General features: G+C 38.2%; 1 protein-coding gene across 1 annotated transcript; it reads left to right on the forward strand.

Moving 5' to 3' along the window:
* The first annotated feature begins 9136 nt into the window (after nucleotides 1–9136).
* On the forward strand, nucleotides 9137–52894 carry LOC113056802 (thyrotropin-releasing hormone-degrading ectoenzyme-like). Its single transcript, XM_026223673.1, has 5 exons — nucleotides 9137–10180; nucleotides 12731–13004; nucleotides 18763–18889; nucleotides 52497–52651; nucleotides 52889–52894. The coding sequence occupies exons 1-5, from the start codon at nucleotides 9492–9494 to the stop codon at nucleotides 52892–52894; spliced, it is 1251 nt and encodes a 416-aa protein (XP_026079458.1). The 5' UTR covers nucleotides 9137–9491.
* The last annotated feature ends 13701 nt before the right edge of the window (nucleotides 52895–66595 follow it).

A 66595-nucleotide genomic window follows, 5' to 3' on the forward strand; every position in this document is an offset into this window, starting at 1 on the left:
ATTGTGAGATTCTGATCCACATCGACCAGGAACATAGGGTTCTTTCCAAATTTCCTCTATTAACATTTTGAACAGTGTGAACGACCCTTTTCTCATCATCGCCCTCATATGATGCTCAGCGGGACCATGTAAATCATCATCCCATCAAAGCTTGTGCAAATCGCATCTAGATGTCGGGCTGAATACGGCAACAGTCTGAAACACACAGCGGGACTCAAAGCCCCTGGAGACCAAACAATTGTTCATTTTCAACATGCCTGGTTGCTTTATTTCTAAGTGTAGTTTGATCCTGGGAAATCATCAGAGTTTGTCAAGATGACGAGATAAAAGCTGCTGAACGGACAATAAATCATCAGTTGCCACAAGGAGCGAGGAGTCTCAGGAGTGAGTTTAATGTCACCTCTTACGTCACACTGATATGCTATTTCATCTTATTTAAAACAGGTTTAAGTTATTTATGATCAAGTGGGATGATAATAGAAACCTCCATCATCCTCTAGTATAATGAGCAGAGATCATGGATCAGGTATTTAGTGTTTACTGAATCTTCAGTGTGTGTTTGTCTCCTGTAAGAGACGCTCAAGTTCTTCTGCCTCTCATGTAAAGCTGGTGAGTCGCTGTTTGTTCTGTCTTTCCTGAACAGCGTCAAATAAATGTCAAAACTCAGTCGTGATCATGCTGCATGGAAACACTATGTAAACACTTTATGAACTTGTATATTATATTCATTCATTACACACAGACTGATATATTTCAAATGTTTATTTCTTTCCATTTTGATGATTATAACTGACAACTAAGGAAAATCCCAAATTCAGTATCTTAGAAAATTAGAATATAACTTAAGGCCGATATAAAGAAAGACTTTTTAGAAATCTTGGCCAACTGAAAAGTATGAACATGAGAAGTATGAGCATGTACAGCACTCAATACTTAATTGGGGCTCCTTTTGCCTGAATTACTGCAGCAATGCAGCGTGGTATGGAGTCGATCAATCTGTGGCACTGCTCAGGTGTTATGAGAGCCCAGGTTGCTCTGATAGTGGCCTTCATCTCTTCTGCATTCCTGGGTCTGGCATATCGCATCTTCCTCTTCACAATACGAATTAAGGTCAGGCAAGTTTGCTAGCCAATTAAGAACAGGGATACCATGGTCCTTAAACCAGGTAATGGTAGCTTTGGCACTGTGTGCAGGTGTCAAGTCCTGTTGGAAAATAAAATCTGCATCTCCATAAAGTTGGTCAGCAGCAGGAAGCATGAAGTACTCTAAAACTTCCTGGTATATGGCTGTGTTGACCTTGGACCTCAGAAAAACACAGTGGACCAACACCAGCAGATGACATGGCACCCCAAACCATCACTGACTGTGGAAACTTTACACTGGACCTCAAGCAACGTGGATTGTGTGCCTCTCCTCTGTTCCTCCAGACTCTGGGACCCTGATATCTAAAGCAAATGCAAAAATGTACTTTCATCAGAGAATATAATTGTGGACCACTCAGCAGCAGTCCAGTCCTTTTTGTCTTAAGACACTTCTGACACAGTCTGTTGTTCAAGAGTGGCTTGACACAAGGATTGCGACAGCTGAAACCCATGTCTTGCATACGTTCGTGCGTAGATGTTCTTGAAGCACTGACTCCAGCTGCAGTCCACTCTTTGTGAATCTCCCCCACATTTTTGAATGAGTTTTGTTTCACAATCCTGTCCAGGGTGCGGTTATCCCTATTGCTTGTACTCTTTTTTTTCTACCACATCTTTTCCTTCTCTTCGCCTCTCTATTAATGTGCTTGGACACAGAGCTCTGTGAACAGCCAGCCTCTTGTGCAATGACCTTTTGTGTCTTGTCCTTCTTGTGAAAGGTGTCAGTGGTCGTCTTTTGGACAACTGTCAAGTCAGCAGTCCTCCCCATGATTGTGTAGCCTACAGAACTAGACTGAGAGACCATTTAAAGGCTTTGCAGGTGTTTTGAGTTAATTAGCTGATTAGAGTGTGGCACCAGGTGTCTTCAATATTGAACAATACACAATATTCTAATTTTCTGAGATACTGAATTTGGGATTTTCCTTAGTTGTCAGTTATAAACATCAAAATTAAAAGAAATAAACATTTGAAATATATCAGTCTGTGTGTAATGAATAAATATAATATACAAGTTTCCCTTTATGAATGGAATCAATGAAATAAATAAACTTTTTGATGAAATTCTAATTATATGACCAGCATCTGTATATATACAGTACAGACCAAAAGTTTGGACACACCTTCTCATTCAAAGAGTTTTCTTTATTTTCATGACTATGAAAATTGTAGATTCACACTGAAGGCATCAAAACTATGAATTAACACATGTGGAATTATATATGGAATTATATACATAACAAAAAAGTGTGAAACAACTGAAAATGTCATATTCTAGGTTCTTCAAAGTAGCCACCGTTTGCTTTGATTACTGCTTTGCACACTCTTGGCGTTCTCTTGATGAGCTTCAAGAGGTAGTCACCTGAAATGGTCTTCAACAGTCTTGAAGGAGTTCCCCGAGAGATACTTAGCACTTGTTGGCCCTTTTGCCTTCTTTCTGGGGTCCAGCTCACCCCTAAACCATCTCGATTGGATTCAGGTCCGGTGACACATTGTTAACACAATGTAATTTCATTTGGACATGTAGCATTTTATTTATACTGTATATACATATATAGCGATTAATCACATCCAAAATAAATTTGTGTACTGTGTATATTTAATATGGATACATAAATACCCGCACATGTATGCACATATTTAAGCAAAATATGTTACTTTTATATATTAAATATATTTATATATGATATAAATGACATGGATATAAATATACACATGTAAATACATGTAAATATTTTCAAAATATATGCTGTATATGTGTATATTTATATATACATATTAAATATACACAATACACACATATTATGTAAACACTTATTTTGAATGTGATTAATCGTGATTAATCATTTGACAGCACTAATATACAGTATATATTAGATAGATGGTGTTGTGCATTTTGACCAGTTGATGGGAATTGTATTTTTAAAATGCATTCCAAATTCTGAATAATTTGTAATATATAATTATTCACGGTATGTAGAAGTGCCCATGATAACAGTATTGTGCATATTCATTACTGTGATATATCGCATTACTGAATACCTGCACATGTCTAATAGATATAGACAAATTTGTATAATATATATTGCATCCTGATACCATCAATGTATATTGGTACTACCACAGTATTTTATTTTCTGTAAGTGCACAAAGTTTTATGCACAAAGCATAAAGTGCACAAACTTATTATATAATGGAACATTACTTAAAGTTCAAACCAACCCGAGATCCATTATTTAAATGTCTTGGCATTATGATAAACAATAGAAGAGTTCAGAATAATTCACCTCATAACTGTGAAAATACAAAACTTTGCTTTTTACAATGATCCAAAACTCACAGCTAATAGATGCTGTTTAAACTTTAAAACTCTGTTTTAAATGCTAGTTTCTTTTGATTTGCCTATACTATAGCTTGAAACTAGTCTGTGTATCTCTCAGGGCCAGTATGGATAAAAAGGTGTAAGTCGGTGCAGTGCATTTTCAGCCCTCGTTTGAGCAGGTTACTTGATAAAAGACTGTGGATCGATGAATTCTGAGCAACCCGAAAAACTTATTGACCTGGATGGAAAAATGGCCAGTGTGTTTGTTTGGACAAGGTTCTTTGGTGCCTCATAACCAGTGGGAAGAGGTCTGAAGGCTTTTGGGTAATGGATGACATTAACATTCAGATCCAAAAACAGTGTCTCCATCCTCAGGCGCATTTCACTCCACAGTAACTTCTATCATTGCTGATAGCTTTTCATTTAAAGCAATACGCAAAATTTATTCAGATTTTAAGGCTACAAAAATTGTTCTTTGGAGTGCCATGATTATGTACGAATATTTCAGCATTTATCTCTCTGGAAATGTCTCTGAATCAGATGCACCTCAATGTACTGGTGAGCAAAAGTATTTGCATCCTCTGCACAGTCTGGTGGTATCATAGCACGGGTAAAAATACCAATTCCCTACCGTATTACTGTGTCATACTTACTGCTGATTCAATATCATATCCATCTGACGTATGAATTATGAATGAGTGTCAAATGTGTGTGTGTGTGACTGAAACTGCTGACAGATGAATTCTAGACTGATGTGAAAAATCAGCACATCTCTGGACAGAATCAACTTCCCTCCAGCAAAACATTTACAGCTACATTAATAACAGTATCCATAATGTCACAAAGACAACCAAGAATATCAATGCCAGAAACAAACTCTCTGCAAGTATGCAAGCATTATTTTGAGAAAAACAATCATTACTGTTTTTGCATTATTGTAGGGGGTAGGTTTAGAGTTGGGGTAGGTGAAGATGTTACTAAAACACAATCTAATAGGTAGAACATTTAATTTATTGTTAGCTTCCTAATTTTTGCTGCATCCCTTCCAGCCACAACCCTGTTGCTTCTCCATGAGACTCATTTCAGAGAAAAGTGACTATAAAAAAGAAAGATTACCCTAATGCCCTCTCCAGCACCCCTAGTGTCAAGGATGACATACAATGTGTAATTACCGACAGTTTTACTCTTGCACCTTTAAACAGCTACAGCTTGTCGTCAGTGGAGTCAAGCAGGTGTGTGAGGTTGATTTCCCAGTGGCTCTGCAGGTGGGCTCGTTCATTGCCTGAACCAAAACAGCTGTGTAAGATTGCAGAAGTTCCACTGGACAAGGACATCTGCCTGATTGCTGAGATGATGAATAGCAGCAAAACCTCACAGGTTTCAGAGAGACTTCACCAGATTGCTTAGATAAGGGACACTGCACTTCAACAGACCATACCTGGAGTCAAAGCTTTATTATAAGCTTCATATCCAGAGGTCTCAACTAAACTAAATTTGACACACTGATATTGTGAGAGAACCTTAAAGGATGTTCCATAACTTTATCATCACATTATTTGGTAATATAATGTTTTGAAAACTAACACTTGTGATAAAATCAGTCAGGTTATCCACTTTCATTGGCTTTGATTGCCAAATGCTTTATGGTATATTTTTCCCCTTGCATAAATGAGTATACACTTCCTTTGGTTCTTTGTGCACCACTGGGGTCACATAAAAGAATAGCAAAAATAATGGTTTCCATCTGTCCATTGCCAACAAGTATTTTAGCATCAAGTTTATCACTGTGTTGTTTACAGTATATCTATGACCATTATTGACTTTGATACTTATGCTAATGTTATACTTGTGAACCGCAGGAGTAAATGTGTCTCTGCTCTGCTTCTACAGTTGCCCGAATCTCTTTTGTTGTCTTTTTCTGTCTGAGCATGGAATTTTTTTAATCTGAAATGACCCTCTATGTGCCGGCAGTTGCAGCTGCTTTCAAGGACATTTTACTGGTGTTTTTTATTTTATTTTATTGATTTATCCCCCCTCACAGTCCCTCCAGACTGATCTTGTGTTATATGTTTGCATTCAACCGGAGGCACATGGTTCACACACATTTGCAGACCATGACACAGGCTTTTGTGTTCAGATGCTACATGGAAATTGCCTATTTTTCTCCTTAAATGCACCTCCATTTTCATTTGATCTGAAGATCTCACAATCATTCAAGAACTTTCCATCTCAGCCCCATTATTTCATAAGAATAGGTTTGAAATTCTTTAAGGTTAAACGGGATAAAAGATCTTGATCGGATGGGAATCTAAATGCATTTCCTGTCTGTTCTAGTTTAGCGAATTTCAAATGTGAATAAAATCAGTTGAACTAGAAGGCCCTTTCTCCTTTTCACTTTATCCCCATCATCTTTCCACCTCGCTTTCTCTCTCCCGGCTTCGTCAAGGGTATCTTCACACGCTCACGGCTCTCCTCTCGCTGTGCTGTGTAACCAGCCATGCCGATGGCTACAAATTGAGAATGTTATTTGGTGTTTGGAGCCGTCACTTTGTTCAAAGAGCTGCCGCTGGTCTTCCTTTATGAAACAGGCTCTGAAAACAATGACAGATGTACTGTGACAAATGAGTGGCAGAAAAGATAGAGGAGGGTTGTGAAGATGAGTTCATACTATAATTCTACAGACAAGATGAAGTACAAGAAGTACACCAGGGATTCACTTAATCCAATGGTCTTCTCCAATGTATAAACACATAGGATATGAAATCTTTCTGAAGACTGAGAAGGTGTTGAATGAAATGCAAGTGATGCTTCTGGCCAGTTCCTTGTTCCAGTCTCACTGTTGAATCACACTGGGAGAACCTGAATCACAGTCCACCAAGAAGATCCTGACTCCTTGAAGGTGCCTATTGCACTCTGCTAAAACATTCATAAAAGTTTATGGAAAAAAAACCTATGTTTATACACAAGCAACTTTTAAGTGCTATTTTTGTCCTTCAGCTCAACTGTCAAGAACCTGCATGCACAGGTTAGTGGGATATCATAAGCAGCGGAAAATAAATCTATGCTACTTTCAAGAAAGAAAAAAATAAACACATAAATAATAATAATGATAATAAAAATTCAGATGAAGATAACTCCGTTGACAGGATGTGACACGACATGTTATTGCCTTCCTACCTCTGTATTCTGCCTACGGAGGTAGTGTTTTTTATTATTTTTTATTTTTTTATTTTTGTATATGCAGTCAGTGACTACAGTAAATATCAAAAATATGACAACATCCTTATCACTGGAAGGTTTTATCACAGTTACCAACATGTCATGTGTCCAATCAAGGTGTAAGATCATCTGTTAAATTTTGATTAACTGACAGCAGCTTCTGATGTGATTTGACGAGGGATCACAGGATTCAAAACTGATAGAAGTAGCTCAGGTGGATCAATCAATGAATGGATCAAAAGGTGTGTTCATGACATATCATAGTGTTTATTACTGTATGCTGCCTTCAGGTGCACCTGGGAAAATTGTTCCTCAGAGTTGGGTATTATGATGTCCCTCCCTCATTCAGGTCAGAAATATAACATGGAAGTAGTCTAAACGAAATTAAACAATTGTATTGTCAACAGTAAACCCAAATAATTACATCTGAATTCATAATGTTAAAAATAAATCATTCCTAGCACTTATTTATACATGGTATCAAGACTAAATGGTTGTGTTACATTAAGCAGCTGTGAAAGTCGGGTGATTAACTTCACACTTGTTGTCTGTCAACTGTTCCATTGATCACACCTTAAAAAGGGTTGAAGTGCAACATGTAAAATTAAAATTGCTAGGAAAATCATTCATTTTAAATCAGTGTGTTCAGCTTGCTGATCTCTAGACATAGATTATAGATATACAGTATAGATCAGATGTTCTGCATTTTTAAAACCTGTCATGTCCCTTACAATAGCTACAGTGGCTTATGTTATTTGTGGACTGCAGGGGGCGATGTGTCTCTGCTGTGCTTATAGGTGCCCATAATATAAACTGGCGAAATCTAGTTTTTTTGTCCCTTCATTTTTCTTTTGAGTGTGAGTGTTTCTCTTCATCCTTCTTCTCTCAGCAGAAATGACCCTCTATGTGCCGGCAGTCGCAGCTGCCCTCAAGGACATTTTACTGATAGTTTTTTATTCAGTTAGCCCTCCTCACAGTCCCTCCAGACTGATCTTGTGTTATATGTTTGCATTCAACAGGAGGCACATGGTTCATGCACATTTGCACACCATGACACAGGCTTTTGTGCTCAGATGCCAAAAGGAAATTGCTTATTTTTTTTTCTTTAAATGCAACTCCATTTTCATTTGATCCGAAGATCTCGCAATCATTCAAGGACGTTCCATCTCTTCTTATTTCATAAGCATAGGTTTTAAATTCCTTAGAGGTAAAGGGAGCAAAGAGGATCTTGATAGGATGGGAATCTAAACGCCTTCCTTGCCTGTTCTAGTTTTCATTTGAAGTATTTCAAACGTGAATAAAATCAGTTTAACTAGAAGCCCCCATTTTCCTTTTCATTTATCACCATCATCCCTCTCTCCCGGCTCCTTCAAGGGTCTCTTCACACGCTCACGGCTCTCCTCTCGCTGTGCTGTTTAACCAGCCATGCCAGTGGCTGCAAATTGAGAGGGTTATTTGGTGTTTGGAGCCGTCGCCTTGTTCACAAAACTGCCACTGGTCTTTCTTTATGAAACAATGACAGTACTGAGAAAATATGGAGGGGAGATGTGAAGGTGGGGTTATGGTCACCCATGAAAGCTTTAGGGTGGAGGGTGTATGAGCAGGTGTAAAACTGCAATAAATGCTATATCTTTTACTTCCAGTGGGTGTAGTCATCTGAGACAGAGCTTGTTGGAGAAATATGGAAACCCTATTGGAAAATATATTTATTCCATTTACGAATTACACCATTGATGTAACTGATTTGATGGTACTGATTGATTCAGCACCATGGACAGCAGCCCTCTTTTTTCTTTTGTCGCTCACATTGCGAATATGCTAAATTATTTGGGTTTATAAAACTTAAACCGCACCCAGTCACACAGACACCAAAATACACACTACTGCAATAAACTAAACTGCTTCATTTTAGAAATTACAAAGAGTGTGTCCTGAAAGTGTACTTAGTCTGTTACACAAAGATTGATACTTACTGTACTTGTTATTGTTATTTTACTGTCCCACAATACTGAATTAATCATTACACCGCCACCATTTACGCTTTTGTTGTCAAAGTACACAACAGACATGTTCTAATGTATTTGTGTGGTGAGTAATAATCGTTGTGTTGAAAATACTGTCACAGCGCTGCTGTAAGATTTTGACATGTGCATGTCTCAAATGGGTGTATCAATTTTCCATTTAATTTGTTCCATTTTAATTTTCCATTATTCTTTTGAATATTCATGCAACTCAACAGTTTCGATGTATGTGAAAGAGAAGAGTGACATCAGCCTGTCGGAAAATTTCACTGTTTAATTAAATGTGATTTAACTGAACATAAGATTTAGTTGGAGTTACTAGACTGAATTTCTGAGAGAGAGACAGGAAGAGAGAGAGAGGAGCGCGCAGCCCACTGACTGAGAGAGAGAGAGAGAGAGAGAGAGAGAGAGAGAGAGAGAGAGAGAGAGAGAGAGAGAGAGAGAGAGAGAATCAGAGAGAAAGAGAGAAAAGGAGGCAGAAAAGAGATATTCACAGCACTCTCGCGATTGATCAGGAAGCAGGTGCTGGACCTTCATCCACATCAGACTGATGTCAGAGCAGAGATGGATGTGCGGCGGGACTCGATGAGCTCCAGCATCTGACCAAACGAACTTCTGATCCGCGCGAATATAGTCTCGACGTCGTCGATCATCAGTTCTTTCTTTCTCTTCGAAGCTTTGCGCGTTTTGCGGGATCTTCACCGAATTTTTCGCCTTTAAATCAGTCTGCCGGTTCATCCTCCGCAATTTGAAGCTGATCATGAATATAAAACACATCAGATCCGTATTATAATGGGGATCGAGGACGCGAGCATGAGGAACGGACGGCCTCTGTCCGATCAGTGGGCCGACAGCGTGGTGGTCCGGCCCCGGACGACCGAGCAGCACATCACTGTGAATAAGAGACTTGTGCTCGGCTTCGCCATCTCCATCCTCACCCTCATCATCGTCACGGCCATCGCCATCACGCTCAGCGTCAGCTTCGAGAGGTGCGCCGCGGAGAGTAGCGGGACTCTGGCCGCGAACGGCTCCAGCAACAGTAAGTGGAAACAGTCCCGGAACGCTAACATCAGTCACAGAGACTCAGAGGACGGCCAGCAGCCCTGGAGACACCTGCGCTTACCGGCCACCCTGCGCCCGCGCCACTACGACCTCCGCCTGTCCGTGTCCATGGAGAACTTCACCTTCTCCGGCGAGGTGCACATTGAGTTTGAGTGCGTCCATTCCACGAAGTTGATCGTGCTGCACACGGACCGGCTGGAGGTGGACAAGGTGCTGGTGTATTCGGACAGCAAGAAAGCGGGCGCCATGAGGATCCAGCGCCGCTTCCACTACCAGCCCAAGCAGGTGTATGTGATCGCGCTGCACAGAGAGATGAAGCCCCTCAGAACATACAAGATCAACATCACTTTCCACGCGCACATCGAGCACGAGCTCCTGGGCTTCTTCCGCAGCTCTTATGTGTTGAATGGAGAAAGAAGGTAAAAGAACTTCAGCGTCCGAGTCAAAGTCTCTCTTGTGTTGTTATAATGTTTTACTGTTACACTGGGAACTGTTGATGCTGCCTGACGATCATATGCGCAATTACGCACTTTTTGGGGTTTAATGCTTTCACAGAAATGTATCATGATAACCAAAATACCATACTTACTGACTATAATATACAATTTGGGATCAGATTCAAACAGTGTAGAATAATCCTACTTTCACCAAGTTACCACAGTTTTCCCATAGGAACTGTATAGACTCTGGTATTATGTAAAAAATGATGGTTTAATGGGAATTTTCTGAGGGGAGAATGAGCACTTCTTTAGTGAATACTGATTCTTGTAAGATTCACATGTCAGTGATATTGTATGCAAATCATGCTATGATGATGCTACATGACATTGATATGTATAGTAGATGTTTATTTGCATCTTAGTGCAATACCAACAATACTTATATTACAATTATCTTAATTTATTCTCCTAACTAGTATTTTCGATGGCTTACAACAGAATCTAATAATTTCAGTCGCAATGTTTGCAACTTCAAAACCATCATTAATGAATATGACATCATCACATAAAGTAGGTTGTAATGCATCTTAAAAATGTAGGTTAATAGCAACCGCTGCACTTTAGTTGAATCTGTGAATCTTGTGAGTCTTTATTGCCATTCTCACAAATGCTTCTTAACATTGTATTGTCACAGGGACGAGTGATGTGCAGATGTCAGGATGTCAGTAAAGTGTCAAGTACAACATAGAAGTGATTCGTTTTACAAACACAACTGCCAAGGCTAAAAATGTCACTGTTTTACAAATATTATTACAGCATGTGTTAAAATAAACAAAATGTAATCTCTGGTTCTTTATTCATGATATTCATAACCAGGTTACAGTTGAGTTTAGGCTGTTTCCTGTAACTCTTAGTCTTCATGTAATTTGCACCGTCTCTGTCTCAGACAGTCACTGTTCCTCAGTGTTTAGGGAGGTCAGAAGTCATGTAAATCTAAATAAACACTTATAAACCCCTGGGTACTGAAGTCACAGCTGTGTCTAATGCGACGATTCATTTACTGTCAGACACTGAGACGTGACCGTGGGAAGTTTTCCAGCAGAGTGCTAAACATTCATAAATTATCACACAGAGTTAGATGAACACATTTCAATTTTTTAAAATCACTAGATCACCCAATATCATATCATTCAGCTCTTTAATCTCATAAATTGATTAGTTATAGTGTCTTACAGCCATTTACATCCTCATATTCAGGGTGATTTCAGTTAGACAGCACTCAGTATCTATTTCTTGTTTTGGCTTCCGACTCTTAGTCCTCTGAGGAAAAGAATGGCTTATGTTTGAATCTTTGCCCCAGGTTTTCCTGCATTTGAGACATGGTTAAACCTGGTTTTACCCTGAAGGAATCGCTTTCATGGACACACTTCATAAACCTTTTGTCCATCCTCCAATTGCCTTTCTGTCTTGGACTGCTGGACTTTCCTCCTGCTTTCAGCTACAAAACAGCATGTCAACGCCTCAGTGTAACGTTTCAAACCCATTTTTGATTCGACACAAAGTGAGGTGTTGATATTGTAAGGTCCATTGAAGAGCACGTTTGAGATAAATTCAACACGCTGATGTTCAGACAGCGTCCCACAGCATCTTTTAGCTCCACAGGCTGTGAAGATCATTGAGTTTAGTGTAATCAGCGCCTGCTGGCTGCTCGTACATTTGTGAACGCCGAGCAGCAGGGATCTCGCAGGATTGAGAAAATACCCGTGTTTATGTAGTTAGACCTGGCCACATGAACCATGTTGTTAGTTCACTTCAAACCGACATCCGATCATCTGGTCTTTTTGGAGATTTAACAGTTTTCCTTCATCATTCACAAATTTTCAGGTACAGCCATGTCGCATTAGACAACCAACTTAAACATCTCCATGTGAATCGCTGCAGGGATCTTCGTTCTGACATCCCTGTACAATCTCCTCCTGTGTGTCTGTTAGTTGTCTGATTTCTCATCACCTCCTGATGTGTCTCAGCTGTTGTCTTTAAATAGTGTAAAGATGTTTAAATGGTACTAGCATCTATAAATAGTTGAATGAAGGGGAGGTAAACAGATGGGACTTTATAGACTCATTATACATTGTTACTGCATGGACGGCTGCTAATGAGAGTAAAAAGTTGTGACAGAAATGCAGGAGCAGAAAACCCTCCTCCCTCGTCTGCTGGTCATGCTGTGGGTGGTCAAAGCCAAATCTCCCTTTAATGTCCATTAATGCAGCTTTCTGGAATGCAGCTCACCGCTTTTCCTGCTTTCTATCTTTGATAAAAAATTTCCATGGCTGTTTGTAGTTTAGACTTATAATGGTATTAAGAATCAGATGTGATTCTGATGTGGTAAGTGTGTCTAAATGTAGATTATTAATGATACACTCAAAATTCCCCAATCCAACTACACGTAAGATGAATGTGACAGCTTTTTATTATTTCCTTGTCAACTACATTGTTGTACATGTTCTCATTGCTGGTGTTATTCTGCAGGTTTCTCGCAGTGACGCAGTTCTCACCGACTCATGCTAGAAAGGCCTTCCCGTGTTTCGACGAGCCCATCTATAAAGCCACGTTCAGAGTGAGTCTGAAACACGAGAGCTCGTATCAGTCGCTGTCTAACATGCCAGTGGAAGCCTCGACATCTGACGAGGACGGATGGGTGACCAACCATTTCTCCAGGACGCCCCGCATGTCCACGTACTACCTGGCCTGGGCCGTGTGCAACTTCACCTACAGAGAAGCAGTTACAGACAGTGGAGTTGTGGTGAGTCGCATTTAAAGTCCCTAAAACTCAAAGTTAGAAACAGTAAACTAAGATTTTATTATTCCACAACTCTTTTCTAAAAGCTTCTGAGAAACTTTTTAAGGCATCACAGATGCTTTTCCAGAAGACGTTCTGCCTTTAAGATTACCAAATTCTAAGGCAGCCTCTCATGTACTATTCAGAGCAAAGACAATCCCAGAAAGCATTGAGTTCTGTAATAAATCAATCCAAAACGGCAAATAAGCTGAGAGTAATCAATAAATACAAAAAAAAATATATGCTACCCAAAGGTTGGGGTAAGTATACTTTTATATGGAATTAAATCAAAGATCATTAAATCATAAGACATTGATAATGTAACAGAAGTTTTATAATTGAAATAAATTCTGTTATTTCAAACTTTTGACCTGTGACACTGAAGACTGGAATAATGATGCTGAAAATTACTTTTTAAAATATAGTTAACTAGAAAATTGTTTTTTTTTTAAATTAAAAATATATATATTTCACAAAATTACTGTTTTACCTTTATTATTGATCAAATGAATGCAGCCTTTAAAAAACATTACATACGCTAACTGACTGAAAAACCTTTGGTAGTGTAAGAGAACAAATGTTTAATTTAATACTGAAAAGTATTGATAAAACAGTTTGATCTAATTAAAAGTTGTTAAAACCCAATATTTGCACGAGCTATGCTTTTTTGTACATTAGAATATTGAATAGCTTAGTGACATGATGACATCAAAGTCTATTGAAGTCAATTGTGTAGATCGCTGTTTTTTATATATACTGTAGTTTCGGTTCCCTTGAAAGGGATCTGCCAAGACTGCATGTTTTGGAACAGAGCTTTTATCTTCCTTATATGTTTATATGAAGCTTACTGTAATTTTATATAGTCAGTATAATGGTTACACAGTGGATGTGCTGTAAATGGAGAGGGTTGTCTCCACTAATATTAGTCCAGTGTCTACAACATTATACAATTGCTTTTAAAAGGATAGTAGTCATGTGCAACAAGCATTCACTTATTCTCGTGTCCAGGATTCTGTTCATGACAAACTCTTCTAGGTTTTATTTATCACATGAGCATGTTTTATGCGAAGGTTAGCCATTAAGATAATATTCACTGTATCACTTTCAGCACATGCACTTAAATGTTTTTTTGGCACTGAATCCTCACAGTCTAAGCGGCATCATCTGTCTGCCAACAGAGAGACATGGTTTATGCGCTGTGCTACTGATATCACGTTCAGTCAAAGCCATGTTGTCATATTAGACACTTCCTGACGGCTTTCTCAGTGGTTTCTGCTGCGTGCCCTTGGCCGGCCTCCTCCTGATATTGGTATAATTAATCTGATCTCCTTCAGCATGACCACGCTCTCCTTTATATCACTGCTGACTGTAGTGTGTGCTTCTATCTGGGGCACTTATACCCACACTACGGCTTGTAGCGGTTAGCCACGCGCTAGCATCCCCCATCAATCACATTAAAGCAGCAGGGCAGCCCCCTCACACCATTCATCATAAAGATTTGGCTGTGCAGAGCAAGAGGAAAGATCGTGGGAGAGGAACGTTGCAGAGGAGAGTGGAGTTATTACTCAGGGTTTATGGGGAAACACTGATCTACCACACACACACGTGTAAAAATAACATCAGACTCTGCAGCAGTTGGTTGGGGATTATATATTACAGGTTTTAAGACTCTAGATGAGGGGTCTCAAACCCAAATTACCTGAGCCAGGTGGTGTTTTCCATTGGGGGGGGTGGTTGAACAGTGTTACTTTGGGTTAATGCAACAATGAATTAAACTATGTATATTTATTGCCACAGTTACACAGTTATTGATGCGTACGACTCATCTTTTCCTCACATCCAGCATAATGCTCCGCATGTTTAGTAGAGTAATGATGCCTGAGATTGTGTTTCCTGAGAACCGCAGGCCTATTTTGTTGTTGTCATCTAATCTTTATATTTTATATTTTAGGATTTAATGAGCCATGATATATATATATATATATATATATATATATATATATATATATATATATATATATATATATATATATATATATATATATATATATATATATATTCAACAAATAACAATAGAAGTACCGTTTGGAACTTTTTAATTGCCTCTTATCTCTATATTAATGTCAAAAATTAAATACTATTCATAATACTATTCACTATACATGCACATAATTAACACATAACTTTCATCCAAATATAATAATTAAGTCTGCCTCTGAAATTGCTTTTCTTGGATTGTAAACAAGATTGCATAGGTGGAGAAAAATAAAAACATCCAGTAAAATTATATCCTAAGATTTCTCCATCCAGTTGTTCAGTTAAAACCTGCTTTGTTTGTTTATTGTCTCTGTTTGGATACACTCTTTTTTTCAATGCATTAATTTGTTTTTCTCAGTTTATTGGTTGTTTGGATGTTGGTTTTGTTTGTTAATGGTTGAATTTGGGTCATTGTTCTGTTTAGATCTCGGTTCTCTTTTAAATGTTCTTTTTGTTGTTGGTTCTGGTGGAGTGTTTGGTATTTGGTTCTGTTTGAATGTTGGCTTTGTTTATATCTTGGTTTTATTTGTTTAATGGTTTTGTTTGGATTTGGGTGCTGTTAGTTTAAATTAGTAGTTTTTTGGTTTTTGGCTCTTTAGTGTTTGGCATGTTTGTCATTTGGTTTGTTGGTTCTGTTTAAATCTTGTTTCTATTTGTTTAATTTTTTTTTTGGTCTTTTTGATCTTTTTGTTTGGTTAATTTAAAGATTTTATTTGTTTGTGCATTTTTGGCTTTGCTTGGGTGTTTGTAATTTAGTCCTATTTAGATGCTCTTTTTAGTTGTATTTGTTTGTTTAATGGTTTTGTTTAGATTTTTTCATTTTGTTAGTTAATATCTTTCTCTCTCTCTCTCTTTTTACTTGTTTATTGGTCTGTTTGTTTGGATCTTTGTTCTATTAGTTTAAAGGTTTTTCTGTGCTTGGGTGTTTGGAATGTTTGTTTAATGGTTCTGTTTGTTAATTAGTTCCATATGATATTGGGTCTGTTTTGGGGGTTGGCAGCTTATTCAGTTTGATGAGAATGTAAGTGGTTCAGCTCATTGGTTTAGAGGTGATTCGTTTGGCTACAGTCTTAAACGTTCCCCCACAAAATCTACTCCATTAACATGAACATAACTGCTAATTGTTGATTTTTATCGGTTGTTCTGCTGTAAAATCAGATGGTATCTTAAATGATCCATTAAGACTAATATAACTTGCTATTTTGAATTAATTAAATTTAACTGTTATGTTTCGTTCTTCACATCATGTCCAGTTTTGACCAAACCATTGGATTTGAAGCCTGGGCTTGGATCATCTGTTTCATCATGGGTTTTTTTCTCTTTACCAGCCTACAGGGTTTAGTCAACCTGCTGCTGTGTGTGAATAATGTTGAGGCTTCATCATCACACACATCTGTTTTGGTGAACGTGACCTTTGTTTTCGCCTGTATTGACCACTGGACTCTCTCCTCACATATTACAATTTGACCCTCAGGCCCTTCAGACTCATGATTTCTGATACGTGAAAAAATACTATCACTCAACAGAGTTTCCCTTTCTTATGTGTAATCTTAATTATTTAAACTGCTAAATACGAGAAAGAGGTTAATTAATTCATTTAAAGCAGTATATTTCATTCATAACAGCAGCCATTATTAAATCCACTGGTTAAGTGTCAAGTCAGTTTGTATTTATCTTATCATTAAAATGTTCTTGTAATATCTAATCAAAATTCAACACCACAATACTAAATATGCTCATTACATATTCATGAAATTACTCAGCCTGATCAAAAAGCATGTTTAAGGCATTTACTGAACAAAATCGTTATTTTATCTGAAGAATACCAATGCCTTGTAGGTTTCAAAAATAAAATATCCATTATACAAGCATGAATATCCATCCTGATTCAGGCTGAATTATGATAGTTTGGTTCTGGTTAATAGATAGTTTAGAGCTGTTAAACCAGACTAATTGGGCTACACAACACAAGCTGGTGACTAGCTAGATGTTCAAACAAGGAATCAAATTGTGTAAAACTAGAAAATCATACGGAGAAATGAATTGTAAAGTGCCTGAATTATATGACACAGTCATACATGTATGGAATAATAACTCAACAGGTTGTTAATATCAGGTCAAGTGCTGAATGTGTTGACTAAAGCTTCATTTTTTCATGAGAAAGAGCTTGTTAGTGGATCAATGTCGAGCAGTCGTGCATGGAAAGACTCTCTATTAAAGTTCAATTAACCCCATTTCAGTCTCTGTCAAGCTGCTTTCAAAAAAACCAACCAAACAAACAAATGAAGCAGTCAGACTGAACCATTTCCACACCAGTTGATTAATGAAGCATCTCTTGATTGTCAGCTCCAGTGCTTTGTCTAATTACAGGTTGTTTTAAAATCACATTGATTTGATTGAGCTTTGAATCATTTCCACAGCCCTAAGTGCCACCCATTCATCTTTATATCAGACACAGAGCTGATCGATACGCCAGCAACATGTGAGGTAAACAACACATAATTCAATGTGCATTGCTGCCAGGCTCTGAAACAAAGCCTTTCCTCCTGCTTGTTTTGCACTGTAACTTTGTTAGTGTAGGAGGACATTCATTCTGAATAGATGGATGCCCGTTCAGAAAGCCGTACCGTGCATCAGCCTTCGGCTAAAAGAGTCCAAGATCATTTTTAGTGTGGGAATACATTTCCCACAGAGCCACACCTCACACACTTTCTCTCACACATGCATATAATAGTTCAGAATAATGCAAATGCTTTGTCTTGGCTTTTTCATGGAAATCTAATAAAACAAATGACTAATATGCTATTTTATTAAACAGCTTGCTCACAATTGATGGAAATAATCAAATTTAAACACACACACACACACACACACACACATATATATATATATATATATAGTTTTCAGTAGCTACAGCCAAATAAGATTATGGTTTATGAAAGTGCAGGCAGTTCATTTAAAGGCAGCATAACTCCAGTAGAACAGGCTGCCTACTTTTCAATGGCCTTGGTTCTGGAAGTATATATTACAGGATTTTAAATGAGTTCTTGAATAAAATATTAGGCTGTGTATCAAACCAACCCACTTTGAGGTGAATCAAAAATGAAGAACTTCAGTTTGATTTTAAGTATTTAAAAACTGGAAGGTAGACCACATCTTTTATGAGTGAACGAATCACTCATCCCATGAAGCATTGCAAATCTAAAACAGTGGTACAAAATGTTCATTATAAATATTATATTAGTTTATAATATTAGTTTTACCTTCGTCTTTCTATTTCAATGTCATTCTCAGTACTTTAAAGTGGGGGAAAATCTCTGCTAAATATTTGCATTTCCTGTGCCGAAGTGACTTGTGATTGGTCTCTCTTCCTGTTGTCTGTGAAGAAAATGAAAGGATTTGAACTTGTTTTGAGTATAGGTGACAGTTATATTTTTTAATGCCCTGCTCAGTGGTTAAGGGGTTGAGAAAAGTAGACTTGAAAGACAAATGCAAAATTGATGATGGCATTTGGCAGATATGTTCACCATATATTTCCATTGGAACTTAACCTTTCAAGCCCATGACTGTTATCCTCGAGGGAATTTAGGTTAGGAATCAACACAGAGCCGTTTAAGAGTCATTCATTCAGCACCTGACACACTTTGACTTTTGTTCTCTCTCCTCTTATGTTGCGTTGTTGTAGATTCGGCTTTACGCCAGACCTGATGCCATCCAGAGCGGATCGGGGGACTACGCTCTGCACATCACCAAGAGACTCCTGCAGTTTTACCAGGATTACTTCAAAGTCAAATATTCCCTCCCTAAATTAGGTAAGACAGGGGTAAAATGTCTTCAGCTTTGTCCGGCTTCAGTGATGCTTTTGAAATGGCAATAGATGCTCTTCTCATGGGAAACCGGGTGATTTTTCATTGGTCTATTTCTACTTCCAATCGGTTCTTTGTGACTTCCTTGTTTTGTGCTCGTTTAAAGAGGTGAAGGGGTGTCTCAGTTCTTGCGTTTATTGATCCTAAAAGCATTTTAGGCTGTTTGTGGTTGTGTTTGGTCTTGGGAATTGGAGCACACACCACGCGTGTGTTGTTAAAGTGTGCGTTTGTCACTGTATTGACGTGTGTGCTACTGTATGTCGTTGTAAGTGTGCGTGTGCCGGACTGGCTCACATCAGACTCTCTCTGTGCCAGTGTTTCGCTCCATTGGGTTCCTGTCAGTTCTCTGTATTCATTTGAATATAGTCATCAATCTCTCTGGGCTTCTGTCGGTCTGTCTTTCACTCTCCTCCCCCGCCTGCTCACGTCCTCTGTAAATGTGTGTGTTTGTGCATTTGTGTGTAAGTGTGTATTTGAGTGTGCACTGCACATGATATTTCCTTTTTCTCTTAAACGCTCTCTGGGAAGCATTTGCTCTGTTTGCTAATTGGGTTAAGAACCCACACACACAACATTTAAGGCATCTTCTTTCTGAACTTCTTTTATTTTCATTTTCACTTCCTGGTTAATCCTGTTTAAACTGTCAGCTGTGTTATTGAACATGGCAGTCAGTTTGCTACAGTAGTTTGCAGCAGCTGATGACCATCTTAAACCAGCAAACATGTACCAAAACACAGTGGCCAGCTTAAGCTAGATTTTCCAGCAGGTTTTTTTTGAGGACTTTAAATCTACATGTTATTGTTAGCATGTGAAAAAAAGTGTGCTTGTGCATGTGCACTTGTAGTGTTCTTTAAATCTTAACAAGTGTTTGTAAAAAAAAAAAACATACTTGTAGATAACATATATTTTATATAATTAAGTGTATGAAACAGCTTATTTAGCTTGCAGTGTTTTAAAGGCAAGGCAAGTGTATTTATATACTACAGCACAGTCATACAATAAACTGGCACTACATCACTAAGAAAAGTAGAAGCTACTGAATATGAACAAAGTTCTCCTGTAGCGAATCTGTGTGTTTTTGTAAGAAAAATAACCATATTTAAAAAAAGCAGTAACTTTAAACTTTGTGCATGTGCTGCTCAGAAGTGACGAACGCCAAACGCGGAAGAGCAGGGGAGAGATCAAAACAAAACTATGGTCAGTAATTCGAAATACAAAACGAGGATTATGTAAAGAAGAATGTGGAAGGATTTTGATATAAGCCAAGAGGAGACAGTTTTTCCTTTCCTAAAATATGGAAACTTTGCTTCCTTTCCTCCTTTAAACAAATGCTGGTTTTCACGAGAGTCAGCGATCTCATATGTCATTAGCCTGGAGCTGCTTCCATGTGCAATGGTATAAGTTACATTAAAGTGATTATGACGTTTTGAATATGGATATTTTTCTCACAAAAACACATCGATTTGCTACAGGAGGACTTTGTTCATCCCCTGGAGCTGTGTGAGACACTTTTTATTATGGCTGGACACTTTTTATTTAACTTCTTTTGGACTGATTCATGCAACACCCGCATGAGTGCCATTAAACAGCTTGAAAGAATCAAGACAATTTTTTATGTAACTCTGACTGGGTTCGTCTGAAAAAAGAAAGTCATATATACCTAGGATGCTTTTAGGGTAAGTAATTTATGGGCTAATTTTCATTTTTGGGTGAACTAACCCTTTAATAACAATGAATGAAATGTTTAGACCTCTACTGATGAGTACATCTAGAGTGTGTCCTTGACTGTGTGTGGGTACATGATGAATAAGGTCAGAAGTGTTTAAACCAGCTATAATTTATTTTGTAGTTTTGATTTCTGCGTTATCTATGTGTATATTACCCCCCCCCCCCCCCCTCTACACACACAATAGCAAAACAGTCAAACTTTATGGAAATCATTGATAACAGTTCTGTGAAGCCTTCAACAAAGGCTGGAGAGTATTTTGGAGGCCTGTAAATAATGATAAACAAAATGTGTGGAGCACTTTTCGACAATATCTAGATATTCAAAAGACAAGTACTAACCCGATGACACTTGCTTGTCATTTTGTCAGGTAACACTTTAGTGAAACTTAATATAGGAACCAATTCTTACTGTTAACTAGTTGCATGCCTTTTATTAACAAATTGGCTGTTTATTAGTAAATATAAAGCCCATATACTACATTCCTAATCCTACCCAATTCCTAACTTAACAACTGCCTTAGTAGCTTACTAGCTACCAGCAACTTAGGAGTTTATTGAGCCAAAAGTTGTTAATAGTTTGTTAAAGTGTGACCATATTAAAGTATAATATTTCTAAAATATTATGAAAATAACTTCATTTTCACAAGGGTTATCATATGACATAGTGACTTAGTCTTTGGTCAAATGCGTCATACTGCTGGTATTCTATGCAGGATATGTGTAATCTATAACTTGTTTACAGGCTGTTTTATGACCTATATTATCAGATCAGGAATGGCATCTTTTAAAACCTTTTAACATTCCCTCGTGCAGGCAATGAGTCTTTTTCATTATTGTTGCTCTACTGATTGACGTCATTTAGGATTGTTTCACTGAATCTTCACAAACACACTGAACTCTTTAATGAGGCTGGAGATTTTCATGACCTTCAGTTTGTCACCTGCTAAAAGTATGCTCATGTCTGGTTGTTCAAATGTCACGTCGAGGATGCTGCTTGTGCAAAGAAATTGTTTGTTTTCAAACCGTGTTGGCGACTTTAAGATACTTTTGACACATGTAATGTTGCGTGTCACTGCTGAACTTAAGGTTGAAATAATTTCAGCGTGAAGTGCAGCTTCATATGAGAAATGATGTGGATGTAATGAATGCGTCCGTTACGTAAAGGCACCATCTGTGTGTCGAGTGTTGGAGCAGTTGCAGCCCCTCTGGTCTCAAACAGGGACATTCTGTCATTCTGCTCATGCAAAAGAGAAATAAAATCAGAGTGTATGGGTTAAGGACAGAACACATCTCAGACATGTTTTAAAAGCTTGTTACAGCAGCTGAAAGCATTTCCTCACACTCTGGATCTTAAGGTTTATTCGACCTGGGAGATTTTAAGTCATTTGCTTTGTTGCTTCTTTGACTTGAAGACTCAGTTCTTTGAATCTGTGGCTCTTAGCATTTGATCCATCGCTAATGGTATAACGATTTCTCTCAGACTGAGAAACGAAAGCCCCGAAGCGCAACACGGCTCCTTCATCAAAGCGAGCCATTGTTCACCTGCCGAATCTGAAGCAGAGTCCAATTAGAGCAACTTAATCAGAGAAGCCATCTACTGTGACTGGCAAATGAGAGAGAAAAAGAGACACCAAACACTTTCTGTCTTTCTGTGTTCCTCTCTTTCATTCATTCTCTCTCTCTCCCTCTCTTTCTCTCTCAAAGAGGGTGAAAAAAGGGAATGACAGGAAACAGATTCAAGGAATGATGTAAACCAGAGGAGAAAACGGACTTTGTTGTTTGGTAGCAGTTAATACCATCATATGATGATCAGTAATCGGTTTCATGCCTTGAAAGCTTCTAGAAGAGTCACTCGCTGAATCATAATAAAATGAATGAAAGTCCATGAAGAATCAGAGCAGAGTGTGTTTGCATTCACAACACCCTTCATCCATTTAGCTTTCAATACATCAACAAGGGTCTTCAGATGCAAGAATCAAACTGTCTGATGCTTTTGGGAGTTGTTGTGAGGACACTCTTTAGCTTCCACTGAATGGATAAATAAATGCATCAGTTATCAGTGAACATCGCATCCGCTTTCTTTTAGACATTTCAGCCTCATTGATCAGTGTGCTGCAAAAACACTTGACGACTAATTCTCTGAATAAGTTGAATTCTACAGAAAACAAGAACCTTTTTCACCGTATAGTGCTCAAACACTGAGTCAATTTGTATATCAGATGAGATGCTGCTCAGAGCAGGATGATAAAATGAACTCTTAAGAGTTTGAGTGAGCAATCAGCTGTAGGGAACTGAAGAAATTCACAGAAAATACTAGCCTATATTCATTATTGGATACTGAACATTGTATATATTAAAATATAAACATATCCAATGATGTTTTTAAATGATTACATCTTAAAGTAAAAACTATCTGCCAAATGTATTCTTCCTTATTTCTGTCTGCTGTCAATATAATCTGCTTTTATGAGGACTGTAATGGAGCACATCATCTGTTCAACAAGAGAAATAGACTGTGAGCTTTTGAAGTAGCATTTAGCACATCTTTTGAGAGCCGTGATCTTTCTTAGATATTGATCTACAGTAAGTGCCTCTCAAAGAGAGAGATCAATGATCTATCAATAAGAGGCCGGGTCGCCAAGTCTTGACAGCAACATGTGAGTGACCGATACGGACAAAAGTAAATGGAAATCGAATGCATGTCAAATATGGACGGGTTAACCTGCCTTTGCTGTTAAAAGTGTTGAAAGGATCAGCAGCGTGCATGTGTGTGTGTGATAAGATGGACACTAAGAAGAGATCCAGTCCATCGTCAAATACTCAGTCCAATCAAATCCCAGTGCCATTCATTGCTCTGGCTGTTTTTCCTTTTGAGCTTCCTGCATGTTGATCCAGGAACAAGTTCCTCTGGCTGAATCATGTAGAGCTCATGTACCTAGAGATCAGATCACACACTTGTGATCTTCAGGTTTATTTCAAACCACTTCATGATGGGAATGTTGACATTTATCACAGTCACTTTTGGGGCACCCAGCACTACTTTATGAGATTACAGTGAGAACAGAGCATTCTGGGTAATTTCCTCAGTCTTGGGAGATCGGTGACACAGCGCCAGAGCTGCAGATCAAGCTATGAGTATTAATCTGAGAGATTGAGATATTAAAGACTGACAGAAGGACGTCTAAGGACATCTGATGCTCACGTACAGCAGAAAATTCTTTTAGATGCCGCATATACAATATTTTCTGAGGTGAGTGAGTGATTTTGAGGTGGATGGGACTGTTTTTTATTTCATTTCATCTGTCCTTTGCAAGGTCACCTTTCACTTCGCTGTTCTGCTCTATTTTACACGTCTTTATTATTGTTATTTATTATCAATACATCTTCATACTTCATTCCTCTATAGTTTCCTTTGTCTCACTTTTTTATTTCTTTCTTACTCGCTCTTCAGTGTCCTTACTCCCCCAAACCTGACTCACAAAATCTACCCATCATCCCTCACTACTTTTTCACAAATTGAAGCATAAGCTGCACTTTAAAATACCTCATTTTTGAGTCTCGATCACTATCTCTGCCCGTCTCTCTCTGTGAATGTTCTGGGTCGGGCCGTTAATACAAAAAAAAATCCCAAGGATAATGGTAATCTCTTCTAGGATTCATTAAAGCTAATCATCAAGGTCGGCTGAGGGGCGTTTTGAAAGCGACTCACCATCGGTGTGAAAGTGACGGCCATAAAACTGAAGCGTATTTCACTAGAGATGAAAAATGAGGCACATTATAAAAGAATCACAAAGCTGCTGTATGTCTGATGAATGTTAACTGATGCTCTCCATCTCTCTTCTTTTATTGAAGAATGAGTTACAGAGTGTTTGCCAAGTGCTTCTCAAAACTGACCTTTGAACTGAAGTTCTTGTCTATGTTCAAAACTGAGTAATAGCATATTACTTACTAACTATTGTGCAGTAAAGACTGAATACTACCTCTTATTTAAAAAATATTATACAATAGTAAATGTTTGGTCACTCAAATATATCCCACGGATACAGAAAACCTATGGAAAATCTGTGTACAATACTGTATGTGTACTTCAGGCAAAAGTAGTATGAGTACTTTAGTATGGGATGATTTGAATTGACATTTCAAGAGGAAGTTCAGATTCATTAATTCCAGCAGCATCCGTTATTGTAAAATGTGCCAGTATGATTGATGAGTTCATTTTAGTTATACATCTCTCTTTATTGAAGCACAAAACCAAAATCCTCATCAAAAGCATCAGAAATCAAAATTTCTTGATTCATCTGGTATAAAAAGAGAAATCCAACCATTATTAACTCTCCTTTCCTCACATTTTAATGAATAACTTTACAGCACTGACTGAGACCTTTATATTGCATTCCATTACCATAGAGCTCATTCACAATGAATTCATACGAATGTATGTGTATGTGTGTGTGTGTGAAATCTATTAGATACACAAGGTCACATGATCAAAGCAGACGCTTGACACTGCTGCTTCTCCGGTGTCATGAATCACATGAGCTGTCACATTCATTTTTGGAAGATGCTAATAAACATACAGGTGTCTGCAGCTTCTCTATTAATATTACATGAGGCTTATTTTGCATTTCAATACGAATTAGAAGGCTTCATCACCTAGAAAAGTGAGAGCAGTTGTTATTGAGAAACACAAGTGTGCTGGTGTGTCATTAAATCTGTTCCTAGGTCTGGTAAAAAACCTGCTTACATTTTAAGATGTGATCATTATTTCATTTGGTAACACTTAAGAATAAGGTTCCATTAGTTAATGTTAGTTAACTACTTTCGTTAACATGAACTAAGCAAGAACAATCCTTCTACAGCATTTATAAGTCTTAGTTCATGTTAATTTCAACATTTACTAATGCATTATTTCAATCAAAAGTTGTGCTTGTTAACATTAGTTAATGCACTGTGAATTACCATGAACTAACAATGAATAACTGTATTTTCATTAACTAACATTAACGAAGATGAATAAATACAGTAATAAATGTATTATTCATCGTTTGTTCATGTTAATTAATACATTAACTAACATTAACTAATGGAACCTTATTCTAAAGTGTTACCTTTCATTTTATTTTATCAACATTCATTTTCAATTATTCTCCTCCATGGCATTTTTTGACAGATTGTATGTATCCTATACAAAAAGCGAAGTACAGTATGAAAAGCCATCCAACATTTCCACAATGTTGCAATGTGTTTTCATTTTTCACACTTGTCATTTAATTGGGTTGAGTTCTTCGGTCTTGATTTCCTGCTTTCAGAGCTCTGGCACCAACAGTGTGGCAGTATTCAAGGAAATACAATGACCTTTAGTGTGTTTAATCACAGCTGTGTGTGTTTTCGGCCCGCTTGAGAAATGGTGAAAGCTGGAGCCGTGTTTCACTCTTTTTTTTCTGAGTCGAGATCTTGCTTTATTTGGAGGCCGAAGGCGATGTCACAGACCTCGTGTCTCTTCATCTATCAGCCTCTTTCTGAAATCTACAGCCCTCTGGTCTCTATCGATTCTGCCCATCATTCCTGTTCGCCTCCTGCCGAGACTCAAACCTGAAGCTGAAGCAGAGATGGCGATTCAGAACAGCAAGGAGGAACTCTGCTGTTTCCTTTAAAAAGATTAAAAGGGAAGTAATCTGAGGGTTGATGGATCCAGACATCAGATTATGCTGAAATAAATAAATAAAATAAAATCCAGCAGTTTCTGGCGGCTTGTGATGTCAGTTGAGTTTGGTGTCCTGTGTAATCTTTTCCCCAGTATGAGCATCGTTTTCCCATAATCCTCAGCTACGACTAGGGCTGATATATTCTGGCTGCACTGCTGAAGCTGTGAATCAGTTGCTGTCTGACTCATCTATATCTGTATCGCCTTGAAGGTGAGATCAAGATCAAGTTCTTACCCTCCCGAACAGACCATAGACCAGCATGAGTTTTCATGCTAGTTCAAACCAGTTTATTCTGGTTAGTGTTAGTCATATGCTAACTGCTTTCCATGTAAAGCTGGTTAACCAATTCAGTTCTTGCTTGCTAAACAAATTGATATAAATCTAAACTGTAATGCCAGCATCCAAAATATGTTAGCAAGTCTTTTCGCATTAATAAAAAATAACTTTTTTTTTGTCACAAATTTACCATGGTATTTTTTGGAAGGAAGAATGGTATTTTGATGACAGTGACCCCAATTTTTTTTTTTTTTTATAAATAATTTCCCTTTGCGAATGTCCTTCATTTTACAACTTAAAGGCAGTTGTAATTTATAAAAACTGTGTAAGCACAATATTAAAAAGACATGTTCTTTGAAAAAGTAAATAATTTTTAATTAGAATATTATAAGTTTAAGCTTTTAATGTATTGAATGCACATTTTAGCATCACTCACTAGAAGTGCAATAAGGCACATAATATTGATGTTGCAGAAACTGTGCCCCAAGCACATATTTTCAATGAGACTGTGTTTGCAATTTCACTTTTTCTTCACATTAATCTGATAATCATTAAGTACCTAATAATGATTTACAGTACTATTGGTGTTATACTACCTGTTTCTGGTATCAGTGTTCATAGTACCACCACAAAACTTTTAGGAGAAGATAATAAGAGATGTATTGACTGCACACCAAAGAGCACTACTGAGTGTGTGTTAATGATATTGACCTCAGCGCTAAACACAATGAGTCTCACGCTGTCAGGACTTCTGCTGTTGTAAGCAGTTTTACTTTGTGTGTGTGTGTGTGTGTGTGTGTGGTGCTCAAAGTGTTTGAAGTTTAGTTTCACTCACTTGTGTGTTTGATTTCAGTCCTATTACGAGCTTTAATCCAGCCTCAGTTTGTGCCGTAGATCAAATCATTTATCTGAGAAAGCAACACTGTCACTGGTTTAGTCAGAGCTGCACTGGAGCCTCATTCATCACCTGTGAGATGGCTGGCGGCTCGTGCTGATTGGACGTTTAGGATCAACTGTGAAGAGAAAGAGAGAAAGAGAAATATATAAAATACAGAGAACTGTGCCCTTTATAAATGCAGATTCACACTTAATCAGATTCCCATCTACCCTTCATAAGGGGAAGCTATAGATCTGTCTGTTTATAATGATTTATGAAGGGCTATGGAAATGATGGAAGATGATGGTATTTAAGTATTTATGGCCTCTTTAAATGGTTTTAAGGATAAAACCCCTGAGACGGACAGTGGTGCTGCTGAAGAGGGATTTGAGAGGCTCAGTGAGAAGTGAAAAACTCAGCTCACAAACAGCAGAGGCGTCTGATTTTATAATGTGGATTAGATCTGAACAAACTGGCTCCCAGAGGACTGTTCAATAAAGTGTGATGTAATCCTATAATTGGATTGATTATGACAGAGAGGAGATGGGCCGACGGGCCGTCAGGCCGCCAGGCGAGATGTCCGGCCGGCCGTCACACTGTAGGAGCACGCAAGCACAAAACACACAAATAAATGCTGCTGTTCTCACAATGGCACTAAACTAAATGTAGATAAATTTAATACTTCAATCTGTTGAATTTGACCAGCATACCTCGCTACACTAATTAAATAAAAGACAAGCTTAATTGATGAGACAATGACAAACAAGAGTGTCTACGATAATAAAAAAATATATATAAATCTTTCAAAAATCTAGTTTAAAACTCATCGGGGTGATGTCTTTCCCTGGTATCCGGTGAAACTGATTGACAGACTGAGTATGTGCTGAGGGATACAAGCTCTGCTCGTGAGCTCTAGAGTTTCAGATGTGTTGATGTGAGTTTGATTCGCCTGTAATGTGTGGTGCTTTAGAGATGAACCAGAACAGCTGAAGCCTTTAATTAGTCTGGGTTTGAGGGTTATTATCACTCTCTTCTCAGTCTCTGCTCATTGTCTGAAGTTTTCCTTGATGTCTGAGGTGGGTTGGAGTCTGGAGTGAAGTTACTAATTTCAATCACATCCGATTAATTGCAAATATGCCATGAAATGAGAGTTTGAGCAATAATATAATCAGCTCTTCTGTCTCGTCTGGCCTGGTTTTATTTGTTCACTGATTAAAACTTCTCGAAAGCTCAGATTCTTCAAACAAGCTGTATTTAGGTGGACATTTCAATTGTTCTTCTTGAGTTTGTTCTTCCACTTTTTTTTTTCCTCAGGGTGAGCTTGGTCGATTAGTTCATAAAATGATTTTTAAAAAATAGCAGTTTAGCATTACAGGGTTCTTACCACAGTCTCTCTCTGAACGGTTTGTGTAAATCACCTCCAGGTTTATTGATCTTACACTTTCTGCTTTAGTAGGGTTTATGAGTGTTTTCATTGGCCTAAGTCAAATATCCTATATGTTTAGACTGAACTCCCAGCTGAACTCTGAATCTGGTTTAGTGTGACAGATCGCTTGATTAGATGCTGGTTTATGCTGAACATGTTGTTTTATTCAGACTGTAAAGAGCTTCATGATTGATGCTTTTGTGCTTGTTTAGATATGGGATGCACAAGTAGGGATGAATAGAAAAGTGTAATGTCAAATTACATGTCGTAATATTTCAAATCTATTATGCTATATATATATATATATATATATATATATATATATATATATATATATATATATATATATATATACACACACTATTATTTTACTTTTTTTTAATTATTTTTTTATGTTCATTGCCACAACAAGTGGAGTTCAGCACGAAAAAAAAAGTGATGACAGAAATGGACATGAGGTAAATATCAAATATCACACAAATTTATTCACAGAGCTGCTGCTGCAACTCACTGTCAAATAGGAGGCTACATTTACTGAAAGACACAGAAATATGAACATAAACATAAATAGATGTGGCCTGAAGTCGTGTCCTTGCCATTACCCCTGTGCATGTGTGTGTGTGTTTTGCAGGAACATTTGCTAGTACACAAAGTGCTGCATGCATGTGTAATTAAGAGCGTTTATCATGTATGTGTACATGTGTATGTGTATGTTCAAGCTGCGTGTGTGAGTGTGTGTGTGTGTGTGTGTGTGTGTGTGTGTGCATATAAGCAGAATCAATGTGGTAAATCCCACAGCAGTGTCAGTCAGTCTGGCCTCATCTGCTTCTGTGTGGTGATGTAACAGCTTTCAGGGAACTAAAGACCGCCATCGGGAGAAAGAGAGAGACAATAGTGCAGGATGATGAATGATGGAGGGGTAAAGAGCGGGAATGTTAGGAGCTGAATCAGGAATGGATGGGTGGATGGGGTGAAAGAGCTCTGGTCTGTTGAGCGAGGAAGATTGTCTTTATGTTTTAATTGTCTCGACCGCGAGAGGGCAAGCGGCCGGCTGGGCTGGAAGGCCTTGACCAGTCACAGCACTCTTTCAGCCAGTGGCTGCGGCTTGAGGCTACAGCAGCTAAATCTATAACACACTGCTATAAAAAGCACATCACACACACAGAGAGCACACGGTCACTCCTCCTGCTGACCGCACGGTCATCCTCCCATTTCTTCCTCAAAATAGACAAAGACTGATAAGACATGGGACAGCAAACTTTGGTCAGCTAAAATTAAGGTTTGATTTGATTGAAATGCTTTGAAATGCTAATGAGACACACAAGAGAAAGATTTGAAGGGGAATTCCTGTCTAATTTGTAGTGGACAACACATTCCAGGGACAGTTCATGGTGGGGCCCCTCTCTGACCACAATAGTGGACAAAGATTTGCTACATTTTGATAGGTTCTTGGTGGACTAACATAAGGAAACCGTCCAACGCCATCAGATAAAGATGCTAGGACAACAGCCAAACACTTCTTAGAGGGCAAGAAGGAGTCCTTTTTACAAATCCCGGGAAGGACAGGACTTAGTCAGCTGTTAATGGACAAATGAATGCATACATGGCAGTTCAATCTTTTTACATCATGTTTGGACTTAATGTGTTCATAACATTGCCAAATGCATTCTGGTTGTGGTTTGGTAAGTGAGAATTGCACTGGTAAAACTTTAGTGACACTTTTCTAATTGTGTGTTTGGACTATGCAAATAAGTTTCACAGGGACAAAGAAAGTTTGGCTACACCATGTCCCCCCAGCTCTGATGGAAACAGCCAATCACAGCACGGAAATGGAGAAGCACCAGATTGCAATCTCCTCCTCATCTGAAAGAGATAAATGTATCTTCCCAAAAGACATTCCTTGTTCTGAGTCTCCGGCCAATGAACGTGAGACTGTAACCGACACAACTGTTCTGAGTCTGAGCCCCGCATGGGTGAGACAATAGCAGATCAGCCTCCATTCTGAGGCTGAGTCCTGTCAGAGAAAGGACCTTAACCGAGCAAGTTCTGGGTTTTCCAGCCTGCGTGGAAGGAGATAGAAACAGATCATCCATGTTCTGAGTTACAGAGAAGGCAGCAACAGACGCAACCGCTCAGATCCAGCGGCCCACTACAAGGGAGACAGGATCCAATACATTCATTCTGAGTCAAGAAGGAAGGAAGGGACACTAACAGATCAAGAATGTCGGAGTCTTTGTCCAGAGAGATTGTAACAGTTACCCGAGTCTGTGGCCCACAACTTGTAAAGCAGCAACATATACGACCAGGTTCTGAGCCTCCAGTCTGTGAGAAGAGAAATATTATACGTTTAGAATCTTCGTCCAGCGAGACAACAGCAGATGAAGCACGTCCTGAATCTCCATCCTAGAGAGACAAAGCGGATTGACCAAGTTCTGAGTCTCTAGAGGCCACCAAACAGCTCATTGATTTCACTCATCAAGAAACAATCATGGCCAGTCTGAGCATAAAATTATGAATCCAAGGTTAAATAATGTACAAAGACTGAAGTCAATTATAACATGATGCCATCTGTGAGCAATTCAAATGTGCTGAGCTTGATTTATTCTGCTTAAAAACACAAATGACCTTAAGGGCCGAAGCGTCAAAACATATTTGTTGAAAGTGCTCAGCAAATAATTGAATCGCTCAGTAAGTTGAAGCAAATAATGAAGCTGGTTAGATTCTAGAGTAATTATATTAATCATTTCACATGTCATGTTATTAGAACAACGTTCTGCTAGAAGTCAAAATAAGCTAGTGTGCTGCTGCAGCGAAATGAAGAGTTGTGGTTTTATAACTGCTCAAAAATACCTCAGAAATTGGGATCAAAATAGATGAAACTGAACACTTCTGCAGATCAAAGCACAAACCGAACTGAAAGTTTAGTTACAAGTGCGTGTGTGTGGAAAATACTAGGAAAATTAAGAGGATTTTTCTTTTAACTTTTTTACTAAGGGTAAGGGGTTATACTTTACTCTGAGAATGTTTTTAAAAGCTGAATAAATATTCAGTCTTTATTAGCCAGTTTACTTTTTATACAATAAGAAATATTAAACCTAATGAATCATAATACATTGAGTATTAATCACATATTATTGGCATCAGTTCTATGAACACTCAAGACACTTTTACAAACACAAACGGAAACTGTCTAAAGTTAACAACAATTGACTCTGAACTGATCTGTTGACTAAGACAAGCATTCTTGTCATCACCAGTTAAGATTTGGCGGGAGTTTAGGTCTTAGATCTAAATTTGGCTCCAATATTAAGCATCTCTTCACATTTACAAACTGTATCATTTCATATAAAGATCATCATTAAGATATGAACAGAGATTTTCTCCTCCTAGATTAGCCCAAATAACATTTGACCTCTGCTGTTCTTGTCTTAACCAATGAATTCACATGTGTTGTGGTGATGGGTCATTTCGCCTTGAGGGTTTTCTGTGATGACTGTAATTAACTATTTCATACTCACTTAGCTTGACTATTGCCTTGGGCTAGAAATATTATTATCATCTTATCTGAGATCAGATTAAGTGTCTGTAGAGCTTTATAATTCTCTCTAACGTGGCTGTATATCTGTTTTACTTATTTTTCTCTGTCTCTCTCTCTGTCTCATAAATTGACAGACGATGCGAGACTCCGAGCACTATGACATTATTCTAGAGTTAATTGCAAGTTTTGTGTTAATTCTCTCCATGTCCTCACTGACCTTTCACTTTAAAATTAAATCATGATGTTTCAATTAGCAGCTGTCAAATTCACACGTCCTTCTGTCAGTCATATTGCAGGATGAATGACCCGACTGGAGCTGCATTTAATTAACATGAAGGTTTTATATTTTGCAAATATGATGTATTAATGGTGATTGGTAAAGGCACTTGGAACAACATATTAAAATTACAACATTAGAAAAACAAATTAGGAACCACTTCCCACATATTACTCTAGAGTCATGGTGATGAGTTATAGTAGCTCTACTATTTTGTACTGTTGTGAACACGTGTCGAAGAACACGGAAGAGAAGAAATGGTTGAATAAACGTGTTATTTTTGTTTTCTTTGAGCACAAAATGTATTCTCGTAGCTTTGTAAAATTAAGGCTGAACCACTGATGTCACAAGGACTATTTTAATGATGTCTTTACTACCTTTCTGGGCCTTGAATGTGTCAGTTGTGTTGCTGTCTATGCAGGGTCAGAAAGCTCTTGGATTTCATCAAAAATATCATAATTTGGAACGAAGAGGGTAAGTTAATTGACAGAATTTTAATTTTAAGGTGAACTATCACCTTTGACAAAATGTAAAAAATAAATGGAGACGTAATAAAAAAAAAGTTTCCAAGACGTTTTAATGTAACAGAGAAAGACAATCTGTTAGTCTTACTAAAAATCAAGAAATGGTATATAAAAGTACCAGAAGTTAAAGAAACAGCACTTAGCCATCGTCAAGACACATTTCATTACTGTTGCATTAGTATTTTATTAAAGTGTATGGCCCGTGTCTCCCAGGAGCCAGATTATTACTGAAACACACATGAGCAGATCGAACCATCTTCTTTCTTCATCGCTGTCTCTCAGTGTTTGGCTGCATGTCTCTACAATCTTTCTCTGTCTCACTTCGCCCTCTTTTTCCTTACCTCATCTCCATATTTGCATGTTCCTCTCAAGCGTACTTGTCCTTCCCTCACTCTCTGAAGTGCTCCTCTTTACCGTTTTTGTGTTTTTCATCTCCATTCTCTTTGTCAAGTCCTCTTGTCTTTGCGAGTGATGTGACCTGGCCTCTGTTCTCAGGAGAGCGGCTGTTGAGTTACAGGGCAGAAGGTTTTGTGGGCTTCACTGTGGATTTCTCTGTCTGTCAGTTTCCAGGCTCAGGGTTACTGAGGGTCTCCAGGGGTCGGTGGGGTCAGAGCTCCGTCTCACTCCCATGGCTTTTGACAGCACTATCGCGTTTAGTGCACATAAATACTCTAGTTCAGCATGTTTGGGCTTGTGTCTTGTCCTCACTTAAAGTCAATGACACAGTTTCTGCATATGTGTGTGTCGCCTGACCTCTTTCATGGTTGAAGAGTTGTTCTTGTTTTCCTGTTCCTCCTCAACTATAACAGACTTCTCCAGATTGCTCTTAACTTAAGGGGATTGTCAGATACATGTGCTGAAAACAGGCTAAACCTGGAAACAACTTTGTCTCTTTGTCCCTTCTTCCCCTCTTCACTCAGCTTCTCAAGAGCTTCAGCAAATATTTATCCTCTGACTGAGAAGGTTTCATTTCTGTTTATGAGATCACACTGAGTCATCTGAGATTTACTGTCATCCGTAATTTAACATGACATGATCTTGAACTGTCTGTCAAATCAAACTAGTTCTATATGCTTGTGTTATTTTTATTTTTTTGTTATTAACATGTATGTTATGATGGTGAAAGTCTGCTCTGCTACTTAATTTACAATCTATTACCAATAAGACCTGTTACCACCATTTGTTGTTCTCTGCTGGAAGATTCAGTTAAAATGGGTGAAACTGGTTTTTCGTTTCCTCTTTAGCTGATCCAGAGTGTTGGGTGGTTGATTAGCTAGATATTGGACCTGGCAGACCATATTTTGGTTAAACTGAGAGATGGTAGATCACTGTAACATCAACCATCCATTCATCCAGCCGCCAGAGGGCGCCATCTCCTCATTACTGACTGTGCTCTTCTTCTTCCTCCACTTCTTGTAGCTTCCTGTTTAAATCCAGCTCAGTTGTACAACAGATTGCGAAGTATTGCCAGCTAACCCCTGTCTCTACCAAGCGTTTTCTCATTGCCACATTGATTGCCTCGTGTATGTTCTTTGCCTGTTCTCGACCTTGTTTGTTGGATTACGATTTGGATTTGTTTGCTGTACGGACTGCTTGCTGTGATATTGACCTTGCTTGTTATTTGACCACGATTATCTGCCTTATCCTTGTGTGTGGTTTTCTCCACAATAAACATCTCCGCAAATGGATTCAAATACTCAACCGAGTCAGTCATCCTTACAATCACAGTCAAAAAACAGTTTGACTGATCCAGTTCCTGGTTCTTTAAACATCAATGTTTTTTGTCCTTACAATGGAAGTCAATAGTAACCAAAAATGTTCAGCGACAAAATTCTTCAAAAAACAAATCTTTCATGTTTATGCAGATGAAAGTCATACTTGTATTATTTTTTGTTGTTGTTATTATTAACAGGTTTGTCATGATTTGTCTTCAATTATTTAATTTACAATCCATTACCAATTAGACCTGATGCCACCCATTTGTTGTATTTGTCTTCTTGTCATAGTGAAATAAACATGAAGTGAAATATTGGTATTGATTCCAATGTTTTAATTTAGAATTGTGTAAACATATGTATTTACTTTTGATTTTTTAATCCAAATTGAGATCGTCATTGTTTTTGTGCCAGGTGAATATGCTTCTGCTTCTATGCACTATATAACTTGTATACTCTTACAGTTTTATTAAATTGATATTGATTCCTATCACTTCATGTTGCTTCTTTTCGTTAGTAACCGTGCAGCAGGGTGACTGCAGATAAACTTCTGTAAATCATGAGTAGTTTGTAGCCCGTCAACACAGTCTCAAAGCTCAGTTCATCACACACGAAACACTCTTACTTAAAGATGAACATGTAAATTGAATTTTCTGCTTGATTCCACAAGATTTTATGTGCTGGATTCAGTGTTTCAGACTAAAAGCAGGTCAATGTCAAAGTCATTCGCTGAGAATCATGACATTGGAGTCGCTCTAGATAGAAGTCAAACAGCTAAAACAGCGTCTTTCCCTCAAAACGCTCATACATATTTAACAAAGCGCCTGCATTTCACCAGCTTGACTTACACTGAACCCTCCAGTTTTATCCCTTTTCCTTTCCTTTCTTTCCTTTTTTTGCTTATTCTTCCACACTCTTGCTTCATTTCACGCTAGTTTTCCTGCTCGCTCTGTCAGCAGCCTTCTGGACCCACAATCCCTCACGGCCTGAAAGTGCTCAAGCATGATGGGTGCACAGGTGTTCTGTGATGTAGCCATCCATCCATCCATCTTTATAGATCTCTTTCCCTTTTACATTTTTGTTTTATAAAACCCTGTTCTTCACTCCGGTTTTATTTTGTCAGATGGCATCAATCTGTTCACATTTCTGAAGTGTTTGAACTTGTCTATATGTTCATAAAGAGCAAACTCTCTTTTTTAATTTTTTAGTTTGCAACATGCGCTTCTCATTGCTCGAAACACGGTTGATGTGTTTTTAGCGCTGAATCGAGTCGAAGACCCTTGGGGCAGATAATTTTCACTTTTTTCCTCAGATTCTTCACAAAGACAGACAAAGTTACATGCTGATAGTCTGTCTTTGTCAAGGCGTCGGTGGGTTTGTCGCAGCGCAGCACTGTAGATTGATCCCCCTCCTGTCAAAGTGAAGTCAGTGAGGAGCTGTTGCAATGTGCTGCTAAAAGCAAACAGATTTCTGCAGATGACAGAATGACACATCCAAACAAGAGAAAGAAAAGAGTTTCAAACCCACGGCTTGGGACAGGCAGAGATGAGTTTGTTCAATCTGTCACAGACTCAGTCATGTATATATATGTTTAGCATTTATATCTGCCGGTTTTCACACGTTTCGATTTCTTCAATCACTTTTCATATCGTATTACTTGATTTGAACTGCGGTTATGTTTGCTTCATCAGTAGAAATGTCGGAGTGAGCGTTAGCTTTAGCTGTTTAGCACTGTAGCTAAAGAGCACCTCGAGAGGAACAGATGCCAAATTGGAAAGTGTTGCACTCATTTTTTTTACACTGTCGTTTTCATTTTAGCAGCGAAATGTAACACACTCAGAATGACAATTGCATCAGTCTCCCGCGGAGGTTCAAGAGATGTGAAGAATGTGAGCTGCTGGCCAAAGGCAATTTCTGCAGAGACAAGCAGCAATGAAATCAACAACATTTGCATTCTCTGAAGGAAATATCAGGGTTTGCAAAGCAACAAATAAAAAAATAGTATTAAAGGGATAGTTAACTTAAAAATGGAAATGATCTTCCTTTGCTCATACTCATGTCGTTTCAAATCTGTCTACTTTTTTATGTTCAACATAAAATAAGATATTTAGAGTAATATTTCAATGTGTTTTTCCCCATACAATTGAAATATTGCAGAAACACTTTCTGGTTACCAAAATTCTGCAAATTATGAGGTAATTAGTTCAGATTGCTTTTGTAAGAGTCTAAGAGAGGTTGAAGCAAAGCTAGAGCAGAAATGCTTTGTGGACAGTGGTTGACCAGCAGGTAACCACCAAATCCCGCTCACATCTTGGTCAATTAGCCGAGATCCGCTCAGATCACAGAGTAATCTGGGTGTCCATGATGCTCGGAGAGAAATAGTGAATAAGAGAGAGCCATACGAATCAGATTCAATTAAACTTTCATCCAGGATTCATAGATACACAGTTCAAGCTGTGAACACTGTTTGAATCCCTCTGTGAAACAACCCAGAGTTTCCCATTTCTATCTGCAGCCGATCTATGGAAAGCAAGCGAAAATCTCCAGCTAGCTGATCTGATGAAGATGGCGGCTGATCAGTATTCACTTCACTCTCATTGTGCTGCAGATCCTCTGCTGACTGTGTGTCTCAGTCCAGATGAACGTGAATGTTTTTCAGCCACTGTGGACCTGGTGCGAATTACCCGCAGTGATCAGTACATTCAGATTCAGTGACTGTAGAAGAAATGCCACACTAAGTGAATAAACCCAGAGAGACACAGATCCATCAGGGAACAGCAACAATAGTTAACAGAAACATCACATAAACTCACTGAGTGTGTTTGAATGCGTCTTTATCCTAATGACACTCATCAGGTTCAAGAATTTAACAATAAGGTGTTTATTCACGTCTGAAACGCCTCTTGCCCGACTCGCGTGAACAAATTACAGCGTCTGCCAATACCATCGACCGTCTGGAGCGTCTGCTGCATCAACGATGTAAACAAAAGACCAATTGCCTTATTGAGCGCGAGGATACGAGGAAAAGAAAAAGAATGTGTCATAAATGGAGGATATTGATTGGTTGGTTTGTGAATCACGCATTTGTTTTGCTGCAGGAAAGTCAGAGTGAAGATCAGATGTTTCTCACTGTGTGTATTTGTGTGTTCAGATTCAATATTATAGAGTATTTTTGAGATTCCTTGGTGTTTTCGTGTTTTGAAAGTCTTAAAAGCCTTAAGAGCTGCTCCAAAGAGAAAATGTCCATCACATTACTGCACTGGCGTTCACCTCTGAATTATTCTCAATACTTTTTTGTTCACTTGCCTTCAAACCCAATGAAGCTCAGAAGTCCCTGACTGACCGAAGCCTTTATGCACCCTGATAATGTGAGAGAGAGAGTTTGCTTCAGTCTTTATCTAATGCTTGCTGTTTCTTTTCATGTGCTTTTGAATGTCGCCCAGCAAAACAGAACAAAGGCACCAAAGCCTGAAACTCGCCATTATAAATTTGCCAAGAAACAGTAATGAAAGAGCTTCAAGAAAACAGCTCAAGACCTTTTTCTTTGTATCTTTTATTAAATTTGCCTCTAATGGCCATTTTTCTACACTGGCTTTGTAAAAATATTTCTGATATTCTAGATTGTACCGGATTGTTTACTTTTCTTATGCTATAAAAATATATATTCTGGATTTAGATTTTGTGGTGTAAAAGTGAATTTTGCTCTACTGTATATAAGATGAAATCCATCTCTTTGAGATAAATAATTTAATATGGAGTGTCAAATGCACCTCATGCACACAAGACTCTCATACTTGACCATGGACTGAGATTTCTGGGATTTCAGTCCTGTCCATCTGAGAGACATAAAACACTTTAGCTCGGACAGGATGAACACAAGAACTGCGTGTTTACTGGCAACTCTTCAGCTTCTCATGCGAATTAAAACACTTTATCAAGACTTTTTTTTTTCAACCAGTATTATGCTGTCGGCATTTTGTGGATGGTTCATGGAAATTAGAAAATCGGAGGCAATTTACAATATAACAAGGTTTGTGAATGAAATGAAAAGTGGGTGAATAAGATCTTGAATTTAAGCCATTAAAATCTCTAGACAATGACTGGGCAACTGTCAACATAAACTGAATTATATTGCTTCAGTTTTCCAAACATATTGTTCCATTTTCTAAAAGTAAATAAATTAATAACAAATCTGTTTCAGTCTGCCATCATTTTAAAATTCAGTCGTTTTCATTTAAATGTTTATTTATGCTTCACTGTGTCTGGACAGCCAGATAATTGGACGACGCAACTGTAGTTTTGTGCCATTTTGTCCTCATCTGATCTGTTGAAATTTATTCAAGAAGTGTCCATGTGGGAAACTGAGGAGCACAATATAAAGGATTTCTGCCAGCTGGCATTTCTGAAACCTACTTAGCTTTTAGTAGTGATTAAATCGGGATGCTGCTGTGTTTACGTTCAAATACAGTTTAGTGAAGTGAAGTTTGCTCTCGGCTTTCACTTTCTGCTCTCACTGCAGCACTGAATGTGTCAGTCTGACAGCGTCTGTCGGGAAAGGCATCTCTGTGCTGTATTTTTCTATTTTTAACACCGTGACATTTCTAAAAGATGTGACAAAACACAGAAACCAGAGCCCAATGACTGACCGCTCTGAAAAAAAAAAAGCTGGGAAATGACAGCTCTTGAGTGGCAGAGGTCACGTCACAACTTCTCCTGAGATTGTACTGTAGATCTGTAGAAGAAAACAGACCTTCACCAGCTAGTTCAGTTGAGAGAGTGACTGAATTTACTGAAGAAAAAACAAACATCAACAGCTCATGTATGACCAAAAAACACTGGCCCACTGGGAATTTCCCCAGACTTCCATATTCACAGTTTTAGAGTGAGCAGGGAAGAGTTAAAAAGAAAGAAAGAGAAAAAAAAATTCTCACTCGTTTTTATCTTTGACATGAAAAAGTGAGAAAGTGACAGTTTAAGTTCACGATCAAACAGTCTCAGGAAAGGGAGGAAAAGTTTGTTGTGGAGAGAGGAGGGTTTCTGCACTCATGATGTCAACTGAACACACACACACACAACATGACACTATGTGTGTGTGAGGACAGTATTGAAGCTTCTGCTTCATGGTCGGTAGTTTTTCCCCACAGCGGAATGTATCAAATCTGCTTCCACATGTACAAAATCAAACCAATGTGAATCATTCAGTATCACTGAGACATTTTAAATATTAATCTCCGTTGGTTGACACTGACATTCTGAGCATTTGACAACTGAGATTGTATAGGAAAAATATATTTCTGCTGCCCTAAGACAGCTAAAATAATATGCTAATATACAGTCTGTAAAAAATAAGTATTGATCACGTCACTATTTTCTCCCAGTACATATATTTTAAATATATTTCTAAAGGTGCTGTTGACTTGACATTTTCACCAAATGCAAACCAAGTAATCCATACATACAAATAAAACAAAACAAATAAGTTCAGGGAAAAAGTACTGAACTAGTTTATTTGATACTTTATACAGAAGCCTTTGTTGGTAATGACAGCTTCAAGATGCCTCCTGTATGGAGAATCTAGCCTCATGCATTGCTCAGGTGTGATTTTGGCCCATTCTTCCACACAGTCTTCAAATTTTAAAGGTTCTGTGGGCCTCCTCTATGAATTCTGAACTTTAGTTCCTATTTTCTATCGGATTCAAGTCAGGTGATTGGCTGCGCCATTCGAGCAGCTTTATTTTCTTTTTCTGAAACCAACTGAGAGTTTCCTTGACTGTGTTTGAGATCGTCTTGCTGAAATGTCCACCCTTGTATCATCTTTATCATCCTGGTACTGTAGGTAGCTAATATTCATTTCCACTGACTAGGGCAGGATTGCTTTCTAGTTACTGATAGATTTTAGCTGGTGTCTTGGCTTTCCATGCCTTTTTTGCACCTCTCTTTCTTCATTTATTCAATACTTTTTCTCTGTGTCATTCTACTTTATTACACAGAACTTAATTCCTGAACTTATTTGTTTTCTTTTCTTTGTACAGTATGTACAGTATGGATTTCTTGCCGACATCTTGTCAACAGCAACTTGAGAAATATATTTACTGAGACAAATTTTGACGTGTTCAATACTGATTTTGCCCGCTTTAAATAAATAAGGTGCAGAATGTGGGAGTAAAATTGTGATGGAAAACTACATTTTGACATTGTAAGTGGGTTGTAAGTAATTTTTAATGATTAATTGCTGATATAGACTATAATCTATTTCTAAGAGCAGATCACTGTTAATTTTGTGTCAATGTATTTTTTTTTTTCATATTGAATAGTTTAACATATAAGTAAATTTTAATGTATTTGAAATGTATTTAAAATAGAGTTCACTTAAAGGGATGAAGACACTTTAATCTCTGTAGTTCGGCTCTCATAGTCGAGTGTTCATTGGTACTGAAGTGTTTTGGGTTTGAGAGTCTCTATAATGATGGATCTGATCTCAGACCTGCTCTCGACTGGAGTAGCACCAGTAGACATTAGACTCAATAGCTATTGATGCTCACGCTGTGTATCTCACTTGACTTTCAGCAGGATTAAATGTGAAGTTGAATCAGCAATAATTCCCAGAAACAAGTCTGACCTGGTTTCTCCTGAATAAATAAGCTGTATTATATGCTGCTGTAGTTGTTGAGTGTGGTTTCCTCTGATATCAGCCCTAACATTTAGACAAAGGTCAACAGTGAGGTTAGGGTGAAAATGGTGGAGGGAGCCACTAGTTACCCACCGAGTGCTAATGAGGTGTAGCTGTGTGTTGATTTGGCCGAGTGCCAAAATTTAGGGTGTTGAAATCCCCGGAAATCTCCTCTTACACTCGAAACAAACACGAGAGTGTTACTGGGTTTAATAGTGCTGTTTGCTAAGCTACTACAAACAGTAGCAATATGCTAACAAACGCTCAAAACACTTTAGCAAACACACAGCAAAATACTAGCAACCACCTATCACCCACTCAAAGCACCTTAGCAAAATCATGTAGTAACGCTTTATAGCATCTATTCACTGTTCATTAGCATCATAGCATGTTAAGAGTAAAATAACAAAATAACAATACTGCACTGTTCTCCTCTACATTTCCTTTATTTATTTTGTTGAGGGAGTGCTTTGGGTTTATGAATGTTCTAGGCTCAATTAGACTCAAGTCTAAGTTTGGCAGGAATAAAAGAAGAAAGGAACCAGCTGTGCCATGAGGAAGAGTAAAATGAAGCGGCCAAAAAAAAAACAATATATTGCTTCAACTCGCATTTTTTAACTAACAAGGTTTCCCTACCATTCCAGGTTTCTGACAAAGCCACACATTGTTTTTCATGGTCATTTTCAGGAAATAACAAAAGAAAAGCTACTATTAATTATCCCTACAATATGTTTGCTGTAGCACATTGTTTGTTGTGGTTTGAAGACGCAGCTGTGAAAGCGCCTGACGATGCAGTTTAATAGTTTACTACAACTGAGGGAATTTTCGGAGCTCTTTTTCTTTCTGTTCAGCCGTCCCTCGACGATTTAGTAAATATGCTGTGTCTTCCCAGCAGTCTCTGCTGATAATTTCAGAGTACCCCACACATTAAAGTGCAAGTTCATGGCTTTGAATATTTATCTATTTCTGCCGCTTGTACACTTTCCATCCCTACATCAGCGCGGCTCTCGGTGTCAGCACAGAGACAAAAAGTCAAATAACAAGCAGCTTCGCCTTTCCTCCTCTTCCAATTACTGATAAAGTCGAAAAGCAAATGGAGAGCAGAAAGCTGCTGGAGTGTTTCAGGACAATGTCTGTGGCTCACTGATCTGTGTCATAATAATTCCACCCGGTCTGGAGCACTCTCTCACGGGAGCCCGAAGAAAAAAATGTTTGTGTCCCTCTGTTCTGCTCCGGTGCGGCTCTGATTTGTAGCGAGCACCTGAATTTGACCACCTCTCACTGTTATTGCCTCTCGCCTCTAAAGACTTCTCTCCATTTCAGCAGCTGTGATTTGTGGATGAGCAGAACGGGCCGCAGACATCATTAGAGGGAGCTGATACTAGCGGGACGCTCCAGCTGGAGCTGTAATAGTGGCTCACACTGGCTGAAATTGCGATTGATTGTGTTATCAGGTTAAGAACGGGAACGCTGTGGGTTTGATGGAGGCTGTGAGAAGAGAGAGACAAGAAATGTGTTGGAGGAATGTTCACAGGTGTCCAGTCCAGGAATTATACGACTGATAAATGAAAAAGGGTTATGAAATACGCAGGACATTACGTTTGATGACCAACACACAGCTCTGTCACAGAGAGAAGACAAATCCTTACAGAAAATTTAGAATGAAAACTTAAAACTTTAACAAACATTAATTTAATGAAACCATAAACACACTGACATAAATGAAACATTAAATGATTTTAAGAAGCTTCCTTTAACATTGATATTCCAAGTTTCAATATATAAAATTTCATTTATTTTTTTATTTTTTAAGAAAACTACCAACTAACAACAAATCCCACAAAAACACTTTTTAATTTTACCACCCCACACTCTTATTTCTCATCAACATTGTCTCTTTTGCATCTACTTTTAGGTCTCCTAATGGATTTTCTGTGTCTGGCCTAATTAAAACTTGAAGCTAAATACTTCATTAAGACTCAAGCTATGAACGAGCAACTCTGAGCTATAAAATTTTATTATGCTATTGCCTTAGACTGATTCCAAACCATTTACAGAAATCTAATCCTGAGTATTAAAGCTGTCGAATGGATTATTGGAGGTCAGTTTTAATTAACACTTTCCAGTAAAGCAGTCTTCTTGTTAATGGGAAGAAAGTATAGTTAGAGATAACAGAGGGAAAAAGTCGTTAGTGAATGTGTGAGACGAGCACAGAGCGTCATGGTGAGGTGGAGTGAACTGTGTGATAATGAGACGAGCTGAGAGCATCTGTTTGACCCTCTCTGGAGGCTTGTCTCCTCAGGCACCACTGCAGCTCCGTGAAGGGCTGCTCTCTTCTGCCCCGCTGCCTGTGTTAAGCGCTCAGATGTGAGAGCAGACCGCAGGGCGTCAGGGGTGCTGTGGACCGAGAACGAGTCCCTCACTTTACCATGAACACACTTACAGAGACTCAGATTCATCGCTCTCTCCTCCTATTCAGCCTCATGTGCTCCTGAGCTTAATGAAGGTCAGTGTTAAATAAGGGCCGACATTCTGCATTTCAGAACATTTCAAAAGACCATCTGTGATTTCAGTTGGTTTCTGAGAAGCCTGAGCGTCTCTGAAGACAAAGAAACTGACAAGCAGGAGCCGTGACCCTGTATTGACTTCTCTACGCTGCACTGGGAGATACAATACAGTGCTGTTTGAACTGGGTGCACAAAGTAAGAATAAAGAAGACAGACTTAAAAAGGAATGTGGGAGAAATATGGAGTCAAGGTGAATCCAGGAAGCACAAACTGAGATCAACTCAACAACTCCACATCATGATTTCATCAGGAAGTCACAGCATGCTATTAAAACACAAATTAGCACATATTTCATGTGTTTGAAATAAAAACGTCATTTTAGGTACTGAGGTGAAATGTGTTTCCCAGTTAGGCAGCAGAACTGCACAAATTACCAAGCTGCAAACTGAGACTCCACATGCAGAGACAACTAAAGACAAAGCAATGCAAATTGAGGAGATAATTTTGATCATTGATATCCAGGTGAGAGACTTTAAGGGCTGGAAACACTTCACATCAGGCCTTCATGATTCAGCTGGGTAGAAACCACTAGAAACAGAACAGCTCAACATGAAAGTGCGTTTGATCAGCTGCTAATGAAACTCTCTGAACCTGCTCTAAATGCAGACTGGATTCATACCAGCACCGCTGACCAATAAAGCAACACATCTGTGTCCTGACAAAGGGCTCCATAATATATGCAAAAAAGACAACAAGAGATATTCAAAGCAGCAAACTCACACTGTTTCAGGTGTTTTAGTTACCTGGATGTTTTTGATGTTAAGCTTTCAAGTTGAACTATATATTACCAAGCTTGGCAAAGAACTGGATTTATTTGAATTCAAAAACATTTTTATTAAACATTGTTGCTATATTAAAACAATGGTTTACCACAGTGCAGTAAATGGTAAACTATTTGCGCTACAAACCACTGTGTTTCGACAGCAACAAACTAGTGTTCAAAAAAATGCAGCTTTATGGACTTTTGTCTTTCATATGATATAGTTTAGCAACATTACACAAGCAAGAGTTTGAATTTGACCAATTGTTTGTAAATATAATTAAATATCTATTCAGATACCGTTTCTCAAAGAAATATTGTGGACACACTGTAGCTTTAAATGTATAATAATAATAGTAATAATAATAATAATAATAATAATAATAAAATAATAATAATAAAAGCCTTATGTATAATGAATTCTAAGTCGAATCAAGCCATTTCTTAGATCACTAAATTGGTGCATCATGTAATTAGACAAAAATATATGTTTTGACAGCCCTAATTGTAACTTTGATATAAACCGATTTTATTCACTTTAAATTGAATTAATATATTGCATTATTTAACAGCTTTTTACTAAATGTTTTGCAGCCTTAAATATTAAGAAAATTTGATGGCAGCCATTGACTATAACAGAATTGCTTTCCCATGAAAATTAAACACTTCTGGTAAATCCATCTTTGGGAATTTTACTACGAGAGAATTGAAACATCTTAATGTCAAATAACAAGAGGAACACACTTCACACACCTAGTATACTTCTGTAGATCTATTTTCTAATCAGTTTAATCCTTTGATGGATGTTCTGTCGATACTGTAATCCTGGAAGACTGTTGAAGGTGAAAGTAGATGTATATGATGATAGATTGTGTGAAAGTGAGCGAAAGTGAGCATATCTTCATCACATCAGTCTAACATGCTAAACAGACTCACTCTTAAAGAGTTCAGCAACATGCTTCGGCCGGTTTAACTCTTATCTGAGCTTTTAAACAGAAGAAACAAGACAGAGCTTATAGCATTAACAGCTGAAGGGTGTAAAGCTTAAAACGCTGACTTTGCTAATGCTGGATTGAAAGTTTGTTATTGTTTTTGGGCTGTTGAGGCTGACTTTTAACTACTTTAATACTAAGTGATTCTATATAAGTGCTGCTATTCTGTTACTGTAAGATTTATTCCTAAACGAAAGTCTGAGCGTGATCATTAGAAATCTATATTGCAGTGAATAATGAAAGTCTAGCACGCATAAGGTGAAGTTAGCAATAGCATTATTAGATTTCAGTTTAATGAGCATTAAGCTTTCATTTTTATGGTCATAATTCCTCACTGAACTTGTCTGTACTGCAGCAGCAGTTTTGAGATTAAGTATACCAGAGTAAACAGAGTAAACAGATTCATGTATCTTTCCATTTCTAACAGTTTATTTTTAGTGCATTGAGGGTGAATAAGCAGGTTGCTAATGAACGGCCCTTGCATGCCCTCACACAGAACTAGCATCAAAAGAACTAGCACTGCGCATGTTCGTGGATAACTACTTCAAACACAGATGCCTTGATGGTCATTAAGTGTAGTAATCTAATGAAGAAACTTCATTAAGTGTTTTCAGTGGTTTGGGGCTCAGCGTTTCTTCCTTTCAGAGCTCTGTTTCCTCCGAGACAAAAACTGTGTAATCATAGTGAGTCATAACAACATCAGGCGATGTGTGCCCAAAAACTAGAGTATATAATAATTGGAAATGTCTTTGCCTGTGGGGAGAACTGCGCTTGAATTTGATTTTTGTTAGCTAGGTGTTGTGTGAACACAGATTATGTCAAATATGGTTCAATTTCTGCCCTTCAAGTGTTGAAACAAAAGTCTAATTTTCATTGATTTGAACAAACTAAGTATTACATTGAAGCGTGTATCTCTTCCTGAAATACTTGTACATGAACACTGCCTCAAATAATGTCTTGTTGAGCAGATGTGTGCTATTCCTTCACTAAACTATCAAACGTACTCCTTTCATCTGGTGAAAACAACACTTACAGAACATTGAAGGATGGAGCTGAGTCATATCTATAAACAAGAAGATCATAAAGACTTTGTTGTGGACACGTTTGAGATGAAACCTTTAAATAACCAACTACATCTTACTAGGAACACATATTAACAGTAATGCTAAAAACGGCATACTGTAAAACACCAAATAGCAGCTAGACTGTAGCTAGATAAACACAGAAAGATCAATAGAAGCAAACACACAAGAGAAGCAAAATGTAGAGATGCAAATATCCTTTTCTTCCGCTCTCTATGACAAGTGTCTAGCTGATTTTTATCAAGTGAATGTTACTAGAGAGCAGGTGTGCGCTGACAGACTGAACCCTGCTGTGAGAAAAGCTCCATGTTCACTTCCTCCCGCCTTCTTCTGCCATACTTCCTGTGTCGCCCCAGGACTGCTTGCCCTAAAACAGCCTCAAAGAGCAGCGCAGGTAACTAGACCTCGGGGCTGTGTGTGTGTTTGTGTGAAACAGACTGAGGTGTGAGGAACGTGATGAATAATTGCTTTAGTGGAGCTAGTGGAGGTTCTGCTCGCTGAAAACACAAGCTGTTTGTTTATTTTGATCTCGCTGTTTCTCCAGACGCTCTCGTTACTGCGTCTCCTGCCATTCACCGTGCCCTGGTCTACACACCCTCTCTGTGTTGTCCCTTCATCTTCCCCTTGCAGATTCCTTCAGCCTCTTTTAATAGCAGATGTGTACGAGTGAATGACAGGAAGAGATGGAATTTCTCTAACTTTGCATCATCATGGTTTCTACAATGTTACAACACTGTCAAAATGAACCTTTTCAATCCAAAAGAGTGGAGGTTTACATACCAACTACAGGTATTGTGACTTATAATGGCTTAGTTTACAGCAGAAGACAATCGAAAATATCCAGAAGGACTGTGGATATACTAGGATACAATTATAGTATGTAGTATTGTGGTACTTATGCCACTGAACAAAATGATTACTGTATTCATATTTGTGACCCTGGACCATGAAAGCAGTCTTAAGTCGCTAGAGTTTATATTTGTAGCAATATCCAAAAATACATTGTAAGGGTCAAAATAATGGATTTTATTTTAATGCCAATGATCATTAAGGATTTTAAGTAAAACTATTTTGTACATTTTCTAAATATATCAAAACTTATTTTGGACTACATTTGGACCACTTTAAAGGCAATTTTCTCAGTGTTTAGATTTTTTTTTTTTGCATCCTCAGATTCCAGGGGCCTGTTCTTCGTACGTCGCTAACTCAGTTAGCTGGATTTGATTGTTGAAGATTTGGCTTGATCTTGGATCGTTTGGTTCTTCGAAGCTCATTATGTCATAGCAACAGGTCCGTTAGCTTAAACCTGCTCGGGAGCAGGCTTATTTCATGTAAACAGGATTAAGCACTATTCGGACGGGACTAGTTTTCTAAACTACGTTTGAGTTTTGATTCTTACCACCTGACGTCTGTGATTTTCATGTACCAATTCGGACGAGACTAGTATCTCCGTGTTTATTACAGAGTTCTGAGAGGGTCTGATTTGTGCATCTGGGTGTCACAGAGATCATGCGCTCTGTATGCGTGCATTGCATTCATTCAGAATGACTGCCTTAGTATTATTACACAATAAATACTAAATGGCTAGTATAGCAAAACCATGTTAATGTGTGGTTCCTTTAGTTTAACTTGTTTTCCTTTTTTTTTTTATTAAATGTAATTAAAACATTATGTAACTGAGTACATAAATGAACGTGAGTAATCTTACATGATGCTGATATTACAATAGCCGGTATTAACAGTTTAAGCGATCTTGCTCTTGATTTTATTATTTGTAATATTTTTTTATTATTATTTATTTGCCGCTAAGCAAATATATCAAACATCCGCGCGGTAAGAGCATCTACGATAATTCACGTTGGCCAAGACACACAAGGAAACGCGTTGTGAAATAAAATATCACCGGCAATCACAGACATTCGCATTCGGACGGGATTAGTTTTCTCAGAGGATCACTGAGTTTGCTGAAAAACGGTAGGTAATTTGCTCTGGAATTATCACAGAGGTTGTGTGAGAAAAACACAGACGTGGCAGATTCGGACGGGATTAAAATCACCAAGTACGTCTGTGAAACGCAGATTTCTCTAATGACCCCCTGTAAAACTAGTCCCGTCCGAATAGGGCTTAAAGATTGCTTCTTTTCAACCAGAACTGATACTCAAAATATGTCTACTACCACCGCTAATTTATTACAAGAGTATCGTACTTATCCAGGGACAATAATTTAAAATAATAATCATTAAAAAAATGCATTAAAAATAATATGAAAATGCTGTATAGTCGATAACAGCCTACTATAGACACAGCCAGTTTTACTCACTGAAATATTTATTTGTCATAAAAGTATTACTTCATAATTGTATTAGAGTCTTACGCACATGCTATACAGATAATAGAGTCATGCATTATTTTGAGTGATGACTGCTATTATAAGAGTGGCTTGATGGAGCGCAGGAGATGCAGATAACATGATATTGACCCTTAAGAAACTTTCATTAATGCTGTCACGTAACAAATCTGTCCAAATTTAAAATGAAATTAATAGATCATTTCTACATTGAAATAAAATGTAAAGACTGCACAACTATTATAAATTGCGAATCTAAATAATTGGGAATCATGAAAAAATTCTAATAAAATAAAAACATGTATCTATTATCTGTTTCATGTAACCATTATAACATTTATGTAGTTTTGTTTGCTTGGCTGTTTCCTTATAAAAGTCCAGAAATTTGTCAAGTTTTTCGTCGGGTGTCGTTTTAAATTATATGACGTCATTACATTGCCGTCTTGCCACCAGCCAATCGCTGCACTGCTGATCATGGTTTCAAGTATCGATACATATCCCCTTTTAAGCCAACACATGAACGCGCAATTATCTCCGATAACTCAATCCAGCGATACTAATCGTACACAACTGGTGTGTTCGAAGAACCCAATTAGCCGGATCATGATTAGCACGATGATATCATCTTGGATGTGTCATTTGATCTCGGATGTAATAAGCGACGTACGAAGAACGGGCCCCAGATTTACAAGTAAGTGTCATTCAGCCAAATATTGTCCTATCCTAACAAATAATACATCAATGGAAAGGTTTAATTAAATCTTCATAAAAAACAGTAAATTAAATTCTGGCTTTGTCGTCCAGGGTCACACAATATTTGTAACAGTTTTGGTCTCCAAATTTGATTAGATGGGAGACATCGCAATACATTATATCCCATCAGTGTTAGGACTTTTCAGACTCTTGTGGGATTTATGTCTGTAGGTGTCAGTTAGTGTGAGACATTCAGAAACTAATTCAGTATGAATGAGTCATTGAATAATTCACTCAAATAAATTGTTTAAAACACTGATTCATTCAGGAACTAGTCGCATTCAAGTGAGTAATTGAATCATTCAACCAACTGATTTGTTTAAAGTGCTGATTCATTTATTCAATTATGAATGATCTATTGAAACGTTAACTCAAATGATTCGTTTAAAACGTTTCTGTGGTTTCGTTTGGAAATATTTTCATTAACATAGCAAAAACAGAAAGAACATGTCAATATTGTGTCTACAATATGGGTTCTAAATATTACCCTTTTTAAATTTTATTTTACAACCGTTGTATGAATACAATATCACACAAGGATATAGTGGTGTTTTTCCAAATGTCATTATATATTCGGTAAACAATATGCATTTTCCTGTGATACTGATTATGTTTACAGTATGTGTTTTAGGAGGTCATATGCCTGGTTATAATGATTAATTACAGTTAATAGTTGCAGTAATTAACATATGTTTGTTTGTTTCCCTTTTAAATGTAGTCCCCTACTTTTTCAAAATTAGACTGCAGTTAAAGTACCTAGATGTATACTAAAAGATTATCATATTTACCTACTGATCTGCATCTGGGCTTTGAGGCATTTAGTCTTTGTCTGGTTTTGTATCTTGGAATTTGTGACGAAGTTGGTTGAGTTGAAATACAAGTACTTTTGTCTCTCTCTTCAAGAGCATCAGTCATGTTATTGCAATATGAATCGGTACAAAAGCCCAATTAAAAGAGCATCAAGCCTCTAGTCCACAAAGAATGTTAAAAATGGCCAATTAAATTTAATCTTCAGTTGTTTACCTTTGCGCAGCTGTTTTCATTGTTCTTTGCCTCTTAAATGAGCTCTTCACTCCATCATTTCTACGTAAAAGTGAAATATTTATAATGTGTGAATGTGCTATACTAATGTGGGCTCGAATTATCAGTGAAGCGGCTGCCTGCTACTGACTTTTAACGCAGATTTTTTTTTTCACCGTGCAGCCCTGCAGCTTTATCATTCTCCATGACGACTGGAGCTTCCTTCCAAAACTCTGCAGCTGCTTTCCGCCCAATTCATGAAACATGCAAATAAGACACACACACACACACACACCAGCCCGGCGGATAATAATGTTACAGCTTTCAACAGTTCCTCTTTCTCTGCGGCTGATTATAAGATGTGGATTTAACAGTGCCAGAGGTTTAACTGCTTCTGTTCTCATTGGCATATGAATGGTTCCTGAGATGGGCTGATGGAGTTGGAGGCGTTTAAACAGCTGATTCGCCGTCTGCAGTGTCACTGATACACCGACTTGAGTAAAGGAGCTATTTTAAATATGTTTGGCGGGAAATATGATTATGGAGCTGCGTGTCTTGTTGCTTTGCTGTGTCTGGTTTTGGGTTTAAAATTCAATGATCTTTGATTATAGCAATTAGACGATAAATACATTTGATCAAAAGATAATCCACATCAGAGGATATCTGGGATTTGAGCTTTTGTTCTATGATGTACAGTTATGCAGTACAGAAGAACGTTTGTTTGTTTTAGAACTAGGCCTGGTAATTTACCGCGTTAATTAGATTAATTAATAATGGAGAAAAATAACGCATTAAAATTATTAGCGCATTTGATCCACTTGCCCCGTCCCGGACCTATGGGATCATCTACCATTTCAGTTGATTGATGACTGATATGAGACAGGGAAACAACTTACTGCGTGATGGATCCTAGAAAATGTCCCTAAAATTCAAGATATGGGGCAAAACGCCCGTTTGAGATTGTGTCTCATATTTACATCGCATAGTTAACAAATATCACACGAGAAGTAGATTAAGTGCAATATCCCACTAGTGCAAATGTGATACTCATCACCACATCATGTAATTAATGTAATTTAAAAAATGTAATCGTTTACCAGTCCTATTTAGAACATCATATACATTGAACAAGCTGGATCATATGCAGTGGTGTCACAATACTTGGAAAGTGTTTGGTTTGATTGAACTGATTGAGCACTGTCTGTTTGTTATATTTGTTTCCACTAACTTCTTGTTGCATTGTATCACTGTCCTGGTTTCCCGTCATTGAGCTTGGATCTTTCTCACTGTGTGCAGATCTCCTGGCAGTGCCGAAGCATCCATATGCAGCCATGGAGAACTGGGGCCTGAGTGTGTTTGTGGAGCAGAAGATCTTGTTGGATCCTGACGTCTCCTCCTTCTCCTATCAGATGGAGCTTACCATGGTGGTGGTACATGAGATCTGCCATCAGGTAAAACACATTTACTGGAGTAACATGAGCATATGAGCTGTTATGTAGTTGTTTTATGGTCTCTAAAATTTAATCTTCCTGGTTTGAAGATGACTGGACTTTATACATATAGCGGCAGTATCAATATCTTGTGTGTAATGAGACTACATAATGGACTAATTTAGTCAAATTATATCAGTGGATCAGTTCGAGTCACTTTTCTGACATCTTGTGTTGTTCATTTCATGACCATTGAAGTACTGAACCTCCATTTAAGATGCAAGACTTCAATCAGGCCTGAAAATTACCCATTCAGTTTGAGGCATCTTATCTATACACTGTAAAAAATTGTCCTGTAAATTAACGGTAGTATACTGGCAGCAGGGTTTCCAGCAGTGTACCGTAATTTTACAGTTTTATTACCGTTTTCTGAATTACGGCTTTTTTGTAAATTAACGGTAATATACTGGCAGCAGGGTTTCCAGCTGTGTACCGTTATTTTACAGTTTCCAGAATTACAGCTTTTCTGTAAATTAACGGTAATATACTGGCAGCAGGGTTTCCAGCTGTGTACCGTTATTTTACAGTTTCCAGAATTACAGCTTTTCTGTAAATTAACGGTAATATACTGGCAGCAGGGTTTCCAGCTGTGTACCGTTATTTTACAGTTTTCTGAATTACAGCTTTTTTTGTAAATTAACAGTAATATACTGGCAGCAGGGTTTCCAGCGGTGTACCGTAATTTTTCAGGATCATTACTGTTTTCTAGTTTTTTTTTTTTTTTCTAAACCGTAGAACTGGCAATTTTGCCAATCATTAACTTTATTAAAAATATCTGTATTTTAACAAATTCACAAACTGGCATTTCATTTATACTAAAAAGTGGCAGCAAATAGACAGAAAAGAGAAGACCAAGGGGGTATTTCTTATAGAACACTATTTATTTAAGTGCCCAACCAATAATTCAAATGCTTTCTCAAAAAAAAATAAGCAATCAAAATGGAAGAGTCAGTCTTTGTATGTGTTAGAGAAAGATGAGATGAAGAGAGAAGAAAATTAACCAATTTACAAAACAGACAATGTGCAAAATGAACCCTGCAGAAGTCTGTGGACATATTTAAACTAATTTAAGTTGACCATATAAAACACAAAACAAGCAGCCATTTTAGGTCTAGCATTGTGCTATGAGTATGACAATGCATGGGCATGGGCTTGGAGTGTACATTCCCCTAAAAACAGCCTTTAAGAAATGGCAAACAACTTCTGAACAAGAATCTTATTTTGGTGTAATAAGTCAAAACCTGGCAAGGATTTGTAGAACAGTCCAAGAACGTTTCAGAAGCATAAAACTGTCACCAACTCTGATGCAAGTGTAGCCAGGGAGGGGTGTAGTCTGAAACATAAACATTGAGAAAAATCCTTTTTAAGTTAAAATAACATCAGCAGAATTTTAATAGAACGTAACAAAAAACATGTATACTGCATAATAATATAAAACATTTCAGAAACTTAGGACCCTACGATTTCCACGATGTGAAAAACATGGAGGCAATCACGGAATCAAATCATGAAAACGGAATTAGGCAAATAATGTGGATTGTCACAGAATTTGTCACATTTGTGATGAATACAATAAAAAGGTGTTCAAAAATACTCCTTCCGGTTTGTCACAAGTTTCGGAAAGTTTTTTTCGAGTATGGCTCTGTGTGACGTTAGATGGAGCAGAATTTCCTTATATGGGTCCTAAGGGCACTTCTGCCGGAAGAGCGCGCGCTCACGTATAGCGAGGCTGAGCACAGACATTCCCTGATCAGAGCGAGAGCGTCGCAAAATGTCACAAAAGAAGTGTCTTTTTGGTTGCCAGGGCAAGACAACCCTGCACAGATTACCAAAAAAAACAGCATTAAGGGACCAGTGGATGGAGTTTATTTTTACAGAGCATCAACGGAGTTGTGCAAGTGTTTTTGTTTGTTCCCTGCATTTGGAAGATGCTTGTTTTACAAACAAAGCCCAGTTTGACGACGGATTTGCGTATCGTTTATTTCTTAAGGATGATGCAATCCCAACGAAAAAGGGTCACGATCGTGTGTTGGAACCGCATGCGGTGAATAAAACTGCTTAAAATATCTCTGCCTCCTTGTTAGTGTGTCCGCCTCCCATGCCGAGACCCGGGTTCGAGCCCCACTCGGAGCGAGTCGTTGCTGCTGCTGCTCTCGTTCAGTTTCAGCCTCAGGATCTGATTCTGGATCATAAATAAATGGCTGAATCTGACTGTTAACCATGGTTTGTTTTGGATGATGTTTTTTTTTCCTCACGCTAATGTCACAACTTCCAAACGCTCTCAATGCAAAAGCCTACTGGCGCTAGTGATTCTTTAGCTCCACCCACACGTCACATTAGTTTACAGAAAAGATAATCAATAGTTGCAGCTCTATCCCACATACACACAAAAAAAAAAAAAAATCAAGTGTCTTCACATCAATCCTTCAAAATAAAGGTTCGGTCTAATGTGATGTGATTGTGACGGAAATATATCACTTTTGTACAGTAGAATATGTCATTTTCAAAGTAATATAATAATACAAATAAGAATTATAGTAATAAAAATAATAATAATCATTAAAAATGATGTTTAAGGAATAATTACACAATTGTTATTCCATGTTTTAATTGTAACAGGAATAAAAATGGAATTTGAGAATAAAACGTATTTCTAAAATGTATTTTAACCATTAAGATGTAATTTGAAAAAGTTAAAACAAAACAAAAAAAATTATAAAACATATTTACTTAATTTCTTCATGAGTGTTAAGTTAAATATTAAGCAGACTTTGAGCAACATTAGTGGACCAACTAAACTGATTAATAGTGTGCATGTACTCAAAAAAAAAAAAGAAATAAAAAAATTCATGTTTTAATAAAATCATTATATTATTTCAACCTCGAAATTTTTTTGTGTGTTTGGATAGTTTTTGTGTAACCTGGGACTGAACAGTCGCAACAACATAGGGGTTGTAATGAGTGCGGACTGTATCCTCTTCAGGGTAGTTCTCAGTGCCACTGACGACTTTTTTTTGGGTCAAATATAGGTTTGTGGATTTTATTTATAAAACCGTTTCTTTGCTGTAAATTATTTTATTTTATGTAATGCAAACTACAGGGACGCAACGTTAGTAACCAAAATGAGTCACACCAGTCTTTTTCAACTGACTACTTTTAAATGTTGATTTTTTTTTTGTTAAACAAGTTTAAATGTGAGAAATATTCTGTGTGTGTAAACTGTGAAATAAGTTGTATTAAGAACTGTATTTAATGAAAATGTATGTGTAACTTCACTTGCCTAGATGAAGTCCCATTTGAAGTCCATTCGATTTTTTTGTAGAGTGGCAACCTTTGGATTGACTGTAGTGGACTTCTTATTCACCACCTTCCCCGTCTTCTTGGAGACTACCTTGCCTCGGCAGGTCTTTGAGCCTCTTTCTGGGTTTATTCCATAGAATCATCTAAGGAAAGTTGCATTACACATTACCGAAGTGTATAATAACCATTTTTCAAAATTCTGATTAATTAATTTGGTTTAGAATTTAGATTAATTTTGTAAAACTTTATAATAAGTATGACGTAATAAAGCACTTATAAATCATTTGCAAACGATCTATATATATATTCTGACTCGTTTGGATTTAATGTGGATCTACATGCCTTTCTCCTATTTTCTCTGTGTCTGGCATGCGAATAAAACCACATTTGACAGTGTTTCAGATGATGAACTGAAAAAACTGAAATGGAAGAACACAAGTAGAACACAGGAGAAAGGTTGAGGTAACTAGTTTGCAAATAATTTATTACTTTACTACTGTATACTTATTATAAAGTGTTACCACAGATTCTAAGAGAGTGATTAAAACATACGCAAAAAGGAAAACACTTACCTTTGAAAAAACTCTAACGTGCAACAAGCCGCCTATTGATACTGCAGGTTGAAGATGTAGTGCACAGCAAACACTTGCAACTGCAGTCAAAAATGTTGACTGGACACTCACAAAAAAAGAAGAAGCAATTTTAACAATTGTGCACAACAGCAATGTTAACAATTTTAGATCTCAGCCATCAGTAAATGTTTCTTCTTCATCATGTGCAATGACACACTAACCCAGCAAAATCAGATGAGGATTGGCAGGTAGATTGAGTGTCTTCTCAACCTCAGATGCAGATGCTGCAACCTGTAGAGAACACACAATACACAAATAATAATATTACATAATATAATGTGGTGAAGTGGAAAGAAGAAAATTAAATACTTACATCTGCATGTGAAACCAGTCCATCTTCATGTTCCTGGAAGTGGGACATTAACGTTAGAATCTTGACAAGCAGGTGTACCATATCTTTGTTCTCATCCTGGGACATCCTCCAACTTTTCATTAAAAACACTTAAAAATATTCTGTCTACTGCTCTCTCCTCTTCCTCTCTCTCTCTCACACACACACACACACACACTCTCTCTCTCTCTCTCTCACACACACACTCTCACACACACACAAAACTGTATTTGAGGCTGAGGAACAAGTTAGAATGTAAGTGAATGAAGTAACGTTTCCTCTGTGATATAGAGATTTGTGCCAATAAATCCAGTGCAAAATTAAAATTAAAATGTGCTCACATACAAAGCCCACTTTATTAACAAATTTAGATTACACTCTAACTAGTTTTAGATACGACTTATATTGAAAGACTAATGTGTCACTCCGAAAAAAACAAACGTTTCTCACCATAACGTTAACGCTACTCTTTCCATCTATCCAGTCAAGTGCTCATGCAAAAGGCGATGAGTTTATGCTTCCTAAGTAAAATTAAGTTTACAGACCTATTTTCGATTTCCCAATATATAAGGATAATATATAAGTTACCAACTTTATACGCACCTAACTTAGCAACATTAATGCAAATAAAACAAATCCTCCATTTTAAACTACACTGGGTTGGCGCCAATGCAAAATGTAAATATAATTGTGCAAATAAGTGTTTCAGAAAATCAGGAAAACACACTTACTTCATATCCTCGTTATCTGCAATCTGTAATCGAGATTATATTTGAGATAATATCCGTTTTATTCACAGAGACTTTTCTCTGGTATCAGACGCTAACCGTTGCTCCCCTCCCCCACCGATCACGTGCTCATCTTCTAAAGTTGCCAAATATGTTCAATTCATATCCAATTAAATAATCAGCGAACGCAAGTATTTTATATTTAACTATTTACAAGTTTAACATTTACAGGATTTTACACCAGGAAAGAAAAAAAAAACGATGCAAATCCTTCACAAACACACTCATACACACTTAACTTTCAGGAGAAATTTGTAAAAATTGCATACATGCTAGTTCACCGTCTTGGCAAGATTTGTCAAAGGTAAATTAAAATATTGTGCCCACATTAAAAAAAAAACGCTGCAGTTTAAGATAAAAATTTATTCAGACTTTGATCTGCTTACCTGTAAATGAGCCTCAACTTGAGATGAAATCCATAAAACTTTGACTGAAACCATGCTCCTCCATGCGTCAGCTAGCCTTTGGTTCCCCCTCTCCCACCGATCACGTGTGCATTTACGGTAAGAGACCGTAATTTTAGAAAACAGTTCAGTACTGTATATTTACGCTGTTAATATGCTGTAAATTTACAGAAATTTTTTACAGTGTATCTGTTCCAGCAGTGATTCAGACCATGATTCAGAAGATGCCTCTTTTAAACACGGTGCATTTCCTTTTCAACCATCATGCACTTTACAAGCTCTCAGGTTTTGACTCAGCATGTCCCGTCAATGCCGTTTAGTGTCCTCTATGAAAAATAAGGCAGCTGTAGATTCATAATCATATTAAATTTAGCACATCTTAGACCTGTCTTCATCATCTAAAAAAGCCAGTGCAGAATTCATTGAAAGTAAGGCGGAAAGAGAACATCTCCAGGAGTCAGAGAGTAACAGAAAGTGTGACGATGGTCAGTGGTTAAGTTAAAAGAGCAGAACAGCAGGAGATGTAATTGGACATCTGGAGAATTGGATGCAAAGCTCATATAAAACGAGCTTTTCCAATGGGAGTGTGAAAGTAAAGATTTCTATCCTTCATTCTTATTTTTTCTTACTCTGTTTTTATATCTCTACAGTGTTTCACTTGTCTTTCTTGTGTTAAATAACCTTTTTTTTGTATATTTGCATCATTGCAGACTATTAGACTCAGATCAAACAAGCTCCTTTTTTCTTTTGGCAATGAAATGATGTTCAGTAAATGACTTTAAGCCCACAAATGCATCATCCTCATGAATTGTAATGGAAATGGTGGAATTATTCATTGCATATGCTGATTTTTCTCTGGTTTTTGTTTGCAGCTCTTATGTTGCTGAGAACCTTTGGTTTTAGTGTCTTTTGTTATGGTGGATTATTTATGAGCGTGTTGGAGATGTTCTGCACTCTCCAGTATTGTTCTGGATTCATCTCTTGAATCGTGTTCGTCATGTGCTGCTGAATCGCAGCTTTGCATTGTGTTCTAGATGCCGTTGTTTTGATAAAAGCTCAATGAGCGGGACAAAATAACATCTCTGCAGTTCTTTTCTTTTTCCTTTTTGTTTGTTTTCACTTTTTGACTTATTTTTAGGGAGAAGAAAAAAAGGGACAATTCCCTCATCTCTCATCTCTGCACAGATAATACAGCTCTTCCTGAACTCACACTGAACCTTATACAGTAAAACGCTCTTACAGGGAGCATGAAATCATGATATTATTTCAGAAACAACAATATCATATTTACATTTACATTCCACCATTTAGCAGACACTTTTATCCAAAGCGACTTACAAAGTAGATGCAAACAGACCAACGGGAGAGCAAGAATATACAAGTGCTGTCACAAGTCTCAGTTAGTCTAGTACAGTGCATATAGCAAGGATTTTTAAAGTGTATCTAAGTAGATTAGACCAAAACGAAAAGAATAGGTAAGTGCTAGTATTAATTGGTCAGGTGATGGCAAAAAAAGGCATTGACATTGAAAATGGCTAAAGACTCAACTGCTCAGATTGAGATTGAGAGGCTGTTCCACCAGTTGGGGACAGTCCAGAAAATGGTCGGTGAGAGTGAATTTGGGCCTTTTTGGGATGATTGGAAGGCAAGCTTCTGGAGGGCGCGTAGGTCTGAACTAGCGAGTTTAGATATATTTGTGCAGGGCCAGTGGTTGTTTTGTAGGAAAGCATCAGTACCTTGAATTTGATGAGAGTGGCTATTTGGAGCCAGTGCAAGCTGATTAAGAGAATTGTGATGTGAGCTTTCTTCAGCTCATTGAAGACCACTCTGGCTGCTGCATTCTGAATAAATTGCTTGGTAGGTGCAGGAAGGCCCGCCAAGAGAGCATTACAATAGTCCAGTCTGGAAAGAATAAGAGCTTGGACAAGGAGTTGTACGCGGTCTGCCCTGTTATGTTGTATAAGGCAAACCTGCAGGACTGAGGAGTTGTGGCAATATGGTCTGTGAAGCTTAACTGATCATCACAACTCCAAGGTTCCTGGCTGTCCTGGAAGGAGTAATGGTTGACGAACCCAGCTGTATAGAGAACTTGTGATGAAGAGGTTGAGACCATGAGCAGTTCTGTCTTATCAAGGTGGAGTTGAAGGTGATTGTAATAATAAAATCTCCATATTCATCCGGAAGAAGGAGGCGGGAACCGGCGCACAATCAAAATTAAACTTTAATTACGAAAATAAACACAAAACAGCGCATCAGCCCCTCACAGACGACTGATGCGCACAAATAAAAACCAAAACATAAAAGCCCATGCCTGGTCCTCTCTCATACTTCACTGTCGTCGCTCCAGTTTTATATCCTTCCATCTCCTCTGTGGGACTCGCTCGTTCCCACATCCCTCGGCCCGACCCACTCGTCACATACCCCCATCGCCCCTCACAGGCCGGGGGGTACTCCCGAGACTGCGCTCTACTCCCCCCCCCTCCCTCCCTCCGGGGGGACCGCTCACGGGGACCTGCGGGAACCTGGGGGTAGGTCAGAGGAGGCGAGAGAAAAGGAGATGGAAGGAGGAGTGACAGAGACGAGAGAGGGGAGAGAAAAAAATATATAAAATTCCGGTTCCCAGACGCACTGCTGCTCGGCCCTCCACCAACTGGGTGATCTCCTCCGCGGTGCCTGGCGGTGGCACTGGACGGCCCTCGGCGGACGTCACGACACTCCTCCTCCGCCCGGTGGACGGCGACGGCTCCTCCGGTTTTGGGCAGCCAGCAGGAGTTCCCACGTTCCCTGCTCCTCCCCGTTCAGGCGGACTGCAGCAGGCTCCGGCTCTCTGGCGAACGGCGCCGACTCCTCCGCTTCCTCACAGACGGCAGCCGCCCCTCCACATCACGGGCGGCCGGCAGCGAGCTCGCCAGTCCCCGGCAACTCACTCCAGCCCACCGCCTCGAGCATTCATGGCGGCACCTTCCTCGCCCGCTCGATGGCACGCGGATTTACCACAGTGGAGAGGGATCTTCAGCATTGCATCCCTTCTTCTCCTGGGTTTCGGCACCACTGTAATAATATAACCTTCATTATATCCTTCCATCTCCTCTGCGGGACTCGAGACTGGTGGTGGGTCGCAGGTGTCGCTCATTTCCCAATCACGCACTGGCCTCGCTCGTTCCCACATCCCTCGGCCCCGCCCCACTCGTCACAGTGATGAACCTTCATCCAGCCAGAAATGTATGTCAGACAGACAAAGATGTGAACAGCTACCATCAGATCATCTGGTTGGAATGACAAGTAGAGTTGAGTTTCATCAGCATAACCATGATAGGAAAAGCCATGATTCTGAATGACAGATCCTAAAGATGACATGTACTGTAGATGGAGAAGAGCAGTGGTCTAAATAGAAAGAAGTCGTGACTTAGAAACATTATTATGCCCCGTGCCTAGGGGTAGTTAAAAAAATCTTGTGGTGATGGAATCCCAAGTACAAATCACTCCAGTCAATAATCAAACAAATACATGATGTAGATCAGAAAACGTGATTTTGATTTATTATAAAACAAACAAGTGAAATAAAGACCATCTCTCCAGGGTGTCCCAAAGGCCAAAATAACAAACAAACCAAATCTAGAAAAGAAAGAAGGGATAAATAACCTAATTGAATAAGAAAATAATAATAAAAGTAACTTCCCTAACTGCCAAACGCAAAACAGAACTCAAACAAGAAAGCCAAAACAAATCGGCAGGATACCCCTTTGTTCCATGTCTTAGAACACAATGTTGAGAATGAATGAACTTGATCAACAGATTTTACTCTACACTTGAAAGTAATTTGATCATTAGCGGGAGAAAGGTTCCAGGAGCTCTCATCCCAACTGCGTCCAAACCAACAAAGAGCTCCTCGTTGATTGTCGGTGGCACCCTAATTAAGACCACACCTCGTCTCAACCACCAGTGGCAATTGTGCACCCCATCAGCGGACATCCTATCATCCTATCAGAGATCAGACAGAACAAGAGAGGAAGGAGAAAGAACACACTCAAACACACAACGCTGCAAATACAAGAAACGCAGGTCGTAACCAACATCAGCCTTCCAAGACAGAGCTACAGTAAGACTTAAACCACTGAAGTGTGGTTCCTGAGATTCCCTTCTTCATTAGGGTGGACAGGAGGATCTGGTGGAAAATGGTGTTAAAACAGAAGACAGATCCAGCAATATTAATATTGAGGATTTGGAAGCCGCTTTTGCCAGTCTCAGGGCTTCAGTAACCGAGAGCAGCGCAGTGTCGCTTGAGTGGCCGCTTTTGCAGCCAGATTGGTTGCTGTCCAGGAGGTGTTCCGTGCAAGAAACATACAGAGTTGGTTGAACACTACTCGCTCAATTGTCTTTGCAATGATGGAAGAAGGGATACCAGTCTGTAGTTTTCTATAAGTGCTGGATTTGGAGAGGGTTTCTTAAGCAGTGGGGTTACTCGAGCCTGCTTGAATGCTGCGGCAAATGTACCAAAGTGAAGAGAGGTGTTGATATCGTGAGTGAGGGTGGGCATAACTGAAAAATAAATAGCCTAAAGGGGGTGAGTGGGGATGGGATCAAGCGGGCAGGTAGTTTTATTTTTATGATATTTTTAGAGCTGAAATTCATGAGGGTATCCCAGATCAGACTGTTCTCTGCATATAAACCCCTGTTTTATTATGAGAAATAATTGAAAAGAAGCAGCAGTGGTGGCTAAAACTATAATATTGACTAGTGATGCTGATTACAGGCAGAAAACTAAATAAAAATGTCCAATACTGTCCTGCATTACATTAATGATCCCACTGAATTCACATTTATGTACGTGTAAAGCACACTGTAAAGCTGAAATCTAGTGTTGGTGCTTCAGAAAATATATTGTCAGTTATTACATTTAGCCTATAGATAAGTTTGAAGTACTATTATACTGTTAGTACTATTAAACTATATAGTCTTTAGAATACAATTTGCTTTGTTTATTTATACGTTTGGTACTGTATCTTTTACTATTTTAATAAAAACAGCATCCGGTATGCAATGTAGACTGTTTTACAATGTTTTCCTATAGATTCGTATAATGTGATTCATAAGGAAACGTATGATTTTTAGGGGAAAAAGTAAGCATGAAGGTCCACCCTAAACATATATACATCAATAAGACAAACATTACTCATTGAGAGAATATGGACAACTCGTTTAGACCATGTGTTTGAGTGCGGCAACCGTTTTCCCTTCGTTAAAATAGCAAAAGTGGATTCTGACATGCCCTGAGTGCACCTGCGCCATGCACTTTAGACCATGCACTTAGATTGTTAAAATAGGGTCCTATGGGAGGGCCAGAGAGCAAAGATCTTAATTTGTGTTCTGAAAAAGAATGGAGGTCTTACGGTAACTATTCCTTTAAAATGTCAGATTAAATACTGAAATCATGTAGTCAGTCCAAATTTAAAAAAAAAAAGTGTGTCCATGTGAGAGTACATTAACTGTACTTATTAACAGTATATATAAGAAAAAGATAGTGAGTAAAATACAGATTAGACATCATGTATTTTGAATTCCACTGTTACACTCTTTTCTGTCGCAGCTCTCTGAAGCCTCTCACATCTTTATGTTTTTATTTTTTATTTCTCTGCTTAATTCTCTTAGGAATCATTGTCATAAAGATTTAAATAGAATACTGCTAATTGTTTTCCAGTGTAGATTCTCAGCTGAGCTCAGAGCACAAGAGTGGGCGGGGCTTATGCTGACCTATCATATTGATTGACACATTCATTGTGAATGCATTAGATCAGTCCTCATCCAGCGCTTATTCCATCATATATTAAAAGGTCTGTCTGTTCTCTAATAATTCGAGCTAGTGGCAAAGTGCCGGCGTCTGATAAATCACATTTGTATCTCGTCGCTCGCTCCAACTGCCTGCAGAGAATTGATTAGTGGACGTCAGGCTCTGTTTTTTATTGTATAAGTTTATCCTTTGGCTCTCTGGGGCTCAGGACCACCTCTCTCTCTCTATACTGGCTCATTTTAATGTCAGATGCTGTAGCAGTGGATTGTTAGTTGATTTGCCCACCAGCAATGGGGTTTATATGTCACAGACGCTCAATCACGGTTAAATTCTCATCTCATTTAAGCCTCTCAGATTAAATGATGCTGCCACAGCCCATCATATACAGTTATTCAGCCAATAACACAAGCCTATTAGAGGCTGATGCAGCTGATGTTGAGTTTTCTTATTTTAAACCAATTGGAGATGTGACATTCTGCCCTCTGGGTTTGAATATGATAGGAAAGTGAGGCTTCAGTTCGTATATTTTACACACATCTCAAACCTTTAGACAAATATAAGTAACACATTAAATATGAGGATAAATGTCTGAGACTGTCAGTGGAACTGAATCTTGACTAAATGACTCACGTCTGTTGGCTGGTGTTTTATTCTCTCCTCGTTTATAAAAGATGGCATCTGTAAACACACAGGAAATTAGGGATTTCTCACTCAATACTGATAAATACATTTTTTTTTTAACTCAAAACAGAGGGTTTCAGAAACTCTTATTGTGATTTTAAGCAGTTTCCAATTGTAGTTCATTATGTTTAGGTTTACTGAGATTCAGTAAACAGTCACATTTGTTTTATTAGCTCAAACAAGAAGTGTTATGATGGCTCTGTTCCATAACCTAGTGAGATGGCTACAAAGAAAGCTGCCTTTTATTAAGGAACGATCTTCACTGAAATTGAGCCTCATATTGGATGTAAAGTGTATGAAACTTGATTATTATTGTTCATTTAAGTAGAGTTTGATGTTAGCATGTTTTAATATTTTATGAAAAATGATTGAATATTTTAGTAGAAGCATTGCAGTTTTGAATGGAATATGTTTATAATAAGATTGTAATATTTAAAGTGTACTTAAAAGTATACTGTTATATTTTAAAACTTGGGCCAATTTAGTCCCAAGAAATACTGAATAAGTTATTTTTTTAAGATTAGATTAAACTTTATTGTCATGGCACATGTAGGTACAGGACAATGAAATGCAGTTAGCAGAAGTGCAATAAGCAGTAAGTACAGAATATACAAGGTCTACAATATGTTTCATATGTACAATAATATACAAATAAGGCAGTATTATGGACATAATTTACAGATTTTAAATACTATCAGCATGATATACAGATAGGTGTACTATGAACATACTATACAGATGGATTATTTAAAAGTTTAAGTACACTATAGGCAGAAAATATGAACATAATTTACACTAGTGCAATGGACAGTAAAGTGCATAGAAAAGTTTTCAGTGTGCAAATGGATTACTCTGTATTCTGGATGAACAGACAACAGTGCAAGTAATAACAAGTTTACTGTTTTTTGTTTGTAAATAAATAAAAAAATCAGATGTAGTGATGAAGAGGGGTGAGGAGTCTGTGTGTGTGGTGTGGGGGGTGTCAGAGGGCAGAGTTAAACAGTTAAACAGTCTATTCTCCTTAAGAATGCTGCAAGCTCGACGTAGACAGCGTTTTCTCTGGATGTCCTCAATAGCAGGAAGAGGTGTCCATGTGATGCGTTGGGCGGGTTTCACCACTCTCTGCAGTGCCTTGCGGTCAGCCACTAAGCAGTTCCCATACCAGACTGTGATGCAACTGGTAAGGATGCTCTCTATCGCACAACGGTAGAAGTTCACCAGGAGGGCTGATGACAGCTGGTTCTTCTTCAGTGTCCTGAGGAAGAAGAGGTGCTGGTGAGCCTTCTTGACCAGGCTGGAGGTGTTTGTAGTCCAGGACAGGTCCTCCGAGATGGTGGTTCCCAGGAACTTGAAGCTGGAGACACATTCAAGAACCATACTGTTAATATGGATGGGGTCATGCATGCTTCCTTTCTTCTTACTTAAGTCCACAATGAGCTCCTTTGTTTTACTGGTGTTAAGGAGCAGGTTATTGTCAGTGCACCATGCGGCCAGGTGCTGTACCTCCTCCCTGTAGGCAGTCTCATCGTTGTCTCTGATGAGGCCAATCACCGTGGTGTCATCTGCAAACTTAATGTTGGAGTTTGTTCCATGCATAGGCTTGCAGTTGTGGGTGTAGAGGGAGTAGAGAAATGGGCTCAGCACACAGCCCTGTGGTATGCCAGTGTTAAGTGTTATGGTGGTGGAGCAGGTAGTACATTTACAGCTAATACATTGATATTACTATACTCATTACAAAGTATACTTGCAAAATATACACAAACATTCCTTAATAAAACAAACTTGAAGTATATTTCTTTTTTATACTATATATATATATATAGTATATTCATTTTAGAATATGGTGCTTGTGTGGGAGATGCAGTTTTGAGCCTATGAGACGTATTTGAGCTTGGGCTAAAATACAGCCCAAGGACTTCTTTCCTGTGGTTTTCCAGTTGAGAAGGCAATGACCTTTGCCCTGCAGTCATAAATCAGACAG

Source organism: Carassius auratus, chromosome 4 (genome assembly GCF_003368295.1).
Source record: "Carassius auratus strain Wakin chromosome 4, ASM336829v1, whole genome shotgun sequence".
In the NCBI taxonomy this organism is placed as follows: Eukaryota; Metazoa; Chordata; class Actinopteri; order Cypriniformes; family Cyprinidae; genus Carassius; species Carassius auratus.

What these genes read in the sequence shown, in the direction of transcription:
- LOC113056802 (XM_026223673.1), top strand. Translation starts at nt 9,492, where the DNA reads ATGGGGATCGAGGACGCGAGCATGAGGAACGGACGGCCTCTGTCCGAT. An exon ending in GTGTTGAATGGAGAAAGAAG is followed by an intron (nt 10,181 to 12,730) that starts GTAAAAGAACTT and finishes GTTATTCTGCAG; the next exon opens with GTTTCTCGCAGTGACGCAGT. An exon ending in TTACAGACAGTGGAGTTGTG is followed by an intron (nt 13,005 to 18,762) that starts GTGAGTCGCATT and finishes GCGTTGTTGTAG; the next exon opens with ATTCGGCTTTACGCCAGACC.